The 72,089-nt window shown below is 36.5% G+C and overlaps 2 protein-coding genes across 2 annotated transcripts; both read right to left on the reverse strand.

Moving 5' to 3' along the window:
• Nucleotides 1-1,002: 1,002 nt before the first annotated feature.
• Nucleotides 1,003-1,643, reverse strand: LOC142519504 (uncharacterized). The gene is made up of 2 exons (XM_075622539.1): nucleotides 1,239-1,643; nucleotides 1,003-1,146 (listed from the first exon to the last, which is right to left on the reverse strand). The coding sequence occupies exons 1-2, from the start codon at nucleotides 1,555-1,557 to the stop codon at nucleotides 1,130-1,132; spliced, it is 336 nt and encodes a 111-aa protein (XP_075478654.1). The 5' UTR covers nucleotides 1,558-1,643; the 3' UTR covers nucleotides 1,003-1,129.
• Nucleotides 1,644-15,914: 14,271 nt separating this feature from the next.
• LOC142517670 (nuclear pore complex protein NUP133) lies at nucleotides 15,915-36,051 on the reverse strand. Its single transcript, XM_075620038.1, has 8 exons — nucleotides 35,722-36,051; nucleotides 34,605-34,729; nucleotides 32,722-34,512; nucleotides 31,749-32,467; nucleotides 31,168-31,317; nucleotides 30,306-30,639; nucleotides 29,825-29,892; nucleotides 15,915-16,565 (listed from the first exon to the last, which is right to left on the reverse strand). Exons 1-8 carry the CDS (start codon nucleotides 35,901-35,903, stop codon nucleotides 16,038-16,040), a joined length of 3,897 nt encoding a protein of 1,298 aa, XP_075476153.1. The 5' UTR covers nucleotides 35,904-36,051; the 3' UTR covers nucleotides 15,915-16,037.
• Nucleotides 36,052-72,089: the final 36,038 nt, after the last annotated feature.

Raw genomic sequence — 72,089 nt, forward strand, 5'->3', positions numbered from 1 at the left:
GGAATTCCTTGGATATCCCACAAAGTAGCATAAAATGGATCGACTATCCAATTTATCTCCCACTGCCTGCTTCACATAAGCAGGACACCCCCATATTATAAGATAAGAATACTTGGGAGGCTTACCCATCCATATCTCATATGGAGTCTTGTCAACTTCCTTTGTATGGACATTGTTCAACTACAGTGCCGCTGTTTCAAGCGCATATCCCCAAAAGGATGGCGGCAACTCCGTGAACCCCATCATAGACCAAACCATGTCCATCAAAGTCCGGTTACGACGCTCCGAAACACCATTCAACTGCGGTGTAGCGGGCGGAGTCCACTGCGAGAGAATCCCATTCTCCCTAAGATACTCTTGGAACTTGGCACTCAAGTACTCACCACCTCGATCCGATCAAAGTGTCTTGATGCTTCGTCCCAATTGCTTCTCTACTTCACTTCTGAATTCTTTGAACCTTTCAAAGGCTTCAGACTTGTATTTCATCAAATACACATACCCATACCTCGAAAAGTCATCGGTAAAGGTGATGAAGTAGGCATGTCCATGCTTAGTGGTGATGCTAAGCGGACCGCACACATCGATATGGATCAAATCCAATAACCCTTTGGCTCGCTCCGCATGGCCCTTAAAGGGAATTTTGGTCATCTTTCCTTTTAGACAGGATTCACAAGTCTTGAGAGCATTAATATCGGACATATCAAACATGCCAACTCCCACTAGCTTGTTCATCCTTCTTAAGGAAATATGTCCTAATCGAGCATGCCATAATTGTGCCGAATTAAGAGTATCTTGTTTGCGCTTATTTGTTGTTGTTATTGCTTGGACATTGTTAAGTGGAATATCTTTCAATTTTAAGGTGTAGAGATTGTTTTCAAGTTCTCCGGTACCAACTAAACATTCATTCTTGTAAATATTGCAAACACCTTTGCTAAATAAACAAGAAAATCCATCAATATCAAGCATAGGAATGGAAATAATGTTTTTAATCAAGTCTGGTACGAACGAAACATCTCTCAAAACAAAATTAAAATCATTGTTCAAATGTAAATAAACATCTCCCACAGCCTTGGCAGCAACCCTTGCTCCATTGCCCATCCTCAAGAAGGTCTCATCTTCCCTGAGCTTCCTACTTCTTCCCATCACCTGCAAATCATTACAGAGATGTGAGCCACAGCCGGTATCCAATACCCAAAAAGTAGAGTTAATGGAGATATTAACTTCAATGTAGAACATACCTTTGCCAGAACCCTTCTGGGCAAGATATTCCCTGCAGTTACGCCTCCAATGTCCAGGCTTCTTGCAGTGATGACAGATGTCAACTGTCTTCTCAGCCTTGGCTGGCACGGCTGCCACAACAGGACCCGGAGTTTGCCTCTTCAAGGGCACGCTCTTCTTGGGACGTTGGAAAGAACGCTTCTTTCCCTTCCCATGTGGATCGTTCTTTGTGCCAGATGAAGAACCCACATAAAGAGCCAGCTTCTCCTTTTTGATAGTGGACTCAAAAGTCACAAGCATGTTCACCAACTCTTCAAGGCTTGGCTCAAGCTTGTTCATATTAAAGTTCACGATAAAAGGATCAAACGAGCTAGGCAACGACAGCAGCAGCACATCCGTGGTCAACTCCGAAGGCAAGATCAGATCCATGCTAACAAGCTTGTCCACGAGCCCAATCAACTTTAGGCCATGCTCATGGACCGAAGCCCCATCTCGCATGCGTAAAGTGATGAGCTCCTTGACTGTGGCGTGCCTTAGAGGCCAAGTCTGCTCACCAAGGAGCTCCTTGAGGTGCAAATGAATGTCAGCAGCATTCTTTGCATCCTCGAATCGCCTCTGCAGCTCATCATTCATCGAAGCCTGCATATAACACCTTGCCTTCAAGTCATGGTCACACCATTCCTTGTAGGTCTGCAATTCCTCGGGAGTGCAGCTAGTCGGAGCCTCAACAGGGGGTGACTCAGTTAGTGTATATGCGATCTTTTCCGAGTTTAGGACTATTTTCAGATTTCTTAGCCAAGTGAGATAGTTAGGTCCGGTTAAGACATGTTTTTCGAGAATAGCGGAAAGCGGGTTGCGAATTGATGACATTGTCAAAGATTTGTACTGAAAAGTAAAACAGATAAATGTTAATGACTATTTTAAAATATTTAATAAGATATAAAGTTTGGACTTTTACTTTATAAATTATCGCTCCCACTGTTTTGACATTTTCACTACCCTCTAGTGAAAACGGGAAACACTTTCCTCAGAAGGTACGTAAGGTCCAATTAGCGAATTGTGATCCCGAATAATATCAGCCAATCACAATTTCTAAAAGGTAGTTTCCAATTGCATCGCCATGCAACCCTCTACGTATACTTTTGTCTCACGTTTGATTAAGACCCAATAATATGACGTCGTTCATCTTTACGTGTCAAGCCTAACCCATCGATATTGAACCTTAATGGACGGTCGCCATAAGTTCCCTCAATAATATGAGCCGAAATCATGGGAGTTCCACGTAGTTCACATCACCATGTCAATGGATGTCACAGCTTTCCGGCACCCAGGGCCCCCAATAATATGAGCCGAGCCCCGAGTACGGGTAGCGTTCATCATGCACCCATTGTCGATGGAAGACAAGGAAATTATAAACAAATTTATAATTCCCCTTTTCGGACTTGATATTAATTTTGAATCTTATTCAAAATGAGGGTTTTTAATTTTGAAAGGTCTCATCATTAATTTTATTTTAAAAGCTCACCATGTTTGATCGTATGTTTGCCGGATTCATGCAACTTTGTTATTATCATAATAATAACGCACATACTCATTATTTATAACATATCATGCATATATTATAAACAGTAAACAAACAAGGATGATCAATCGCCCCAAAACTAATGGCCCGTGTGAGCTAAACACGGGCCTAGGTCCAATCCTAGGGTAAATGCACGGGATGCAAATGCAACTATTACATTAGATTCCAATATCTACATGTCTTCGATCTTCATAATCATCATGGCCACCATCTTCCAATCTTGATCATCCACTATTCTAATATTTACAAATAAATATCCATGGCACATAGGGATACATCTCATGGGGTGGGAACGGGCCATAAACCAAGCCCACTTTATAAATTGATAATTATTACAATCATTCAACACAAAATATCCTAGCATACACCTAGCAAATTGGGCTTGGGCTTTTGATCATCCTTCATGCATAATATCACATATCATACACCATCAATTAATTATCACAATAATTAATTGATCCAATATTATATATCTTGATCCAATCACTAACCGCCACAATTATAAATTAAATTAACAAAGTATACAAACACCTTTGTCTACTTTCAAATTAATTTATTTATAATCGAATTTCTTGTAAATCACAATTTACTATAAATAATTAAAGTCCTACTTCAATTATTTATTTTATGAGAAAATATATGCAACAATTGTAAATTTAAACTTAAGGGCCCAAAACTCATTTTTCACCTAAAATACTTTGGCCCATTTAAATTTCACAAAATATGTTAGCCATCCAATGGCCCAACAACTCAAGGCCCATGACACTTTGATAATCCAAAACACTTTTGGAAACCATAGGCGTCATCGCCGTCGCCGAAGCTCCGTCGCCGGATTCCAGCAACCAAAAAAAAATTATTATTTTTTTTATTGAAAAACTGGAAGTTTCGGGCAGCCCGAAGGCTGCCCCATTTGCTGCCCAAAATTCTCGGGCAGCCCGAGATTCACGGGCAGCAACAAGCTGCCCGAAATATTTTTTTTTTTTTTGTGTTTCAAAAATTTCGGCCTTCATGTATACCTTGCAAAAATATTTCTCAAGCGGTTAGAAATCGATCTCAACATAATATTAGGTAAATATTACACAAAAACCGTAACCTTAGCTCGGATACCACTTGTTAGCGGACCGGTTACGGTGGCCGGAAGCGCAACGGAAGTCAAAAATTTTTAATTTTAAGCTCAAATTTTCGGCCACCATGTTTGTGTGCAACATTTACATTCAAACACCATACAAGTCATACATAGGGTGTTAGAAATAGTTTTACCTATCAACCTCTTGAGGTTGATGAATGGCACCACCTTCGTTGTTAAACAACAAAGCTCTTCAATGGATGACAAGTCTACAAGCTTCCTCCTCCTTCAAAATTAGGCCCACCACTTGTTAGGTAAATCCCTTCTTGTTTTGCACTAGAAAAACAAGAAGATTTTTCAAAGGGAGGATAGTGTTTTCAACAAATTGAAGAACACAAAAGTGAAAGAAAAATTTTGAGAGAAAAATGCTCTCAATGTTTCGGCCAAGCTAGCTTAGAATGAGGGAGGAAAGAGTTGTCTTGGTAGAGCAAAAAGTTGATCCAAAAAGCTAGCATGCCATGCATTATTTTAATCAAAAGTATTCCCCAACTCTTCACCTCCCATGCATACTTTGCATGTGGACTTATAACAATTTACAAGGGCCCATGAACTTTTATTTAAATTGTCTCAAACCCATTTGAGCTCAATTAGACTTTACTTGATTTTACTCAAGCCCACTAGTTAAATAATTATTCTCAATTGGGCTCTACAAGGCCCAATGAAATTTAATTAATCCAACACTTGAATTAATTTAATTATTTGGACTCTACTAGGCCCACTAGTGTTTAATTAATTCAACACTTGAATTAATTTAATTTAGTCCATAATAATGTTTATGAAAATCACAATTTTCAAATACATTATTCACTTGGCCAAATTTTAATTTAGGAACACTTTCATAAATTAAAATTTATATTTCTCTCATAGAAGTCATACTTCTATTTTTCTTTACGCTTATAAACTCATTTATAAGCCGTTCAACACATTGAACTATTTTACTTCTCATCGGGATTTAGAAAGCAAGTACTAGTGTGGCCCTCAATGGTTCATTGATACAACTAGCCGTGGGTTCACATCTCCATGTGATTCGGACTAAACATGTCCTTATATGAGCATACCCCAATTGCTCCATTCTTACTTATCAACTCCTTGATAACAAGAACGTCAGAACTCAAGTCTGATAATACCCTACCAATCATGTTAAACACCTAGCAGCATCGCTTACATGATTCCCTAGGTATCAAATGATAGTGCCTGCAAGAACCATTCAATTATGGTTAGCTTACAGTACGGTCCCTTCAACTCATATATCCCGACCGATTCGACAACCATTGGTATATCGAGAGTTGTCAATGAATCGATACTATGTGTCATCTCGTAGTTGCATCGATGGTGTAATCTATGAAACCCCTTTCATAATTACCACCATACTCTGATCAGAGATTTCAACCTACATACACATGATAACACATAGGATATCCATACCCGAAGGTAAGCGGTGAATCCCCGACTACAATGCATCAACTCCTATGTGTTTCGACAGAACACCCAACCTTGCCACCTGATGACCCCTTGAGAGTCGGTAAACAAGTCAAAGTGTAATTCTAGCACATAGAGTCTCAATGTTGTCCCGGGTCATAAGGACTAATGGTGTACAACCATAAACTAGGACGTTTCCACTCGATAAGTGAGAACCACTTGGAAAGTCCTTTATGGAGGGTTGTTCAGTGCACTCTACCAGGAGCACCTATCTGCATGCTCGGACATCACAATGTCCCCTACCAATGAAACATGGTACTCACATCGCAGATACTAGTCTCTAACTCAAGCGGCCTATATCCTTCTTATTGGCGGCTGAATCGACTAGGAACCGTTTAGAATATACAGTATTCCAAATATGAGTTTCATGATACTCATCATATGAGCATCTCATATTCTTTCTACTATTTGTATATTCAAGGACTTTATCTATGCAACTAGCATGGGTATACAGATAAAGATGCGCCAATATAATAAATTCAAATATTATTAAAATAAAGATCGTTTATACATAGAGTTTCATCGTGAACACTCGGCCAACACTTGGCTCGACGTGCATCTACTATAACACAAGGCTGAGCGCAGGTTAGCCACTTCCTCCTCGTGAGCGGCTCGAGCCCGGGCTAACTCTTCTTGCAGCCTCTCCTGATTATCTTGGAAGTGCCGGGCTCGCTTACGAGAGACAGTGGCAGCCCCGACAACCTCCTCGAAGGCCGAGATCAGCAGGTGAGCAGCATGTTCAAAAACAAGGTCAGTAAGAATAAACAATGATCAAAGCAAGAAAATATTAAGGAGATTGATGAGAACTTACCTCCAAGAGTTTGTTTGAGCCCTCAAAAAGCTTGGCAGAGGCTCGGGAATTCTTCAAGCGGGCCTCTTCATCAGGAGTGAGGAGCTGCTTGAGAATCTTCAGACCCCTTGCCGAGGATCCCGCATCAAGGATATTGACTCGGGGAGGCTGCTCGAGGAGGGGAGGCTGTTGGGTGGATTGTTGCCGGGGGGGGGAGGGGGTGGTGGTTGATCGAGTTGCTTGGGAGGAGCTTTGACCCACCTCCCGGCTGTCCTAGACCAGAATTTTCTCCGGGCTTGTGATAGCCTTTCGCTTCCTCTGGATTTTGATCAGTTGGTGCTTTCAGTTTGCGTCTCGATAGCTTCAGTTTTGGCTCGATAACTGATCAGTTCAAATCCTGATCAGTTCCAGTTTTTGCGCACTTAGGTAAATTCATTAGAAACAAAATAACAAGTTTTGTTAATCATCAAAATCAAGATTGCGAGCATGAAATGGTTCCAACACCATCAAATCTAATCGTGTCGAAAACTTAAAGAATTCCTATCATAATTACCCAAAATTTTCGAAATTTACATCTTTTGACCCCTAACAATACTCGAAAACAAATAATTTGCCCAAATAATTTTTCGAAATGGCTTCTAAACCACTTAAAGTTTCAAAATTCTCTCACTTTGGCTCTTAAAATTTTCGATAATTGCATTCTAGCCCCCCAATTAATTTCGAATTCGATCAATTCCAGCTCTATCCCCTTCAAATTTACTATTTTTTTCCTAAATTCCAGAAATTACGGAAATAGCCCTTGATTTTTAGAATTCGCAAAATAGCCCCTGAACTTTCAGAACTTTGCAATGTAGTCCCTGAATTTTTGAAAATTCCAGATTGCACCTTAAAACTTTCGATCATCTCGATTTCGGTCCTTGGACTTCTTAAAAATTTTGGTTTATCCCTTGGAATTCTCAGCCATGTACAATCTAACATTTAACTCTCGGTTTTGCACTTTAGCCTTTACAATTTTCGAATTATGCAATATATGCCCCAAATTTCGTTTCCTCCAATTTTAAGCCCTAAAATTCTTAATTTGCTTCAATTGATTCCCTTTCATTATTAAAGCTCATATTATGCCCAATTTCTATAATTTTCAATGTCATCCCTTAAATCCAACTAATGTAGAGCATGAAATCCTAGTTTCCTCTAAGTTCTTTATTATCCCAATTAATTTTACTATCCAATGTAACATTTCATGCAATAGAAACAATATAAAAATGTTAAAACAACTAGGTTACCAGTAATTGGAGTCGTGTCTGGCTCTGACTATGCTTTCTCAGCATGCATAACATAAGCTTTGTCAACAGTTGGTCATTTCTTCTTTGGGCAGTCAGTGGCCTTATGTTCTTCCTCCTTGCATATGAAGCACTTGTATGTTTCCCACATGCACTTGCCAAAGTGTGGGTGATTGCATTCTTTGTACAATGACCTCACTTCAGGTTTTGGGGCTCCAGACGGTGGTGGCTTCTGTTGCCATGATTTCTTCCACTGTCCATGGGACTTTTGCTGCCCTTGAGCTTTGGGAGATCCCGTGAATTGCCTCTTGACTAGATGAGAGTTCTACTGGTGTTGTTGCCTCTTGCGCTTCATCTAAAAATCAATATCTTTCACGGCTTGCTCGGCTTAGAAAGCACAAGTAGTGGCAGCTGCATAATCCGCTGGTTGTATCAACAACACATCACGACATATAGTAGGTCGAAGGTCATCCAAGAAATACCTCAACTTCTCAGCAGCATTTCTCGCAATTAGGGGCTAAAAGTGACAACCCATATCAAACTTCCTAATGAATACAGCCACAGACATGTCCCCCTGACGGAGAGTCACAAACCCCCACTTCAAACGTCCTCTGAAATCAGTGATAAGTGCAAGAATTGCACTTAATTTATATGTTAATCCTTTTGATCTATGCTGGTTTCGAACAGGATTACGCGTGGTTTTTGTTGTTTTTGTGTCATGTAGGGGATATACAAATAGTTGATGGTTTAGAGCAATTATAGATGTTTTTTTGAGCGTGAAACTGCGATAGACGAGAGCCGTAGCACCAAAACTAGCGCCACAGCGCTCATTTGTGCGAAACACTAAGCAACTAGGCGCATCATTGCCGAAATATAAGCGCCGAGGCGCTGCCCACACAGCGCCGCGGTGCCTAAAAGCCGAGAGTCAAGCACTTAGGCGCTAAGGAACAAGCGCCACGGCGCTAACCTTCATAATTGACGGGCGCCACTTACTCAGCACCGCGGCGCTAATGGCGGCAAAACAAGATTAAATGGGCTTCGACTCGCGGCCAAGACGGGGAGATAAAAAGAAATCGAGGGTTCAGAAGAGGGGGTCGGTTTTTGGAGGAGAAAAACACACAGAAGACTGACACGAACACGGGACGAAGATCCAGAGTGCGAAGAACGATCACAAATACGAAGAACAACGGATCTGGGGACGGAGACGACACTTCGGATTTGTCATCTATTCTTTTGTTTTTTGTATTTTCGTGTATTTCGATGTCTAAATCTTTGAACATGCGTTGTTTTTATTCAGATTTTGTCATGAACTAATTTTCTAGTCTAGATAATGACGTAGCTTTGTTGATACGATAATTTGACTCGGTTCTTTATATGATTGAATTCCTTCTTGTTTAATTGTGTTTCTTTGTATTGTTTTGACTGCAATTTACTGGCCATAAATTGTGTGTTATTTGATTAATCCTACAACTCGGGAGAGGGAATAGGATTTCAGATCATTAGAGACGCATCGTTGAATATTTATATTGTTCGGAAGGCATATAACTTTAGCGAGACTTGGGCAAGAACTTTGTGTGCATTTATCATATAAATCTAGATTCTTATTAGGAATGTTTGAATCGAAGTTTGAATGATACAGTTTATTCGTCACTTGGGAAAGGAGGAATAAAATAATTAAGTGTTCTTGGTCATTAAATAATTGGAATTCATGAATATAAATTCAATCGGGAATGATTATCGTGGAAACTTAGTGAAATCATTTATCTAGATACTTTCTCTCAGTGATTTTCTTCATTCGGTGTTAGTTTATTATTCATTTATCTATCAGATTAAGCATAAATATCAATTAACTTCAAAAAGCATTTAAATATGTAACGTAAGCATATAAACCATGCAAACATGCAGGGACCATCATAAAAATCATTTAAAGCATTTAAACTTACAAACTTGAGGCTTGACGACTGAGCTTTATGGAACTGGCGGTGACACAACCCTTTGCAAGAACGTTGCTCTAATACCAACTGAATGTCTACTACTCCTTTTTCTTTGCACCATTTAAAATAACATCACCAACTAATTATTTTAAATCCAAAACACAGTGCAAAAGTTAAAATCGTAAACGTAAAACCAAATTTAAGACTAGCATTTTTCAAAAATAGCATAAACTCTTAAATCCTCTCAAAAAGCATAAAAGTCATAAAATCTTTAAAGTACTATAAAGTCATCATAATGCAGAAAAACTAGCAATAGTTTTCGGGCTATGTGCACCATCAGTACAGACAGTTCAACCATCAAGTCCTCCAATATTCTCATAAACATTCTCACCTGGATCATTCACATTTAGTGAGTCTAATGACTTAGAAAACCCTAGCCATGATAGCAAGTAATATGATACATTTACATGCAACAGTGAAAATATTTTAATAAAATAATTTTTCATGAATATGCATAAACTTTAAAACCTCTCTTTCATCATAAAATTTTCCTTTCATCATATATATATACGTTTCTATTTTATTGAATTCAGATCATTAATTGTGACTTACGTATCAGCTGTTGTTCAATTGATCAATCTTACGTATTACCATGGTACCAAGCGGCGGGACATCAGCGACGCTTTCACCCGTCAACTGAGCATTGGCCTTACATGTCATCATATCATTTCATATTCGTATTCATATTAGTCACAATCAAATCACCTCCTTCAAAACCTTTCATCATATCCATCACTTATAAAAATTCATGCATAGATAGCATTTTTCTTTTAAACCAAGCATACAACACATCTTTTAGCTTTTATCGTTTTTCATCATGAAACTCCATAACTTTCCAAAATAAACATTTTACATTCATTACAGCACACGGAACTGCCAGAACGACTAAACATTTTTTAGGTGTAAAATAACCGTTTTGTCCATAAAACCCTAACTTTCCCAATTTAACCTTGGACCTTAAAAAGACGTCCCGAATTAATCCAAACTTAACATAATACCTTAAAATACACCCATAAACATTGACGTAAACTTAAGCTCCTCGACTAAATTCGTAATTCATTTTAAAACTTAAATCGAAGTCCCGATTTTATCCTGAATCGACTCGAAACTTAACCAAACTTTAATCAAAACTTACTAACACCTAATCAACTCTTTTTCATCCCAAATCAGGCCAATTAAAACCCAAAGAATAGCTTTGGAACCCACTGAAAATTTATGTACCTTTCAATCAAACCCTAGCCCTAAGCCAACTTCAAATCCTTCGAACCTAGACCCTAACCGAGTGGACCAAACCCTAAGTAACCAATCTAGGACCTAGACCAAACACCTTATGACCCACTTGTACCAACCTCTAAATCCCATGCACGAGAACGTGCACCGCCCACTCATGCCCCTCACACACATGGCTAGATTGGGTTTTAGCTGTGCGCCTCCCCTTCCTGGACCATCCCGCCATCCTTGGCCCACCATGACTCATGGCTAGGGACCCTCAAGAGCCCAGCCCCTCGCCTGGCCAGTCTTTGCACGGCCTCCTTCCTATTTTCTTCCCAAAAGCCGAGCCCTAGCACTCATGCCCCCAATTTTCGTTCAGCCTTTTACCCTTCTTGTCCAGCAATTAGCCATGCCTCTATGGACCCATAAACCTACTGAAAAACGTCCCTTTTTAATGGCCTTACCATGGGCTGGTGCATCAATACTATGAATTTAAAAGCAAGAAAATCAAAGTTTGATCATGTATTGCCATAAAACGAAAATATAAGAAGGGAATCATATTTTTCATGCAAGAACACTTAATCACACATAATATGATATGAACGATAAGCAAGGAAATATTAAGGTGACGTTGGCGGAGAGACGGGGGATCCTTGCTGCGTTTTAGTCCTCCAAATCCACGTGAAAGTTCTTCCCAAAATGTGTGGTGTGTGGCTGTGTGTGGTAGAGAAAAACCCTAGGTATCTAGAGCTTGTAGCCGTTTGATATGAAGAGTTTAGGGCTAATGAAATTCATTCTTTTGATATAAATAACTGGGTAAGAGTTTAGGCCCAATAACCTTAGTATAATAGGCCCATTAGACCCATTAAAATGTAGGTAAAATATTTCTTTTAGGAAAGTTTTTGAAAATATTAGTCGAGTTCTCAAAAAGTCCTTATTTTCGTCAAAAATTGATTAAGATTTAAAATACGACTCGGCGTATGAAAACACCTCAAAGAGCACCATTTTCAAAAATTTCATATTAAATATACCATATACTAAATAATTAAAAACAATCATTTAATATGAAATATTTTTCCTTTACGGTCTCCGGTCTTCGTTCTTCGATCGCGTCTCGAATACCCCTTAAAAATAGTTTTATGCATTCTAATAGAAAACCACATTTTAAAAATGTGAACATACCTGCAATATTTAATTCATTCAATTAAAATAATCTAATTAGGCATTTTTCATTTTCTGTAGCTTTGCATGTAGTTGGATTACGTTATCGTATTTTGGACCTCACATCCAAAGGTGATCCTAAGGGTCTGGACAGTAGGTTAGGATGTTGGTTAAGGTGAGTCGAGTCCCGAGTCATTTGGTAAGTCGTAATCGGGAGTCGTACGGGTAAGATATGAGTTTATGGCTGTTTTGAGTTGTAAGTTTTAAGTTGGGGCCGCATATCTGGGTGGTCGATCCACCGAGGTCCACGATGTTAGTAAATAAATATAACATGAAAAATATTATTTTTGAGGTATGTAAGTTGTCTTGTGGCCAAATTATGTATATACAGATCTGGAAGCTGGAGAATGTGTCCGAGGACCTTCCAACTTATCTTATAATTATTTTATGATTGGTAGTGGATATCAAGTCCAAGAGTTGTGGTGATCCTTGCCGGTCAAGTGCTGTGGTTTTAGTTTGATCAAATGAATTATGTTGTGGTGGCACATTTCAATGAGCAGAACTCTACACAAAATGTTTAAGTTTATGTTATGTCAAGCGAAGCATGTTTTTGAAAAAATTTACGCAGGAAAGTCGCGTCATATTTATTTATGCCTATGTAATTTATGTATCAAGTATGTTTAAATTGCATGAATTTTTATTATGTGGTATTCGTTATTTACGGTTTATGCATGCTGAGTCTTTAGACTCACTAAACTTGATTGATGCATATGTAATTGTTGAGGAGGCTGGAGACAATAACCAGTGAGCAAGCTCGGACCGTAGGCAGTGTACGCCCGAAGGCCTTGCAGTTTACGTTTAGTTTTCATGCATGTTAAAAACTTATTTAGTACTCTAATTAAATTTTGATGGGTGGAATGACAATTTAATTAGCATGCTTCATTTTTGAAATATTTTAGGGATATTGACATGAATAATTTTTGTGAATTAAAATAGTGTGTATTTGAATTCTTTTAATGGTTTGTGTTTCGAAACTTTGGGTATTTAATTCTTGGAGGTTTTGAATTTTTTCTTAGTTTATTTAATGAATTTTCAAAAATGATAAATAGGTATTTATTTAGTTTAAAGTTAAGAATTTTGAATTTTAAATGAGAATAAAAAATTAATTTCCACATATTTTAAGTAGTATAGTAAATGAGGGCCGTTATAAGTTTATTCGAGCTTCATCTTGGTATTATCGAACTTTTGGATTGCAATGGCCATCTTGTTCTCCTTGTTTGATCAATGCTTTCACAAAGTTGGGTCAACTTCTTCCAGATCTCTTTGTTTGTTGTACAAGTCTTGATCTTACTAAACATGTTCTTTTCTAGGGATTTTGTATAAGATGTCCTTTGCCACATTGTCAAGTATAGTTTTCTTCTTGTCATCAGCCGTCCACTCTGACATGTGCTTCTCAATCATATGCGGAGAACCATCGGATACTGCAACGATTCCATTGGCTTTGAATATCTTCATTAGACTGTCAGTGATGACATATAACATGTCATCATCCCGAGCATCTAGATGTTTGTACATATGCATTTTCCATTTGTCATGATATTCTTTGGAAAACATAGGAATTTTGGTAAACGATTCCATTTAAAAATATAGTTATCAGAGTTTAAGAAAAACTCTATATTATACTACTTATTGGGATCGAGTTAGAGCTTAAAGGATGGTGAATAAACTCCTTTAAAAATTTCTTTGATTTTTAAGTGTTCTTAACAATTTCAAGGTGTTAAGAAATATACTTGAATGACTAGAATTGTTGGACCACTTAAATGTGTAAATATAGAAATGTCTAGCTAGACTAGTGATATACTATATTTAACAATAAACGACTTTAGACTAGTAATAACACAAGTATTTTATGGACGTTCGGAGATAAAATTCCTACATCTTCCCTTTTTTTCACATATGAAAGTTTCCATGAAATGACTTTGGTTATTTAGGGGTTATCACTGTCTAACTGAAACTCTTAGTGATGACTTTACACTTCTAGATATATAAGTACCCTTGGTTCACCAAACAACAGATACAAAATACAATGGTCAAACTTGATGGCTTGAGTTTTTGTGTAGCGGAAATTTGATCCTTGATGATCTGATATGATTCTGATGAATGTGTGCTAGGTTGATCAAACTTGAAATTTTGTGTACGAGTGCTCAGAAATCTTGATGATGCATATTGAAAGATGCGAGAGAGTTGTATGTTTGGTTCCTCTTGAAGCTGAATCTATATCTTTAAATAGTTGAAAGCTTCCAAGGTCAGATAAATCTTTTCAACGATAACTTGTACCAATTCCTGACAGAATGTGCTTGTTGTATTTCAAATGATGTACATATCATTAAATGCCCATTTAGTGTTTCTTCACTTTTGCAACTTATAGCTCTTAGCTTTCCGAAAAGTTTTTTGACTTTGGAAATTTAAAAAAAAATTTATCAAATCAGGAATTGGTGGGATATTGTTTTGCATACTATAACTATAATTGTTCAGAACAGTTGAAAGTAAATTATTCACTTTGCCTTGCACATATTTTGATCTGCGGTTGGATAGTAACAGTCTTTATTTAATGCACGGCGGTTAGAAAAATAATGATCTTCAGCTGGTAAAGAATAAAGTACTTTGAGCGTCTGGACTTCATCAGTGGTCAGAAACTTGAAAAATACAAAGCAATATAGCGGTTAGTGTCCTGTAATAGCTCGATTGTTATTATGTCAATCACCAAAATCCTAACAATATGGACTTCTGTTTGCATCAAGAATTTATAAATGTATACATTTTCTCGGATTCGTTACTGGCGATTCAAGCTTGTGACCCAGTCTATAAAGGATCTCAGCTCAATCATCACGGTACAACGGAGATTCGAGAATTGCTTGCTTATCCTAACTTCATCTCCTTAAAACATAACATATGAGACACACAGCAAATGTAATCATAGTACATAGATTAGCCCATCACGCACTTTCTTTTATGTCAAGTTTTGTGTTGCGGATGGTGAATTCCCGCTTTGACTTATTGTAGTTGCTTCTCAAAACTAGAGAACTCGGTTTGAATGAATGTCACTATTCTAAAAAAAGAATCTATATTTGCTTGGTACGTAAGATAAAATAATTGAATGAATAATTCATTTTAGGTAGTTAATAAGGAAGTATTTTGTAATATATTTTGATAAATTATATTATGTGTGTTGTGATTTTTAAAAGTGAGATAAGTTAATTATCATTTTGCTTTTGACCAAATTATCACTCACCTCTTTCCTTCTTAGTTAGTGATGGCCTTTAGTTTTTTTAAAAAAAATAATTTTTATTTTTTAAAAGTGAGGGACAATATTTAATTTTATTTGGACAATCCATGTTTCTCTACGTGGACTGATAAAATATTATCATTCATATCTTTTTTATTTAGAATTTATTTAATATTTTAAAAAAAAGATAACTTATCCCAAATTTAATTATTCAAACTATAACATATTATTAGTATTTACAACTATTTTACATCCAACTCAACCATTTTGATAATCGTACAATTTTTTATCATATGTTATCTATCCAAGTAAATATATATTGTGCCATATGAACAATAATTTATCTCATATTTATGACATCGTTACCATATCGGTATTTCGCCAAGAAAATGATTAAAACTATAAAAAAATTATTGGATTAAAACCTAACTTTTATTAAAAAAAAGATCAAAATCGAATTATGCTAGCTAATAAGAACAATTTTATTATTTCTCAAATGAAAAGAACAGCTAAGAAAGGTGAAATCACATACATGTATCTTGGAATCATTTTGAAAGGGTAATAATTAGAAAATTAATACGTAGCAAGCTATTTAAGTAATCAAATTCTTCCATCCAAATATATTTACTAAAAATGTGTGAAGAAATATACTTGTTTCTCAAAATCTTGCCAATTATTCTGCTCACTTTCATACGTTATATCGAAGACCTTACACGAAAAATACTCGTCAAAATCAACCTCCCTCACAAATAAACAAATTCATGATTTCAGTTGCTCCCCAGCAATATAGGTTTAAGTTCACTGGCTCTAACTTGGGGGACTGCAATTACAATATTCTAAGAAATCATACAAGACATATTACCATTACTCCATCAGAGCACGTCCATAATTCTTACTGATTGATGCAACTTATGTGTCGTTTGAGGCGTCCCAATCACTCCCCAGCATGACTGCGGTCAGCATTAATTTGCCTGCATCTGGAAAATCTCTGTGCTGCATAAGCACGGCTTCCACAGAGGGCCTAGCGTCCTTCAAAATTGAAAGTTCGGAACTTTCTTGCCTCAGTGGAAGCACTTCATCGAATCTAACTTCAAAGGCTTCTGATTCTGGTCCATAGCACTTATGCGAAGCTTGGAAAAGAACTGTTCTTTTGAGAGTTTGCATGGTTGTCTCGTCGCTCCATCCCTCATTTATAGACATTTGATGCAGTCTTCCCCAGTCATCTTGATTTGCAGCATTTCTCCAGCATTTCTCCAAGAGGGTGGTGTTGCTTCTAAGAAAGGACGCACTGGTCCATGCGAATATACTGAAGGCACGTAATGAAAGCTCCGGATTTTCGATTTCAAGGCACAATTCAATAAGGTCTACTGGAGGGAGAAGCTTGTCTCCTATCGATTGCCTTTCTTCATTATCAGCGAGAAGTCTCAAACTTTCTTCCTGTTGGACAAAATATAAGCTCAAGTTCAGTTACAATTCTATGAAAGGCAAAATCAAGTTGCTTCTAGTTAAAAGTTTTTATTGGGTTTCATCACAAACTAGAAACGGATATAGCAATATGTCAATTTTAACTGGGCAAAGATTAATGCAAAAAACAAACACAAAGTATTAACTCGAGAGAAAAATGGGAGAAAAGAGTTTTTTCTGTGTCTATTGAATAATACCAGCACAAAATTATACATGCACACTTATGTGCTTAAGTACACGAAAACGTGGAAGGAAAAATTTACATAACCACAGTAACAACTATGTAACCGACTAGTAATCTTGATGACATAATTATAAAACATAGCAATACGAAAAGAGTTTAAGCTGACAAAGGCAGACGAGTAAGTCAAAGTTTTCTAAGGGCAAAAAAAGTATCTTATAATATAAAAAAAATTATTGGGTTTCATCGCAAATTGGAAACACACCCACCAGCAACATGAAATTTTAACCGAGAGAAATTAATGCAAAAAAACGAAACTCGTAGAAAAGTTAAAGCTGACAAGTGCGGATGAGTAAACCAAGATATCTATGCAACAACTCACCTTCTAACACATTTTTTTAGCAGGTCCAGGAGAATGTGCATGGTCTTACAGGTAAACCACGATTTTTATGTACAAAATTCCTCAAGAGGTGGAAAAAGTCCTTCTGTACGTCAGGCATTTGATTCCATAAAAGCATCTTATTTTTTCTGACATTACATAATATATGAAGAAATATATATTTTCTGGGTCTCCGTAAATGGGTCCGTCCATCCAACGTTATTGTCGTTGGATTGGACTTTATAGTTACATTTTGAATTCAGTGTGTACCTACTTTCAGGCAACGAAATTTATTATATAGATCTTAATCTCAGGAAGCTTAATATTGTTGCACCAATATATTATGATAATGTTAGAATTACTATTATTTTTTCCTAGTCAGATTCGTATTTAGGATTTTATTTTATTTATTCTATACTAGGATTTTATGTATTCTATAATAGGAAAAGGTGCTAAATCCGGAATCCGGATTCTAAGCAAATAGGATTAGTAGTATATTTTATTTTAACGAGAGATTTGGTAATGATCTCTACCATCTTTCTAACTACCGATTATTCTTGTATAAATACCATGTTTAAGGAATAAAATTATTATTCAGCCAAATTCACAAAATTCACATGGTATCAGAGCGATAATCGATCCGATATTTTAAACCTACGATCTCCCTTTCTTCTTTCCGATTGCTTTTCTATTATGAGCAACCCGGAATTTTTTTTTGGAAGCTTTATGGCTGATTCATCTTCCCCGAGCACTCCAATTGATGACGAATCTACCACAAAACCCACTGGTGGAAGCCACTCTTCCACCAATCTTAACCAGAATGAAATTTCCACCAATTTTTTGATCACTACCCATAAGCTTAATGGTACCAACTTTCTGCAGTGGTCCCAATCGGTCACCTTGTTCATCAAAGGACGAGGAAAAATTGGCCACCTCAATGGTACCACGACTGAACCTGCCAAAACCGACCCGTCCTACAATGTCTGGGAGATTGAGAATTCCATGGTTATGTCGTGGTTGATCAATTCCATGGAGCCCTCTATTGGTCGCTCCTATTTGTTTCTACCTTCAGCACAAGCTTTGTGGGACGCTATCAAGGATACGTATTCAGATGTTGGGAACTCGGCTCAACTCTATGAGGTGACTACTAAGATGTTGGATGCTAAGCAAGGATCCAAATCTGTCCCACAATATTTCAACGATCTCATGGCCTTGTGGATGGAATGCGATCTGTACTATGACTTTGAATGGAAATGCTCTGCGGATCATGCTCGGTTCCTCAAATTGATCGAGAAAGACCGTGTCTTCCAATTCCTAGCTGGCCTTAATAAGGATCTCGATGAGGTTCGTGGTAGGATACTTGGCCAGGATCCTATCCCGACTCCGCGGGAGGTCTTCTCTGAGGTTCGTCGTGAAGAAAGCCGCCGTACGGTCATGCTCGGCCCCGAAGTCGCCTCTTTCGAGTCATCTGCCATGGCCACCCAAGCCCCTGCCCCTGCCCCTGCCCCAGCCACAGTTCGAACCAATGACTGCCAGAAATCGGGCAAATCTGAATATTTTGAGTGTAATTACTGTCATAAACCGTGGCACACTCGGGAGAAGTGTTGGGCTCTACATGGCAAGCCCCCAAAGTTACCATCGAGCTCGAAGACTACCGGAAAAGGTGTCGATGTGGCTACTACAACCTCTCCACGGTCTTCTGCCCCTACCCCTACGACTTTTTCCGCTGATCAAATTCATCAATTGCTGAGTCTCCTCAAGCTACTCCTGCTTCCTGATCGACTTCCCATGTTCGTCAAGGTAACATCCCTCGAGCTTTAGCTTCGCTCTTACACCATCGGCCATGGTTTATAGACTCCGGTGCCACCGATCACATGACGGGATGTTCCGAGCTGTTTTCTTCTTGTACTCCCTGTTCGGGTCGCGATAAAGTCAAGGTTGCGGATGGCTCATTTTCTTCCATTGCTGGCAAAGGCTCCATTACTATCTCACCCACCTTAACCCTTACCTCTGTTTTACATGTCTCTAATTTACATTGCAATTAACTATCCGTCGGTAAATTAACCGCTGATCTAGATTGCTCCTTACACTTCCCCTGATGTCTGTGTTTTTCAGGACCGTCGTTCGGGGAAGATGATTGGCAATGCTAGACGGGTGGATGACCTCTACATCTTTCACCAAGAAGACGGCGCTGGTCCCATTAAAGATCGGCCTTTACACTTAGGCTTTTTTTCTTTTTCTAATGTTTGTCCAATTAAACTTTTACATTTTCGATTTCGATTAGGTCATCCGAGTTTTCATTATTTAAAACATTTGTACCCTTTTTTGTTTACAAATAAAAATCCGTCTTCTTTTCAATGTGATGTCAATTAGCAAAGCACCATCGTGTTCACTATCCCACACATCCATATACACCTTCTGCTCCATTTTCCCTTAACACAGTGATTTATGGGGTCCATCTCGGGTCCCGAGTTATACCAATAAAATATGGTTTTTAACATTAATTGATGATCATACTCGATTTTGCTGGGTATTTATTCTTAAAGATAAATCTGAGGCAGCCCTCACATTTAAAAAATTTCACTCCTTTGTCAAAACTCAATTTCATACCTATATTCAAGTCCTACGGACTGATAACGGTCGTGAATACTTTAATTCCATCCTGGGGGAATACCTTATCTCTCACGGAATTCTTCATCACAGCTCTTGTCCCGACACCCCCCAACAAAATGGTGTCGTAGAGAGGAAAAATCGCCATTTACTTGAGGTTGCCCGCTCCCTCATGTTCCAATCTAAAGTTCCTACTCGTTTTTGGAACGATGCCGTGTTAATCGCTGCCTATTTGATTAATCGGCTACCATCCAAAGTCCTTCGCTTTAAAACTCCTTTTACATTGTTTCACTCCTACTTCCCGCAGAACCGCTCTTTTACCTCCGTCGACCCTAAAGTTTTCGGTTGTACTGCCTTTGTCCATAATACATCCCCCACTCACTCCAAGTTCGATCCAAGAGCAATAAAATGCATTTTTTTGGGTTATGCTCCTACGCAAAAGGACTATCGATGTTATAATCCCATCACTAACAAATCTTTTGTTAGCATGGATGTTTCGTTTTTTGAAAACATTTCTTACTACGACTCGGTTACATCTCAGGGAGAGTGTGACCTTCCCGACCCTATTCCCATACCATTACCCACTCCCCTCGTAACTCAACCTTCTTCGGTGTCGACCCTGCCCTCTGACCAGGCCCCGGTTCTTCAAGTCTATTCCCGGCGCCTCCCTCCTGCCGTTACTTCAGGTCATGCCACTGCTTGATTCCACTTCGACCGACAATCCAGGTAATACATCTTCTCCCTTACCTACCCTGGTCTTTACTGATTTGGATGTTCCGATTGCTCTGCAAAAACCGACGCGGGCTTGTACCAAGACACCTTTATATCCCATGAATAATTTTATTTCCTTTGCTAACCTTTCCACTTCCTATCGAGCCTTTGCCTCTGCTATACAGACTACCCATGTCCCTACCTCTATCGATGAGGCCATGGAAGACCCGAAATGGAAGGAGGCTGTTATGTCGGAGATGGATGCCTTGACTACTAATCATACATGGGAGGTGGGCGTGTTACCCGCGGGGAAGCGTGCGGTTGGCTGCCGCTGGATATTTACAATCAAGTATCATTCCGACGGTTCAATAGAGCGCTTCAAGGCTCGGTTAGTTGCCAAAGGTTATACCCAAACGTATGGGGTGGATTACGAGGAGACCTTTGCCCCGGTGGCTAAGCTTAACACTGTCCGTGTTCTACTGTCACTTGCCGTTAACCTAGATTGGCCTCTTTATGAGCTTGATGTCAAGAATGCTTTCCTAAACGGTGAGCTTGAAGAATAAGTTTACATGAAACTCCCTCCGGGCTTCCTTGCAGACTCTCCTCCGGGTCATGTTTGTCGCCTTCGTAAGGCTATTTATGGCCTTAAGCAGTCTCCCCGGGCTTGGTTCGGAAAGTTTACATCAGTCATCACTACCCATGGTTATTCTCAGGCTCAATCGGACCACACCCTGTTTTTTAAGCACTCTTCTCAGGGTCTGGTTTCGATTTTGATTGTGTATGTCGATGATATTGTTCTTACCGGAAGTGATCTTCCGGAGTTAGCAAGGCTTAAAGGAATTCTCAGTTCTATCTTTGTTATGAAGGACTTGGGACCGCTACGTTATTTTTTGGGGATGGAGGTCGCACGCTCATCTGAAAGGATTGCTCTGTCCCAAACCAAGTATGTTCTCGACTTACTTCGCGACACAGGTCTCCTACATTGCAAACCTGTTACTGTTCCAATGGATCCTAATGAGAAATTGTGCGACATTCCTAACGCTGTTCCCGTGGACAAGTCTCGGTACCAACATTTGGTAGGCCGCCTCATTTACCTTGCACATACTCGCCCCGATATTGCTCATGCCGTGAATGAAGTCAGTCAATTCATGCATGACCCTTATGAACACCATCTTCAGGCTGTTTTTCGCATTCTCCATTACCTTAAGGGTACTCCGGGTTCGGGCCTTCTTTTTCGCAAGAATTCCTCTCGGTATGTGTCGATCTATACTGATGCAGACTGGGCAGGTTCGGTTCATGATCGCCGCTCCACGTCGGGTTACTGCACTTTTGTTTGGGGAAATTTGGTCACCTGGAAGAACGAGAAACAATCTGTTGTTGCCCGTAGTACCGCGGAGGCAGAATATCGAGCTATGGCTAACGGTGTGTGTGAACTATTGTGGCTACATATTCTACTTCGGGAGCTGCATTTGTCCTTCGCTACTCCTCCCCTGTTTATTCTGTGATAATAAGGCTGCTATCAGCATTGCTCATAATCCAGTCCAACATGACCGGACTAAACATATCGAGATTGATCGTCATTTTATCAAAGAAAAGATTGACACCGGGGAAATTTGTATTCCGTACGTCCCGTCCGATGGTCAATTTGCTGACATTCTTACGAAGAATCTTCATCGACCTCAGTTTGACTCTTTTAAATCCAAGTTGCGCATGATCGACATCTATGCATCAACTTGAGGGGGAGTGTTAGAATTACTATTATTTTTTCCTAGTCAGATTTGTATTTAGGATTTTATTTTATTTATTCTATACTAGGATTTTATGTATTCTATAATAGGAAAAGGTGCGGAATCCGGATTCTAAGCCTAATAGATTCTATAATAGGAAAAGGTGCGGAATCCGGATTCTAAGCCTAATAGATTCTATAATAGGAAAAGGTGCGGAATCCGGATTCTAAGCCTAATAGAAATAGGATTAGTAGAATATTTTATTTTAACGAGCGATTTAGTAATGATCTCTACCATCTTTCTAACTACCGATTATTCTTGTATAAATACCATGTTTAAGGAATAAAATTATTATTCAGCCAAATTCACAGATACCTTTAAAACAAAATGGTAAAAAAGATCTATTCAAGAGAGAGCAAACTGCCCCAAGCAGAAAGTATACAGACTCTTCACGTTAGATAAGATGGACACGTACCCAAAAAAATACTAATGATGATGGCAATTCTAGTACAAATTCATTCCTTTTGTAAAAAAGCCCTAGAGAGATATTTTCAAAAATGATCTCTCCCCTGGGTAAGCTGCGTTCCAACAACCATCTTTCCCATACAGTGCCCCGTGACATTCATCATCGCCAACCACACACTTCACCACTTGTCCCCGGTCGCCGGAAAACTCTTGTCAACGTCAAACTCAACGGTTTTTTTCAGCGCCAATTGCGGTTTGGCTCCTGCTCATCGTTATAACTTTCTTCTTCTACCACTGCCGTCAGTTAGGGTCGATATCTGGAGTTTACTCCCTTCGTAGTGGAGTTTGATTGTTGGATAAAGGAGTTCATCGATTCTATTTATCGTTAAAGGCTGCTTCGTTTTGGCCATTGCATTCCCAATCCTTCTTCATCGGAGTAGTTTGGATAGTCGTTGGATCTATTATAAACAGATATGTACGACAGGAATCGCACTAACTTAAGGCATGCGCCATTGGGTACTAGGACAAGAATTCGAGATGAAGTCATTAAGGTTGAACATAAAGTATTCACGCTGAGATTGGGAAATGGAGGCCGGTCGATTTGGAGGTCTGAAAGAACTAGGAACTCGTGCTATATGATGGACTTCGAGCGTGAGGAGGCCCGATGGATAAGCCTAAGATTTAAGGATTCTATCAATGCACGACTGTCAGATACAGCTTTCTATAGATTCAGGGGTAGGAATGTTGTCTTCACGATACAGAAATTTATTAACAAGCGTGGAAGATTCTTTGAGCTGTCGAAATATAGTCAACGAGGAAGAAAATTAACCACAATTGTGCCCAGCGGAAACAACTCAGCGGGGTGAACTATATCAATTACACTGGGAAAGTTGTTGTCCAGGTATCAGCAAAGGGATAACATTCAAGCTATTAACGGTTCAATTACACTGGGAAAGTTGTTGTCCGGGTATCAGCAAAGGGATAACATTCAAGCTATTAACGGTTCAAATCACAGGAAGGCCAATAGCAATAAGCAGGATGATAGGTTGTTACAGAGGGATCAAAGCCGTGGGATGGAGAAATTATTGGAAGACAGTGGTAGACACTATCCTAGTAGGAAATGGGACGAAGCACTCATTGTCACCAAAGGAAGGGTAAACATCTCTTGGGAGTTAATTCAAACTGCTCTCGGGGAATCCACGAAGACGAAGGTAGAACTTTTTCCATTCCAAGCGAACAAAGCGGTGTGGTGGCATGTTAATGCTGCCGAATTCTCGTCCTATCTAAAACTGAAAAGAGGGTTCTTTGACTATGGGATATCCTTGGACTTTGAGGAATGGAAAAAATGACATTAACATGGCGGATATTATAGAAAAATGCTGCAATAGTTGGATCAGTATCTATGGGTTACCTTGGAATTTATGGGTGCCGGCTAATTTTAAAATCATCGGGGACCATTGTGGGGGATTGATGGAAATCAGCGCTGATACCTTATTATTCAGAGATCTCGGAGCTGCTAAAATTAAGGTCAAGGGTATTGAAGGAGGGTTCATTCAAAGCAAATTGAAATTACCGATAGAAGGAGAAGTCAGAGAGCCTAAGTATCCGGGTTGAAACTTTTGATCCTACAGCTTATGAACAGTATGAAAAACAAACTTATGCTCAAGTGGTGGTGAATGGCAAGAGGACCTTGGCGGGATGGGGCAACACAAATATTCACAGGAAATCATTTCACAATGAGGTTCCCAAAAGCGGGTGTAGTAAAGGAAATCACGACGTGGAAGCCCGATCAGATCATGTAATAAACACGGAAGTTTTGGGGATAGAACCTGGATCGGGTAACAGTATGGAAAGACAGAATGACGTGCGGGTGTCGAGGTTCCCGGGGGAGAAAAATAAAAATTCAGCAAGTGAGAGCGAAAAATCAACAAAAAATGCCAGAGGAAATGTGCTAAAAATCCTAGCGAGAATCGTCCCTAAAGAACATACAAAATTCGGAAACTTGTCAATCAACTCTATGGAAGACAGGGAGACCGAGGTGCAGGACAATGGGGTGGGTGTTATAAGTAACAACAAATTAATGACTACTTATGGGCATACCTATCACAGAAGAAACAAGAGAGGAGCTGTCGAGAACAAGGATGAATCTGGCCTTCATGGGTTTATCAACAAGGGCTTCCACAGTACAAAGAAGGGGATGTGCGAGCTGGATGTTGGAGATGAGTTCAATTTTGAGGATTCACATGATGCTCCGTTGGAGGTCAGTTAAGAATCCTCAGAAACTGAAAGTCAGATATCTGTACAATCTGAAGAGTCTGCTACAATGGAAGAAGCTGTAGAAACATTGGCGGGGATGTTCTCATCACCAAAAGGACCAATTAAATCCACCAAGCCACCTAAAAGGTAAATAAGAATTCTAACGTGGGTCAGGTACTAACAGGTATTCACTCTTCCATTGTAAATCATTCTTTCACACTTCATTCTATTCTACCAGCTTCGTTTTCAGTTCTGGGATTGTCTAGTGGGTTGTTAGGTGGAGGGACGGTGAGGGTAGGTGAAAATTTCGGGAATCGTGAAAGAGAATCTCATAAGGGATGAGATGGTTAACACAAATTGTGATGGAAAGATAAGGGAGGAAGGAACCACAGATGGAATTTGTTGGGAAGAGGTTAAGAAGTCAACTGGTATTTTGAGTCGAGAACTTTACAGATTAAAGTGTGGAATCAACTATGAGAGAGATTCGACCTCGAAGGGAGCAAATGAGTCATTATGAAAATTTGTTCTTGGAATATCAGAGGAGGAGGGGCGGCAAGAAGGAGATAATTAGTTCGAAATGTCATACGTAATGAAAAACCGGATATTGTGGTGCTCTAGGAAACCAAAAGAGAACGGGTGGATAGAAGATTTATTGCCAGTGTTTGGAAGTCGAGATTTGTTGACTGGGTAAGCCTACCGTCGGTGGGAAGTGCGGGGGGTATTGTGGTGATGTAGGATCCCAGAATGGTGGAAGTTAGCAATAATTTGATAGGTGATTTTTCAGTGTCGATTGAAATCCGTTGGCATGAAGAAGTCAAATGGTGGTTCTCAGCCATTTATGGACCGATTAAGCCGAGAGAGCAAAAAAAATTCTGGGATGAAATAGCTGGTTTGAACTCGATCTGCGGCGATAGGTGGTGCTTGGGAGGTGATTTTGAGGTGGTCAGAAACACGGGTGAAAAGATGAACAGCCACACTATCACCACGAATATGACATGCTTTAACTGTTTGATAGACGAGTTACAACTTCATGATCCCCCACTTCTGAATGCAAAATACACGTGGTCGAATTTTAGGGCTGAACCGATCTGTTGTCGTCTAGACAGATATCTCATCAGTAGAGGATGGAGAGAAATCTTTCCAAGATTCAGACAAACGGTTCTACCCAGACAGGTGGGGTCCGGCTCCGTTTAGATTCGAGAATGTTTGGATGTCTCGTCATAAGTTCAAAGACTTAGTTCAGGCATGGTGGAATTATGGAACTACTCAAGGGTGGGAAGGATACAAGCTTATGAAAAAATTGAAAAGGATCAAAGATGAGGTTTCAAAATGGAACAGAGAGGTATTTGGAGATGTGGGCATTAGACTTAAGGAGTTGAGCATCAAGATTAAGCAGATTGACGAGCTAGAGGGTATCGGTATGTGGTCTGAAATTCTAAAAGAGGAAAAGAAGGAGTTAAGGTGTGAATTGGAAAGTGTGATGCTCATAAGATCTCAAATGGATAGTCAAAAAGCTATAATTAAATGGATTATGGAAGGGGATCAAAACTCAAAATTTTTCCATTCATTGATGAATAATAGAAGAAACAAAGCGATGATACACAAAGTGGAATTAGAGGATGGGTCCGTGGTCACCGAGGAAAGACAAATTGAAGAGGAAATTATAAGATTCTATCGGAATTTGTATAGGAAATCGGACGGGGTGGCGAGCGAGTTCGATGGGGAAGAGGGGGATTTTCGTGGTCTGGAATGGAGTGAGTTAGATAGACTTCAAGCAGAGGGGTTGGAGATGTCATTTTCGGAGGTAGAGGTTAAAAAAATTGGGATACGGCGAAAGAGGATGTAATGAAGGTTTTTGCTGAATTTTTCGAGAGTGGCATTGTTAATGGCATCACAAACGAAACCTACATTTACCTCATTCCAAATAAACAAGATGCGATCAGGATTAACGACTTTAGACCTATTAGCTTGATAACGAGTTTGTACAAGATTTTGGCGAAGGTCTTGACAAGTAGAATGAAGAAAGTCATGAGTCTTACAATTGCAGAAAATCAGTGTGCCTTTATTAAAGGAAGACAGATTATGGATTGTTGTCTCATTGCAAATGAGGTTGTGGAGGTATATCGAAGAAATAAAAAGAAAGGATGGGTGTTTAAAGTTGACTTGGAAAAGGCTTACTTACGATAACGTTGACTGGAGATTTCTGGATTATGTGTTAAGGAAGAAAGGCTCCGATGATAGATGGAGGAGGTGGATCATGGGGTGCGTTTCCAATGTATCTTTTTCGATTTTTATCAACGGAAGGCCACGGGGTAAATTCAAAGGGGAAAGAGGACTAAGACAAGGGGATCCATTATCCCTTTTCCTTTTTAATCTAGTTGTCGATGGGTTGGGAAGGATGGTAGATAAGGCAAAAGAAGAGGAGAAAGTAAAAGGGCTCGAGGTTGGTAGACAAAAAGTCCAAATACGCATATACAATTTGCGGATGACACGTTATTCTTTGCACAATCACAAGGGCATTTGTTGGCAATAGTGGAAATTCTCAAAGGGTTCGGCCTTCATTCGAGACTAAAGATTAACTTGGAAAAAAGTGCGTTGATGGGAATTAATAGGTCAGAAGAGGAAATCGATGAATTGGCACTTGCAATTGGGTGCAAAAAATGAAAATTGCCGATACAATATTTAGGGATTCCCTTGGGAGGAAACCCTAGGGCTATGGATTTTTGGGAACCGGTACTATCCAAAATGGCAAAAAAGTTGGCAAGTTGGAAAATGTCTTTTCTATCGAGAGGGGGTCGGCTCACTTTGATTAAAGCAGTTTTATGTGCCATGCCATCTTATTTTATGTCGTTATTCAGCGTGCCTAATCGGGTGTAGGGATGTAATCGAGTCGAGCCGAGCCGAACTCTTGAATGTTTGAGCTTGGTTCGTTTATAATCGAGCCGAGCTCGAGCTTTATTTAACGAATATATGCATGGCTCACGAGCTTATTCAAGCCTTTATCGAGCCTAAACAAACTTAATAAATATGAATTATACATTTAAATTTTCATTAAATTAATTAAAAAGTAAATTATATATTTAAAGAAAAATATATTATTATTATTAAAATTTGTAAATTTATTATAATAAATAAATTTAATATATTTTTCTATATATTTCATAAATAATATGCAAAATCAATAAATCAAATATCAAAACTATTATTTTTACATCTAAAAGATTACTCATGAACTTACCAACGAACATGTTCACGAGCTAACGAGCCGAATACTGTAAAGCTTGAGTTTGGTTTGTTTATCTTAACGAGCCTCATTAAACGTGCTCAAACGAGCTTTCATCGAATCTAGCTTCGAATAGCTCACAAACGGTTTGGTTCGTTTACATCCCTAATCGGGTGGCACAAAAGATGGAAAAAATAATGAGGAATTTCTTTTGGGATGGAGCCGACGGGGAAAATCATTGTCATGTAGTAGGATGGGAGCAAGTGTGCAAACCAAAAGACAGGGGTGGTCTAGGGTTGGGAAATAATTGCTTAAGAAACAGAGCACTTTCTTGGAAAATAGTGGTGAGAGGTTTGGTGGAAAGGGGGACTCTGTGGAAAAAAGTCATTAGCAATCTTTATGATTTCAAGATAATGGATGGGACTTGGGGTTGGCGGGGAATTCGACTTTCAGAAGTCCTTGGAAATTCATTCTCGATCTTTCCCGGCTTTTCATCAGTTGGTTAGGGGGGTGTTCAAATAGGGTAATATCATTCGTTTTTGGGAGGATGAATGGGTGGGGGAGTCGCGTTTAGAGATAGTTTTCCTTCTTTATTTCATATTTCTTCTGTGACTAACAATTAGCTTTGTAGATGTGGCTAATAGCAGCGTCAACTCTCTAACCCATTGGGATTTACGTTTTAGAAGGAATTTAACCGAGATAGAAGAACGCGAGTTTGCTGTCCTATTAGGGGTCTTAGATACCATTCGAGTTCAGTGGGGTGTTGGGGACTTTAGAAGGTGGTTGGGGGACTCCTCAAGTTTGTTTTCTATTAGATCTTTCTATAATTCTTTTTTCACATTTCCAAATCTCCGGTCCTTTTCATTATGCCACAATATTTGGAAAGTACATGTCCCTCCGAAGGTTCAAGTTTTCTCGTGGATAGTGGCATTGGGGAAATTACAAACTTGCGATTTTGTGCAAAGAAGGTAGCCGGCCTGTGTTTTATGCCCACAATGGTGTTGTATGTGCCGAAAACAAGAGGAGAATCAGGATCATTTGTTATTGCATTGTTCATTCTCAACTAACATTTGGATAAAAGTGCTAAAAAAGATGGGATTTCTATGGACGTTCCCGAAAAAGGCAAAAGACATGTTAAAAATTATGGAACCGAGTTTGCAAACAGGGAGACGACATACGAGATTCTGGTATATGATAATCCATTGCACAATTTGGTCGATATGGTTAAAAAGAAACACAAGAATATTTGAAGAGAAGTCGGAGTCACTGGATGAAGTCTGGGAAAAAATAAAATTCAGGGTCGCGGGTTGGTCGATAGTATTGCCAGAGTATGAACATCTTTGTATCTCGGACTTAGATTAGGGACTGGAAATATGTTTGGTCGTGACTATGGCGTTGTAATCTTGTTTTTATTTCCTTTCTAATGTGCGGATTGCTTATCCGCTTGTTGTAGACTTTATTAGCATTATAATAAATTATTGTTTCCTATCAAAGAAAAAATTCTAGTACAATACCCAAAACTAATTGCTTACTCCATACACATCTAAACCAATGGCAAAAATAAAATAACTTAAATCAATATTCAGTCACCATTTTTTCTCTTCCCTTCAGATAAATGATATTTCAAAGTAAGCAAACAAGTTTGAAGAAGAGCGAAATTGGCCAGATGGAGCCACATACCTGTAACTGTAGAATGTTCAGATCTGCTTCAATGCGCTTCATCTTTGCTTCCCAGCCAAAATTTCTTCCTGAAAAATATCATATACTCATCATTTCGCGCGCAGGCAGGAAAAGAACTGTATCACTGGTCGAAACAGTATCATTTCTTTACTAAGTGCTAGCAAAGTAAGATAATACTTCAACTTATTCACCTCAAGATTTGTCACACTGACTTACATTGACATTGATTTATTTAGTTGTAAAACCCAATAACAGTCTCGGAAATAATACTATGCACTTATGCAGTTCTATATCAGGACAAGACAAACGTTCTAGATTGAAAAATCACATTGTTCTCAGCATGAAGGGGGCAAGAGAGAAATTCCAGATTATAAATTTATGTAAAATTAATTAGCAAGCAGATTACGATTGGCTTAGAAGAACAGAAAAAGGATTCGATGAACTTATAAGGGACGATATAAAGGGACAAAAAAAACCATACCAGACATAGCAGATATCTTTGCGAGATTCAGATAATGTTTTCTATTCGCCAAAGTTAGTCTATAAGTTGAGCCACAAGATTCAATATTCTCAGTAGATGAAGGTGATTCATAATCCTTCGAAAGAGATAATGAATGCAATGTTTCAGAAGCTGATGAAAACTGATGAAGAAAGATCTCATGAAGCCATAGTAGATTTGGATGCTGCTTCAGAAATGTAGCCAGCTCTTCCTGAAATTCTTCCCCAAGTCTCATTAACTTCGAGAATTGTTTTTTGTCATAGAGTTGCTTGAACACAAAGCAACAGAAACCTCCTTTAGGTCCCATACTTTCATGCTGCAGAACAAAACACTTCACGTATGAGAACAACTCCAAAATATGAAGGGTGAGCAGCATCCTAGACATTAGGAAAAAAACTCGAACAAAAAACAACAGAATAATAATAACAATAACAGACACATATAACTTGATGTAACTTACATTGTCACTCCCTAAGCTATATCTTAATCATAGAAACATCTATTTATCGTTGCATAACCACCACATCCCTGCCCTTAACAGACAAATAAAAACTTCACTAGTCAAGTGACATAGATGTCTTACTATTACAAATTTCTCAAAAAGAATAAATAAATAAACCTTCGGGAGTTTCTACATTTATTCCTTCAGGGGTGTCAATGTAAGCTACTCCAATTAATCATGACACTGCCTAATAATTTGATAAACTGTGACACCTCATCTGAGGGTCAATTAGAAACTAGAGACAAATGTTGTCACCAATGGCCCCAAATAGAATAAATAGGGGAGTGGGAGTTTGAGAGCAAGGCCACATGACTTGTGAAGTTATTGCTTTTAAATCCATACCATAAGAGTTTGAAGGAGTTCAGAATCATTGAGGTTACTGCATATATTCCACATAGTTTGATAGCCTTCATGTCTTTTTGCAACAGACAATAATCTGGAAGAAACTTCGGTCAAAATACCTTTGTGATCTTTATTTTGTTCAGTTGAATCCTGTAGCAGAAAAATGTTACAAAAAATGAATATGAGGCCCGTGCACCAACGCATACACAAAATCACGTCAACAATCCATTGGCTTGGCGGGATCTGGACTCTGAGGCACAATCAGTTAAAACACATGACTTTTATATCTATGAATATAAATAAGGTTTCCTTCAAATAATGAGGATCGAACACTCCTTTTACTCCTTAGTCCTTTCTCAGCACAGATTACTGATTTTGTAACAAAGGATTCGACAACTGCCTTATTCTCATCTTCTAGCTTCAATTATGGTTCAGCACTAGAATACGCCCCGAAATGGAACATCATACACACACACTCAAAGATGTAGGCGAAGAATATTACTATGCAAAGTTCAACTATTTCTATAGGTTTTGAATATTCATACGAAACACTGTCTAAATTTGGATTTACAAACACAAACCTGGATTTTAGCTTCAAAAAATAAAATAATTTGCTCATAAAGTGAGTTAAGAAGTGCATCTCTTCGATTCCAGTATTCCTCCAATAAAGTTTTGTATTCTTCTTTACGTTCAGCTTTTGCAGCAATAGCACCAGAATAAGACTCGAGTATTACTTCAGAGAGCAGTTCTAAGTTCGAATAGAAATCCAACCTCGCAGAATCATCAAGACAGTTTGCTTCATTCAACAATTGAAGCATGAATGATGCTATACTCCATAGCCCCTTCGATATAACAAGTTTGGAATACCATGGTGTCCAGCCATCAGGGGGTGGATACCATAGGTCATGTTCACTCCGATATTTCATGGCTGAATGGAATATAGTCACACAGGCATTCGATAGTTCACAAGCTCTCTGAAATTGAACAAGCCTCGACATCTCCTCATTAATGACAAAATCTAGCTGTTTCTCTAAGCAATGAAATATTTCCTCAAGATCTGAAACCTTGCTATAAAATACTTCAGCATTGTCCCTATCCATCAAAAGGACTGTACTCCGACGTGCTCTCTCGCCAACTAACTGAATGAGATCCCAAAGAGCTCCAGAAATCCGAGTATCTGAAGCAGAATATAAACCAAAACTGGTTGCATCAGACTGGCTGATCGTGTTTTGCAGTTCCCTCAGTCGGATCATGCCAGCAAGCTTTTCTCCATGTTCCATGATAATTTGAAGAGATTGTTCTGATATGGAAAATAGTGATTCAGATATGATAGGTTTACTCACTAAATCTTGTTTTAAGAAAATTACTAGAGTCAATAAATAAGGTCAATACCAGACTGAATTTAATCTAATAAGGAACCTACAAGCTACACATGTTTTTTTAGTATCTTTGTGTCGAAACAAGTTGATCATCACAGATAAAACCATAAAATATCCCAAAAATATTACTGTCAACAAAAATATAACCACGAGATAATTAGATAGTGAATGATACTTTGTCGGGAAATTAATTCTTCATGGCACTTGGACAAAGCAAGGAACTGGAGAAACTTTTGATGCTTGTGCTGCTTCTCTACAAGCTGAGTGGACACAACAGATACAACGATCTCAGGGCCTCTGCTAGATGTCCAGTGCTTAGCTAAGGTGTCAATAATAGATTTGCTTGCTCTGACAAATACATTTATTTCTCCCTCTCTTTCAAAAGCCTTAGAATTATTTAATTTGTCAAGTACACCATCAGCCTGCCCAGACAACATAAATTCATGGAAAAGCTGAAAAAGTAATGCTTCAGAATCCTCATCCGGAGGGCTCCGAAGTGCAGCTCCAGTTAAGCTCGGTCTTTGCCTATCACCAGCATTCCATGCTTCTGAACTGGCTCTTCGAGGGACAATGTTTCCTCCTGCAGCAATGTTTTTTCTCTCTTCCTGCAAAGATCTATCATTAGAACTCCCTTTCCGCGACAAGCTTCTTTCAGGAGGTTCAACTCCACCAAGTAAAACTGCCCTCTCAGGTATAACCCAAACTCCAGCTTTTTCAGTGAGTACAGCCCAAGCTCCATCTTTACTGTCCTCCAAGGAAGGGAAAACTGAAGCATCAAGAACTTTTCCAGCATCATAAGGCAGATCAAACTGATAGAGTTTGGTGGAGTTTCTCCAATAATGCGAGACTGTTGCAGTACCATCACTGGAGAGTATAATAGCAGAACCAGCTGGCTTTCCTCCTACTTTTAATATCATAGATAACAAAATATCCTCATCTTCTACTCTTGCTTTAGGTACTATCACTTGAATAGGAGCTTTTTTCTCCAACACTTTCCCACCAGTTGGCTTTGCGATATCTACTCCAGATTTATATTGCATGGTCAAAAGAGAGTATTCAGTGTAGCTTGAACTGGTGGCACGATCCTTGCAAAAGATGGCAATAAGAACAGTCATTACCTTGCCATCACTATCAACATCAATATCAAGAGGCCAAATTCTCTTTTGGCCTGCAAGATCCTTCTGAATGCCCAAATCACCATCATTGCCAACAATTTCATGAGACCAAAGTTTTGACATGTTAACCTCTGGAGAAAGTTCAACTTCAAAACATTGTATCTCGTGATTGGTTAGAAGAAGGAACTGTCTGTAAGGTTCATCGAATAACTGAGAGAAGGGGTGCCACATTAATGACCTAGGATAGCCCTTACTTGCCCCAGGAGCACTATGTTTACTTTCTTGAGGAAAAATGTTTTCAACCCACTTGCGCTGAATACCAGAAGGGCTGCATAGGAATCCCCAAAGCTTGCCATCAGAACTACATGCAAGAGCAATACAGCTTTTGGCAGTAGCTGGGACTGGTGAAGCAATCAGGGAGTTGATACAAAGTTTGGCTTGTGGCCACTGTTTGTTTGAGTTGTCTTTTTCATAATGAGTGGATTCTGACTCATAAAAAACAGCACTACTGACTGAAGAGATCCAGTTTGCATCATAAATATCTGGACAAAAGGCAAGACAGCGAGTTTTTTTATTACAGATTACAATCCCAGCTGAAGTGCACCGCTGAACAACATTGCCAGAGGTTCTCTTCGTTTTGTCCCAGTTGACAACACAAATTAACCAATTGTTAGAGGTTGATGAATTTTTTCCTATACTTCCACTTTCTAATATAGTAGAAGGAAGTTCTAGCTCAACACATCCTATGGAAGCTGTAGGAGATAGGCAATTCCACATAAAAAGCCTTTTCCCGCAGATAATCCATGCTAGGGATGTCTCCTTGTCCATTCCACCCGAATTACATGGATCATCTGCCAGAAGAACAATAGATTATAGTCTTTAAAAAAATTTAAAAACAAAGCATAACCAGAATATAAAGTAGGCCTTGTTTGGCTAGACTAACCAGAAGCATGATTTTGTAATAACATTTCTTGTGCATCACGTACTACTTTAGGGAATTCCCCAACATATACAGGCATAACAGCATCAATCTCAGCTTCTTTATCGCTTTTCTTTACCGGTGGGATTCTGAGAATATTAGTAAAAAAGTGACCACAAATTAATGACCAAATATCAACAGCCTTCAAATGCAATTTAGTTGATATAACATAAACATTAAAATTTAAAATTGGTCGGCAAAATTCAAAATTGACCAATTTATAGTTTTAAATTAAGTGAAATTATATAATATCTATCAGGTATCAAAACCAGCCATTAATTCTTGAACCCTTCCAACTAAGAGTTGTGAAGCTATCTGCTAGATTAGAATCCAAATAGACCAAGTTTTGGGCTTGTTTTCAAATACAAATAGCCTCATCAAATTGAAGTTATTAATGCGAAACTAAGCAAAATGATGCTCAAATTTACAACTCCTTAAAAAGAGACATGTAGAGAGAGCAGCTGGATATTATCCTGAGTTGATCATGCCCATAAATTCCACATAATCTTAGACGCATTCAAAGCAATTTTTATATCGACTGGTAATGTATGTTAATAATTTTAGTGGACTTGACTATACGATGATTCTAGAATAATACATCAAAGTGCTAAATAAAGAAACAACACAAAATAAACGGTATCGCTTTAGCATAAATTGTTACACAATAAAACTAATCAGACACAAGCACACAAGTATTTTTATGCAAAGGCCGGTCCAAGGCACGGTGAATCAACGACAAATTAGAAACTATGTATCAGCAGCATTTACAAGCCCCTATCTCAACCATCAAATAAGAATAAAAGAATGATAGTTTAAGCATCTTAGCTCATTATAAAAAACTCGAGAATTATATATCAGATGCCCGTTCTCGAGACGGGCACAAACTGGACTGAAGGAAAAAGTTGAGAAACAACACACACTATAATCAGTACAACTTCTAATTGCAATTGTAATATTATGGAACTTGTGTAAGGGTTTCATGCAAAAGGGAAATCAACTACTATCATCAATAACGCATTCAAAAATAAAATAAGCAAAAATCCAGATAAAACAATAACAAGCATATGAAGATGAAAAGGACCTTGCAATGACTGAAAGGCGAGAGGCCCAAGGAGCGGGTGTGCCAGTGGCTGGACGATTCGGAACGCTGGGACTGTTTTGCAGCGGTCTACGATTCTCCAAAAGTGGAGAATCAAAGTCTCTTCTGACTCCGACATTATTACGAACACTTGGACTGGCTTTCTTCGTGGCGGGAGAAAACATTTCCTGTACACACAATGGGAATTTGCTACAAAAGATCGAGAAGATTTAGGGTTTAAGAGAAGAAAGATTACGGCCTGCAAACTAGAAGTTTAGCGCAGAAGCAGATGAAAGTGGGTTGCTTTGCCTCTATTCGTCCCCCTTTAAGCCAACAGACCTCACAACGTAAATTTCGAATTTGACTTTATTTTTAAGAATAAAAAATTTATTCTAAGTTTTAAAATATTTAAATTAAATTTTAAAAAAAAAATCACATTTGTCGCCGACTTGCTGTACATTTCAGAGTTTGAAATCAAGTTTAATTGGTGGTAAAATTTCAAATTTGGAAATGTGCTGCAATAATTTAAATTTAATTTTTTTATTTAGAATTAAGTTTTTAGTCTTTTTAAAATATGTAATTTGATGTCATGCATAGGTGGTGTTTGAAATGTTAAAAAAGTGAACATGAATTTTATATTTTAAGTATTCGCAAACATTATCATAATCAAACACTATTATCCAAATATTTGTGTTTGAGATATTTTTTCTTCACTCGTTTTATTTACATATTCATTCAAAATAAATAGTAATTACATCATCCACGTTTGAAATTAATAAATATTACGAAACCACGTGTAGGATCGAGCGCTTGCCGCTTTATCAAAAGTTATAGCTTTTGGCCTAATGATAAGCGCTTGAACCTAAAAATTGGTATCAAAGCGAGGTCATTGGTTCAAGTCTCCCAATAAACATATTTATATACTTCTTCGGGAGGAGAATGTAGGGTTAAGTGTGCATGAATGAGAGTAGTACTCGGATGGGTGACCTCCTAGGAAGTTCTCATGGGTCAAGCTGCTAACATTGCACCGCTTGATCTGGTTAGCTAAGTGGACCGTAAAAGAGTGACATCAGATTTTAATGGGTAATATTGTCTCTGCTGGGGACAGTACCGACGATAGGGAAAGGGTATCTAAGGGAAATGATACAGCACCAGGAGATAGACACGCACCTCCTCGAAATCATGCGCATAACAGCCCGACCCATTAGCACCCAAGTATGTGCACTCCGCGCTGCCACAAATATAAGGAAATAAAGTTGCGCCTTGGCTAACAACTATAGCTTTTGGCCTAGTGGTAAGCGCTTGATCCTAACAATTGATATCAAAGCCAAGGTCACGGGTTCGATTCTCATCGATTGCAAGGAGTGCGATTAGTGGGAGAGAGATTGTTGGGTACAATAATTGTCCATGCTGGAAAAGCGATCGAACCGTGGTGCTTGAGCTGTTTATGCGGTTTAAAATATTTGAGTTGCACCAATACCACCAGCTATAGCTTTTGGTAAAACGGTAAGCATTCGGTTCTACACCACAAAATATATAATAATCATCATTATCATCAAGAATTATTTTAAATCATTTTTAACCCAAAAAAATTATTTTACAAGTGCAAAAGGCTAATTTTAAAGAACTTTAACTTCTAAATTGTATATTATCCTATTAATAGTATAACAGAGGAACCAAAGTGTACATCATATTTTTTAAAAAAAAAAAATTGGCAAGGAGGTGAAGGACATGAATATTTTAAATTTCAAATTTCAAATTTGGAAATGTGCTGCAATAATTTAAATTTAATTTTTTTATTTAGAATTAAGTTTTTAGTCTTTTTAAAATATGTAATTTGATGTCATGCATAGGTGGTGTTTGAAATGTTAAAAAAGTGAACATGAATTTTATATTTTAAGTATTCGCAAACATTATCATAATCAAACACTATTATCCAAATATTTGTGTTTGAGATATTTTTTCTTCACTCGTTTTATTTACATATTCATTCAAAATAAATAGTAATTACATCATCCACGTTTGAAATTAATAAATATTACGAAACCACGTGTAGGATCGAGCGCTTGCCGCTTTATCAAAAGTTATAGCTTTTGGCCTAATGATAAGCGCTTGAACCTAAAAATTGGTATCAAAGCGAGGTCATTGGTTCAAGTCTCCCAATAAACATATTTATATACTTCTTCGGGAGGAGAATGTAGGGTTAAGTGTGCATGAATGAGAGTAGTACTCGGATGGGTGACCTCCTAGGAAGTTCTCATGGGTCAAGCTGCTAACATTGCACCGCTTGATCTGGTTAGCTAAGTGGACCGTAAAAGAGTGACATCAGATTTTAATGGGTAATATTGTCTCTGCTGGGGACAGTACCGACGATAGGGAAAGGGTATCTAAGGGAAATGATACAGCACCAGGAGATAGACACGCACCTCCTCGAAATCATGCGCATAACAGCCCGACCCATTAGCACCCAAGTATGTGCACTCCGCGCTGCCACAAATATAAGGAAATAAAGTTGCGCCTTGGCTAACAACTATAGCTTTTGGCCTAGTGGTAAGCGCTTGATCCTAACAATTGATATCAAAGCCAAGGTCACGGGTTCGATTCTCATCGATTGCAAGGAGTGCGATTAGTGGGAGAGAGATTGTTGGGTACAATAATTGTCCATGCTGGAAAAGCGATCGAACCGTGGTGCTTGAGCTGTTTATGCGGTTTAAAATATTTGAGTTGCACCAATACCACCAGCTATAGCTTTTGGTAAATAAGCATTCGGTTCTACACCACAAAATATATAATAATCATCATTATCATCAAGAATTATTTTAAATCATTTTTAACCCAAAAAAATTATTTTACAAGTGCAAAAGGCTAATTTTAAAGAACTTTAACTTCTAAATTGTATATTATCCTATTAATAGTATAACAGAGGAACCAAAGTGTACATCATATTTTTTAAAAAAAAAAAATTGGCAAGGAGGTGAAGGACATGAATATTTTAAATTTCAAATTTCAAATTTGGAAATGTGCTGCAATAATTTAAATTTAATTTTTTTATTTAGAATTAAGTTTTTAGTCTTTTTAAAATATGTAATTTGATGTCATGCATAGGTGGTGTTTGAAATGTTAAAAAAGTGAACATGAATTTTATATTTTAAGTATTCGCAAACATTATCATAATCAAACACTATTATCCAAATATTTGTGTTTGAGATATTTTTTCTTCACTCGTTTTATTTACATATTCATTCAAAATAAATAGTAATTACATCATCCACGTTTGAAATTAATAAATATTACGAAACCACGTGTAGGATCGAGCGCTTGCCGCTTTATCAAAAGTTATAGCTTTTGGCCTAATGATAAGCGCTTGAACCTAAAAATTGGTATCAAAGCGAGGTCATTGGTTCAAGTCTCCCAATAAACATATTTATATACTTCTTCGGGAGGAGAATGTAGGGTTAAGTGTGCATGAATGAGAGTAGTACTCGGATGGGTGACCTCCTAGGAAGTTCTCATGGGTCAAGCTGCTAACATTGCACCGCTTGATCTGGTTAGCTAAGTGGACCGTAAAAGAGTGACATCAGATTTTAATGGGTAATATTGTCTCTGCTGGGGACAGTACCGACGATAGGGAAAGGGTATCTAAGGGAAATGATACAGCACCAGGAGATAGACACGCACCTCCTCGAAATCATGCGCATAACAGCCCGACCCATTAGCACCCAAGTATGTGCACTCCGCGCTGCCACAAATATAAGGAAATAAAGTTGCGCCTTGGCTAACAACTATAGCTTTTGGCCTAGTGGTAAGCGCTTGATCCTAACAATTGATATCAAAGCCAAGGTCACGGGTTCGATTCTCATCGATTGCAAGGAGTGCGATTAGTGGGAGAGAGATTGTTGGGTACAATAATTGTCCATGCTGGAAAAGCGATCGAACCGTGGTGCTTGAGCTGTTTATGCGGTTTAAAATATTTGAGTTGCACCAATACCACCAGCTATAGCTTTTGGTAAAACGGTAAGCATTCGGTTCTACACCACAAAATATATAATAATCATCATTATCATCAAGAATTATTTTAAATCATTTTTAACCCAAAAAAATTATTTTACAAGTGCAAAAGGCTAATTTTAAAGAACTTTAACTTCTAAATTGTATATTATCCTATTAATAGTATAACAGAGGAACCAAAGTGTACATCATATTTTTTAAAAAAAAAAAATTGGCAAGGAGGTGAAGGACATGAATATTTTAAATTTCAAATTTCAAATTTGGAAATGTGCTGCAATAATTTAAATTTAATTTTTTTATTTAGAATTAAGTTTTTAGTCTTTTTAAAATATGTAATTTGATGTCATGCATAGGTGGTGTTTGAAATGTTAAAAAAGTGAACATGAATTTTATATTTTAAGTATTCGCAAACATTATCATAATCAAACACTATTATCCAAATATTTGTGTTTGAGATATTTTTTCTTCACTCGTTTTATTTACATATTCATTCAAAATAAATAGTAATTACATCATCCACGTTTGAAATTAATAAATATTACGAAACCACGTGTAGGATCGAGCGCTTGCCGCTTTATCAAAAGTTATAGCTTTTGGCCTAATGATAAGCGCTTGAACCTAAAAATTGGTATCAAAGCGAGGTCATTGGTTCAAGTCTCCCAATAAACATATTTATATACTTCTTCGGGAGGAGAATGTAGGGTTAAGTGTGCATGAATGAGAGTAGTACTCGGATGGGTGACCTCCTAGGAAGTTCTCATGGGTCAAGCTGCTAACATTGCACCGCTTGATCTGGTTAGCTAAGTGGACCGTAAAAGAGTGACATCAGATTTTAATGGGTAATATTGTCTCTGCTGGGGACAGTACCGACGATAGGGAAAGGGTATCTAAGGGAAATGATACAGCACCAGGAGATAGACACGCACCTCCTCGAAATCATGCGCATAACAGCCCGACCCATTAGCACCCAAGTATGTGCACTCCGCGCTGCCACAAATATAAGGAAATAAAGTTGCGCCTTGGCTAACAACTATAGCTTTTGGCCTAGTGGTAAGCGCTTGATCCTAACAATTGATATCAAAGCCAAGGTCACGGGTTCGATTCTCATCGATTGCAAGGAGTGCGATTAGTGGGAGAGAGATTGTTGGGTACAATAATTGTCCATGCTGGAAAAGCGATCGAACCGTGGTGCTTGAGCTGTTTATGCGGTTTAAAATATTTGAGTTGCACCAATACCACCAGCTATAGCTTTTGGTAAATAAGCATTCGGTTCTACACCACAAAATATATAATAATCATCATTATCATCAAGAATTATTTTAAATCATTTTTAACCCAAAAAAATTATTTTACAAGTGCAAAAGGCTAATTTTAAAGAACTTTAACTTCTAAATTGTATATTATCCTATTAATAGTATAACAGAGGAACCAAAGTGTACATCATATTTTTTAAAAAAAAAAAATTGGCAAGGAGGTGAAGGACATGAATATTTTAAATTTCAAATTTCAAATTTGGAAATGTGCTGCAATAATTTAAATTTAATTTTTTTATTTAGAATTAAGTTTTTAGTCTTTTTAAAATATGTAATTTGATGTCATGCATAGGTGGTGTTTGAAATGTTAAAAAAGTGAACATGAATTTTATATTTTAAGTATTCGCAAACATTATCATAATCAAACACTATTATCCAAATATTTGTGTTTGAGATATTTTTTCTTCACTCGTTTTATTTACATATTCATTCAAAATAAATAGTAATTACATCATCCACGTTTGAAATTAATAAATATTACGAAACCACGTGTAGGATCGAGCGCTTGCCGCTTTATCAAAAGTTATAGCTTTTGGCCTAATGATAAGCGCTTGAACCTAAAAATTGGTATCAAAGCGAGGTCATTGGTTCAAGTCTCCCAATAAACATATTTATATACTTCTTCGGGAGGAGAATGTAGGGTTAAGTGTGCATGAATGAGAGTAGTACTCGGATGGGTGACCTCCTAGGAAGTTCTCATGGGTCAAGCTGCTAACATTGCACCGCTTGATCTGGTTAGCTAAGTGGACCGTAAAAGAGTGACATCAGATTTTAATGGGTAATATTGTCTCTGCTGGGGACAGTACCGACGATAGGGAAAGGGTATCTAAGGGAAATGATACAGCACCAGGAGATAGACACGCACCTCCTCGAAATCATGCGCATAACAGCCCGACCCATTAGCACCCAAGTATGTGCACTCCGCGCTGCAACAAATATAAGGAAATAAAGTTGCGCCTTGGCTAACAACTATAGCTTTTGGCCTAGTGGTAAGCGCTTGATCCTAACAATTGATATCAAAGCCAAGGTCACGGGTTCGATTCTCATCGATTGCAAGGAGTGCGATTAGTGGGAGAGAGATTGTTGGGTACAATAATTGTCCATGCTGGAAAAGCGATCGAACCGTGGTGCTTGAGCTGTTTATGCGGTTTAAAATATTTGAGTTGCACCAATACCACCAGCTATAGCTTTTGGTAAAACGGTAAGCATTCGGTTCTACACCACAAAATATATAATAATCATCATTATCATCAAGAATTATTTTAAATCATTTTTAACCCAAAAAAATTATTTTACAAGTGCAAAAGGCTAATTTTAAAGAACTTTAACTTCTAAATTGTATATTATCCTATTAATAGTATAACAGAGGAACCAAAGTGTACATCATATTTTTTAAAAAAAAAAAATTGGCAAGGAGGTGAAGGACATGAATATTTTAAGTTGTCATCGTATCATTGTGCGTACCGAAAAGACAAATATTCATTAGTAGTATATTAATTTTAAATTAGTGTTATTGTTAGAATATATCAAATACCCTTAAATTTTGGTGATTGACAAATAACAGCATTGAGTCGTTTCAAGTCCAGCCTCTTTTAAAGTTTCAAAGTGATAAGATTTGGACTTAAGGGAAATTAAGCATCAATATTCATCATACCTTTTGAGATCTTGGAATGTATTGGAATTTGGAGTGTCGATTGGCTTTACCGTCGTATCTGACCAGCATTCACAATTTCTTTCATATATCGTTGCTACAAATAAACATAGCAGATGAATCTCATGTTCTTGACCCGAAAAATATTCAACTTGTACAAGACTTGACTTATGTCGAGCAACCGCTTTTGATTCTGGGTAGGAAAGAGAATAAGCTTAGAAACAAGACAATTCCACTTGTTCAATGCAATGGCAATGCCGAAGTATCACAAAGACGACGTTGGAGTTAGAAATTCGTATGCGCTCAAAGTATCCATATTTATTTTGAGTTTTATTGTGTGTAATCATGAGTTATATCTAATTCAGTTGTATTTGTATATCGGCTCTGATTTCGAGGACGAAATCTTCGTAAGGAAAGGATGGTGTAATGACTCAAATCCTTATTTGAATGAAGTACTAATTTACGCAAAACTAAAGAGTTGTTAATTAAGCATTATTAAGAAAGTGAATAGTTAACGATCAACATATTGGGATCCACCGAATTTATAATGGATCACCCAAACCTTGACAACATGGACAAGGAAATCTTGTACCAGACTCTAGACAAGAAATGTTCGGTAAGATCAAGACCTGTACAACAGCTAAAGAATTTCTATAATATGAAGATGAAGCCCAATGAGACTCTTAATGAGTTTGATGAACAGTTTAGTAGTATCATTATTAAACTTACTTCTCTTGATAAATAATACTCTAATCGTGATATGGCATTGAAGGTCATGAGAGCATGGCTTATAGAATGGGACGTGAAGACGGAGACTATGAGAGAGTCCAAAGATCTCAACAAACTTGAGTTGCACAATCTATTTAATGAACTTAAAACTTATGAGTTTGAACTTTGGATCTATACCGAAAAGGAACCATCCACCTCATAGCCAAACAAAGCTCTAGCCGCCAGAACCTCAACTCCAACTTCAAATGAAGAAGTCTCTAGCAGAAAATCTTCTGATCATATAAACAATGGAGATATATCTTTATTTGTTATGAAACTAGGAAAATTCATGAAAAAAAATCAATCTTAATTTAAATCCTATCATAAAAAGGATCAACCTGATGACAATATAGCTTGTTTTGACTGTGGAAAGCAAGACCATTTTATTGTAGATTGCAACAAGCCAAAGAAAGATGACAAGAGATCTTTAAAAAAGAATAGAGATCAAATATTATTACTTGTTGCATATGAGTCAAAGAACAAATGGGCCGACTCTGACTCGAACCAATCCAATTCAGAGGCTTCCTCAAGCGAAACTGATGATGAGAAGGCTCAGTGTCTCATGATAGATGTCGAGCCGGAGACTTTAGACATTGAGCTGGAAATTGCCAATGATATTGTATTTAAATTTGAGTCAGATGAATTTATACGAGATGATATTATCACGGCATTGTATTACATGGTTAATGAGTTTAAAAGAATCTCGCAATAATTTTATGAAGCCAAATCAGAAAGTAAATGGTAGTCAGATCAGTCAAGAAACTCTTGTTGTTTACGCTGAAAGAAAGTTGACAAATTAAATGAAAATTAGTCTGCTAGCAGCTGAAAATTATGATATTCGTAGAGTATTCCAAGAAGTTTAAATGAAAATAAACGGTTTACAATTTTAGTCAAATCTTGGAACAAATCTTCTGCCTCAGATGCATCGAGAAGATGCAGGAGTTTCCTCCATTCAATTTCAATGGCAATTATCTTGATTTTCCGATGAAGAACATCAAGAACGAGAATAAGAGACTCAACAAGTATATCATCATCAAAGCTAATAAAAGTATGATCAATCCAACGACACCTAAAAGTAAAACTCGAGCAGTGCCTTTCCCGACATCCGATATCATCACCTGGTGATTTGCAATCCAAATGCAAATATTGTTCAAAAATTTTAACAAGGAGGTGGTTATTGAACTTTAATGTGACACGTCGACAAAATCATCCAATTAAAATTGGTATTGACCGTTCTTAAAATCAAATTTTGGCATTCTCTTCTCAATCGGGTAACTATTATCCACTTTTAAATTTTTCTAAGCTAAATTTAGAGAAGAAACAACTAAATTTTGTGTGGTTGAACAACTTTCTTTTAGTTTTAGTGATAAATTATCTTTTGAAAATTTGATTTCTACAAGTGATAATCTTTCTATTAGACGTATCTCACGAAATATAATCACACGCATTTAAAAATTGTCTGTTGAACAAAAAAAATTAATTAAAGAATTTGCTAATTTTAATAATAAAGTTTCTTTGTGTTCGGATATTTGGAGTGATCATTGGCAAAGTTGCTCATATATGGGTATTACATGCTATTAGATTGATAGTTCTTGAATATTCGAAAAAGATTGCTTGCATATAGATATTTTAATGAATCTCATACGGCAAAAAAAATTTCTCAACTTATATTTGTTATTTTAAAATAATATGTTATAAATTCTTAAGTTTTTTTTAATTTTCTTTTGATAATGCTAGTGCAAATACTTCTATTATTAGTGAGTTTATTCAAATATGTAAATCATAACTAGATAATAAATTTTTTCATATTAGGTGTGCATATGCCATTTTTAAAATTTTTGTGTTCAAGATGGACTAAAAAATTATAATTACATATTCAACCAATTATGACTGCAATTCATTATCTATGGATACATCCTCGAGTTATAAAAAAACGGGGCAAATTTTACAAAACAAATTGTATGAGGCCTAAACGGTTTGCAAGAGACGTTATAACTTGTTGGAATTCAATATATAAATTGTTATTATCGTCTTTTGAATATAAAAATTTTATTAAATATATTTTTTCATCAACATGTTCAAACTAGTGATATTTATTTGTTTTCGAACCATGTAATATATGTACTATTATTTGTGAAATTTTAAAAGTTTTAAATGATGCCAGTGACCAATTATTCAGTGTTTATTATCTTTGTTAGGTGCAATAATCGTCTCTATTTGGTAAAGCGATCAACCCGTGGTGCTTGAGCTACTGTGCGGTTTAAAAGATTTGAGTTGCACCATTACTACCAGCTATAGTTTTTGGTAAAGCAGCAAGCGCTCGGTCCTACAATTAGTATCAGAGCCAAGATCACAGGTTCGATTCCCATTGATTGCAAGGAGTGCAACTATTGGGAGGGAGATTGTTGGGTGCAACAATTGTCCCTGCTTGGTAGAGCGATCGAACCGTGGTGCTTGAGCTGCTGTGCGGTTTAAAAGATTTGAGTTGCACCATTACCACCAGCTATAGCTTTTGGTAAAGCGGAAACCGCTCGGTCCTACAATCTTACTTCTAATTTAATTTTAAAATTTTTTGCAGCATTGCATGTATTTTTAGTGAACATATTAAATCTAGTGAGGATCCTTATTTAAATGTATTTATGTCATGAAAGAAAAATGGAAAAAAAATTTAGAAATTTCTAAAATATTATTATGTGCTTTTTTTTATATCATAGACTTAAATTAGACGGTTTACAAGAAATGTTAATATTATATTATGATTCTTTAGATCCTACTACGAAAACAGTTTCATCCATCTCATTGATTTTATTTACTATTAAAACTCATTTATATGATATTTATAATTAATATAATACCAAATATGGTGGACAAATTGTTTCACATGAACCATAATCCACTGTCATTTTTAAACTTATCAACTCACAACTTTTATTAAGAGCACGGACAAACTATCCACGAGGTTCCCAAGTTCCACTCAAGAACTTGAGAATTATTTTACAAGTACTTTTGATTTATTGATGTAGATCAGGAAACTTTCGGCATATTGCGATGGGGGTCGCAAAAAAATTATATCTAGTTTTCTCTATAATGCAAAAGATATTCTAGGTTGTCTCGTTTCAGCAGTTTATGTGGAGCAAGCTTTTAATATAGGTGGAAATATATTGGATGAGAGACGTTTTAGTTTAATGTCGGAAAATTTGGAAGGTCGGTGTTTGCTCGATGATTGGTCAAAATCCACAATACAAACAAGTTATGAAGAAGACAAGATGAAACTGATGGAACATCTGGGACGACGGGAAAAAATGCTAGTGATTGAGAAATGTCACTCCTAAATATATTTATCTAAAGGACCGAGTTATGTGGACTTTGATTCATCTACATCAAAAGAGGATACACAAGCATCTTATATATTTATACTATACGGTTATAACTATATAAATTCAAGCTCTTTTTAATTTTTTTTGTAATTTAAATGTTTATTTAAATAATAAATATTTTTTTCCAAAAATAGGGTCGAACCGGACCCAAAAACAGAGGTTAACCCCACACGGACTGTAACCATCCATGAGCGAGGCGGTTAAGGGTCGGGATTTTCCCAACCCGAATCGGGACCAAACCCGGTCCGTGGCCAGGTCTAGTAGCTACTGACCGACGATTTTGATTAGAAATAAATCAAGCAAGCAAACTAAAGTTATAGTAAATGGATGATGAGTTCAAATATCGATTCCAAATAGGCTAATATTTAATTAATATATTTTTATCAGTTAACTTAAGTTAAACAAAATAAATAAAATGAGGATATATGAATTATTACTATAAACTATTAAATAAAATATTTGCAATTAAAAATGATGGATTCAAAAATCAAGGAGAGATTCAACTTCAAATAAACAACTAAGACACACATGCCAAACTCTGTTATGTTAACACGTGTTAAAATTCAATTAATTATTAAATTCTTGACAATCATGATGAAATCTCTAATTTATTTATTAAACGATTTCTCTAGTTAGTAAACTTATTTAAATCTAATACTCCAATTATTCTTAATTGAATTTAATTAGATCTAAATACATTAAATATTTGTGTAATTTCAGTTTTAATCTAAAATCGTACATTGAAACCGAATATTATTTCTAGTCAGTTTAACCATATACTGATTGATGTCTTTGTTGTTATATTTAACTAATTCGCTTCCATTCACGATTAATCAATAGACATGTAAATAGGTGATCAGACATTAACAAGAAATATTAAACCAACATCAATCAATAATTAAAATCAAGAAAAATAATATTTTGAAAATAAAATCAAATATCAGATAAACTATTGTTTTGCCCTATCGTGGTCTTAGTCTAAAGAAATTTATTCCATAAAATCAAAATAAAGCAAGAACATAATGTTTGAATTTATAAGAATAAAATCTAAGAAGAAATGAGAAAATCTCAGCGTGATTGACACCATTCCCCTCTGAAATTGTCTTCCTCCTCTCTCTCAAACTAGCCTTCTTCCTCCAAGTTCTGAAGAGATGGTTGTGTTATCTTCCTCCAAGTTCTCCTTCTCTTCATGTAAAATTTTGTTTTCTCGTCTCTCTCTATTCGCATCATTCTACTGTACGTTCTCTTTTCTTCCTGTGTTATTTTCTCTAGCTTTTATCTTTCTTAATGGGCCATGATTTTAAAAAGCCAAAAAATTTCCACGCAAGGCTAACATAAATTTTCTACAAAATAAATTTTTAATAATCTGTAGATTCCCACATTAATGACTCCAGAATTTTCAAAATTTCTCCTGAAACGCCTACTACTCATTTTTCTTTAGAATATATTAGAAATTTTTTTTCTTTATACCATTCGGTCAAATATACATACATATACCTATATATAATTTTGCCATTAAAATAAACCAACCAACCTTTTATTTGAAAATCCAAAAAAAATGTAGTGAAAAACGTAATATCGTAAACAGTCAAATCAAACCTAAAACTAACATTTTTCAAAATAGCAAAAAATCGTAAGTCCTCTCAAAACCACTCAAAAGCATCAAAAGTCATCAAAATCTTTAAAATCATACTAATGAGGAAAACTAACAAAAGTTCTCGGGTTATGTTTACTATCAGCCCAGCCAGTTCAACCATCAAGTCCTCCATCATCATCAAAATTATTCTCACATGCATCATTCACACCTAATGAGTCTATTGACTCAGCAAATCTTAACCATGATAACAAGTAGTATATATACACATTCACAAGCAACAATGAAAAGTGCTTTTAATAAACTAGATTTTCATGAACATTCGTACTTTAAACCTTTTTCCTTTCATCGTATCATTTTTCCTTTCATCATATACGTATACGTTTCCTTTTATCGAATTCAGATAATTGATTGTGACTTTTGTTTCAGCTTTTGGTCGATTGATCAATCTTACATATAACCACGGTACCAGCGGCGGGGACATCAGCGATACTCTCATCCATCAACTGATCGTTGGCCTTACATATCATCATATCCTTTCGTATTCATTTTCATATTAGTCACAATCAAGTCACCTCCTTTCATTATATTCATCACTTATAAAAATTTATGCATAGATAACATTTTTCCTTTAAACCAAGTATGCAACACATCTTTTAGCATTATCATTTTCCATCATAAAATTTCATAGTATATTAAAATAAACATTTTAACATTCATTATAGAATTCAGGGCACTGCCAGGACGTCTAACACTTTTCAGGTGTGAAATGACTGTTTTGCCACTAAAACCATAACTTTCCCAATTCACCCTTGGACCTTAAAACGATGCCCCAATTCCATCCGAACTTAACATACACCTTAAAATATACCCATAAATATTTTTTAGACGTAAAATTAAGCTTCTCTACTAATTTTTCAATTCTTTTTAAAACTTAACCTACGTCCCGGTTTTAACCCGAATCTACTCGAAACTTGACCAAACTTTACCAAAATTTAACCATAGCTTATTAACACCTAAATAACCTCTTTTCAACCCAAATCAAGCCAATTAAAACCCATAAAATATCTTAGGAACCTTCTGAAATTTTCTGCACAAAAACCCTAAACCCTAGCTTTACAACCCATGAATTCCTTCAACTCTACCCCTTAACCAACAAGTCCAGACCCTATGAAACCTTCCTAGGACCTTGAACAACCTCTAGGGACCCTGCTAGACAAAGCTTAGAGAGCCTTGTACCCACAGCCCTCAAACCCGATCCCTACATGGCTTGCGCAACCCCCAACCTCACACCTACAGCCTTCTCCCTTACACCAGCCTTCCCTCAACCCATCTAGGACCATGACTAGACCCTATTAGGACCTCTGGACACAGCCCTAACCGACGCATGAGCCGCGCCATTCAAGAAGCCAAGTTCGAAACCCTAGTCCTTTAAAACCCAAATTTTCGTTCAACCTTTCCATCCCTATTATCCAGGCCTTAACCATGCATCTAGGGGTACCTAAACCCTCTGAAATTCATCCCTTCTTATGGTCCTACCATGGCAGCTCCTTTATGCATCAATACCATGAATTTAAAAACATGAAAACTCAACTTTTGATCATGTATTGCTATAAAAACGAAAATATAAGAAGGGTATCATATTCTTCATGCAATAATATATAAATACACATAATATGGTATGAACGATGAGTAATGAAATATTAAGGCCTGCCTTTGCGTGTTTCACGCATGAAAAACAATCCTTGACGCGAGGGACGTTGGCGGAGAGACGGGGAGACCTTGCTGCATTTTCTTCCTTTAAAAACCCACGATAATTTTCTAAAAATGTGTGGATGTGTGTGATGCTGCCGCTGAGGGAAAACCTAGGACTCTTCCTTGCTTGAGGCATGAGTTTTGATTTGTTTTAGGGTTTGGAAACTCCATATTTTTATATAAATAATTGTGTAGTAGGTTAGGCCCAATAAACTTAGTACAATAGTCTCATTAAGTCCTTTAGATAGTAGGTAAAATATTTTTTTTATGAAAGTTTTCAAAAATATTAGCAGAACCTCCAAAAAGTCCTTATTTTTCTTCAAAAATCGTCTACCGGTTTAGAATACGGATCGGTGTGTAAAAAACACCTCAAAAAGCACCATTTTCAAAAATTACATATAAAATAAAAATATTTTCCCTTTATGGTCACCGGTCTCCGTTCCTCGATCACGTCTTGAATAACCCTTAAAAACACAGTTTTATGCATTCTAATAGAAAACCATATTTTAAACATGTAAACATGCCTACCACATTTCATTAATGCTATTAAAGTAATTTAATTAGCCATTTTTCATTAATCCTAGATTCGCATACAGTTGGATTACGTTATCACATTTTGGACCTTACATCTCCTTCTTTATCTTTTCTTCCATTGTGTTTACAATGAAGTAGAATAATTTTTTTTATTTTTTTATTTCCTTATTTGTAATATTATGTTGCCCTTAAAATTCTTGTAAAATCATATTATCTTCAAACTTATGTTTTTTTCTTCTTTTGTTCAAATCTAAAATATTATAAAATTAATTCAAATAAGCACAAGATAGGAGATAACGAATCAAGATAAAAACAAAATAAGCTATCAGATAAGCACAAATATGGTAAAATAAAACCCTTAAAATCTCTATATGATTCAGCTTATCAACCCCATCTCTCCCCAAACACACTCTTAGCCTATGTTCATCATCGAAAAAATTAGAGAATAAAAATATAGGAGATAAATATTCAATTATCCCCACAAAAATGACACAATCAACATTTTTTAACCCATCAAATTCCATCATACTCAATCAAAGGATCATACTTCAAAAATCATAAAACTCACTTTCGTTACAACTTCAAAACTCAAGCATTCACTAGAAAAGAACAAGATAATGAGACGTGTATAGTGTGGAAATCAAAACTCATATTCCTCAAAGGTGTTTTAGCTCGATGAGGGCTCATATTTCTGATTTTTTATTAAGAAAATCTTCATGAGCTCATATTTTATACATTTATCCAGTAAATGTTGGAGTAATATGACTTGGTCAATCGGTCTTTCAAGTTTATAATGTTAGGCGACGACTCACGGCTACAATAAAGGTAGAGAGATTGATAGACATGAATTAATTGTGGCGATGAAAATAAAAACCAGCAGACCAGCAGCACTCTTTAAGAAAACAGTAGACAAAAAGAAAATCAGAAGCTACTGGTCTAGTAAAACAAAAGCAGTAGAAAGGATAGAAAAACAGAATCAGTAGAAGATGTTGCCTAACGTGACTACTTTAAATGTTACCGTTAAAGTTACCAAGTATTAGTATTAATTGCAGCATTAAATACTATACGGAGTCATTTAATTCACTTTACCGAGTTTAGTATAAAACAGGACTGATTGTTTTATAGCTTTTTTGCAGGAACTTTTTTTTTGGTAATAAAGCTGACTCTATCAGAAATCTGAAGACATTTTCTGATCATAAACGTTGAACTCAGTCGCTTATATATACATGGAACAAACCCTTACAGAAAGAGAACTCTTCGCATAATATCTTTTCAAGGATCAACGCCATTTCACTCAACGAGACAACCTCGAAATTCCTTGATAACTTTGAGTTCAACACAAAGAAAAGTAGCACACGCTTCATAGCAAATATCTGATCTTTTGAAGATCATCTTTTGCTACTGATTCTTACACTCTTCACAATCTTTTACAACACTTATACTTTATCAGGAAGAGCTTGTAATATGAAAAGAGTCTTTTCAGAACCTTTTGTATCACGTTCTTTTTGAGTCGAGTAACTAAGAGTTTCAGTAGGCAAAGTTGTAAGTCCTTCTGAAGTGGGTGTGTACAAGAGTTGTACTGTAATATCCAAAGTCTTTTAGTTATACCTTCTGGAAACAGGAGAAGGGGAGACGTAGAAGATTTCATCTTCGAACTTCCATAAACAACTACTGCCTACTGTTATTATTGTCTTTCACTTACTTCATCAGATTGTTTCCGCACCTATAATTGTAATCTAGGTGAAGGTATACGCAACAAGATAAACTACTATCTCTAACAGGATTTTAGTACCTCATCAAAAGAAAGGAAAAACGAGTAGAGTTTATTCACCCCCCCTCTAAACTCAACTTCGATCCTCAACAATTGGTATCAGAGCAGGTTATTCTTGTTCGTGAAAAACTACAACAGATGGCACACTTTAGCAAGATCCCTATGTTCTCTAAGGAAGATTTTGATGATTGAAAGATTAGAATGCAAGCTCATCTTGCAGCACAAGATGATGACATGTGGTATGTCATCACAGATGGTCCATTGAAAATATTAAAGCCTAAAATAGCTGTTGCTGTTACTGAGGGTGCACCGCAGATGGTTGGAAAATCAAGAAGTGAATGGACCAGCGAAGATAAGAAGAAGGCCAACCTTGATAATGTTGCAAGGGATATATTATATAAAACTCTCGACAAGAATACCTTTAGCAAGATTAAAATGTGTTCTACTACAAAAGATATTTGGGAAAAGCTCATCCAGATATGTGAGGGAAATGAGCAAACGAAAGAAAACAAACTGTCTGTAGCAATGCAGAAGTTCGAAAATCTAAAAATTAAAGCTGGTGAAACTCTAAATGAGTTCGATGAAAGATTCAGTAGCTTGGTAAATGAGCTAACAGCTCTGGGTAAAGAGCATAGCAACAGAGAAATAGCTCTCAAGGTGATGAGAGCCTTATCCAGAGAATGTGATGTAAAAACAATGGCTATGAGAGTGTCCAAAGATCTAAACAAGTTGGAACTGCACGACTTGTTTGCAGACCTGAAAGCATACGAGTTTGAACTGGAGGTAAGAAGTGGAGAAGAGCCCTCAAGTCTACCTACCAAGGCTCTTGCTGCTACTGCTACTGCTACTACCTCTTCTACTGCTGCTACAGCTGTACCTCAAGCATTACCTATTGTGATCATTGACAGTACATTGGAGAAGACTGCTGAACAAATCAGTAGTGATGCTATGTCCTTGTTTGTAAAGAAATTCTCCAGGTTCATGAAAAAGAACCATCGAACTTATCAGGGTCCCAATCGCAACTTCAAGAAAGATTCACCATCTGGTGATACGGGATGCTTTAACTGCGGAAAAATAGGTCACTTCATTGCTTATTGTCCTAAACCAAAGAAGGATGACCAGAAGAGAAAGGATCACAAGAGGAATGACAAAAAGTCCAGAAGAGATCGAAAAGCAATGATTGCTGAAGAAAGCAAATCCAAATGGGCGGACTCCAGTTCTGAGTCATCTGATTCAGAAAGTCATTCCAGTGACAGTGATGCAGAAGAAATTAAATGTCTCATGGCAAACACTGATTCAACCTCGACATCTGGAGAGGTATTTGATTTTGATTCTAACGAATTCACACGAACTGATCTGGTTAATGCATTACATGACATGGTAGAAGAGTATTCTAGACTTTCTCAATGATTCGAAGAAGTTAAGATCGAAAATCAGAACTTAAAGGATCAGAACAGAAAGTTAACTTGCTTGCAAGTAGACAGCTGTAATGATTTACAAGTTGAGATGAGTAAATTAAAAACGGAGAATGAAATAGCAAAAGCAGATTACTAGAAGATGCTTTCTGAAAACCAAAAGTTATCACTACTGGTAAATGCTTGAAACAAGTCTTCTATTTCACTGGAAAAGATGCAAGAGTTACAAAAACAATCTGAAGACAGGAGTGGTCTCGGATTTTGTAAGAATGAAGGCACCTCTGAAACAAATACTAAGCCAAAACTGGATATGTGCAAAGGGAAGTATATTCACTTTGTGAAATCCAGCGTGGTACAGAAACCAGAAGTACCTACTATTTCAGTAGAAAGGAATGTAAATCAGATGAACAGAAGAATGCACTATGGTCTGGGTTATGTTAAACCTAAGGAAAAAGTTGACCAGAGTTCTAGAATCATGAGTGGATTCAACTCAGGAAGACAACCTCCTATGAAGGTTAAAAACTACCAGTACTATAATTCTAAACCTGTTCAGAAGAGATATAGGCTGGACAACAGAAACAGAAGGGAAGATCAACATACTAGGATGCACAATGTTAAAAACAACAGACCCTTTGTTGCACATACTTCCATGGATACCCGAAGTACAAAAATTGTACAAATGTGGGTCCCCAAAGGACTGATAAGGCTTGGACCCAAATAGATTTGGGTACCAGATACTAAAATTTGTGTTTGCAGGAACAGCAGAAGAAAACAGAAATCAGTAACTCTACATGGTATCTGGATAGTGGATGTTCCAGACACATGACTGGACAGAAAAACCTACTCTCCGAGATAATGAGTTGCACTGGACCAAAGATAACTTTTGGAGACAACTCAAAAGGTAAAACCGTGGGTAAAGATAAGATTATCCATGGTAACATAACCATTAATGATGTGTTATTAGTTGACAACCTTTGTTACAATCTAATTAGCATTAGTCAACTATGTGATAATGGTTATTCTGTAGCTTTTCAGAAGCACTCATGTGTAGTTAGAGATTCTGCTGAAACTACTGTATTAACTGGAAAGAGAGAAGGCAACACCTACAGAGTCTCTTGGAACTCAAATCATGTCAACACTCCTACATGTTTAGTTGCCTCGCTTAGTAATAAACATTGGCTATGGCACAAGAAATTGAATCATCTGAATTTCAAGTCAATCAATCATCTCAAAAAGCAGAATATAGTTGATGGCCTACCTGATATTAATTTTGTTAAAAATCATGTTTGTTCTGCTTGTCAGCTTGGGAAACAGATAAGATCTAGTTTCAAGAACAAAGATAGCAAGTCAACTTCAAGATGTCTGGAATTACTGCATATGGATCTATTTGGTCCAATCCCTATCATGAGCTTAGGGGGAATGAAATATACTCTTGTTGTTATTGATGATTTTTCTAGATTCACTTGGGTAATATTTCTCGCAGGAAAAGATCAAACCAGTAGCCTCCTGATCAAGCTTCTGAAAAGGATTCAAAATGAAAAATCTTCTTCCATCATTAAAATCAGAAGTGATCGGGGTATTGAGTTCACTAACAAAAATCTTGAGTTATATTTGGATGAACAGGGGATTCATCATGAATATTCAGCTGCCAGAACACCTCAACAAAACGGAGTAGCTGAGAGGAGAAATAGAACTCTAAAAGAAGCAGCTAGAACAATGCTAGCAGATGCAGACATCTCTCAGCACTTATGGGCTGAAGCAATTAACACTGCTTGTTACACGCAAAACAGAACTATGGTCAACAAAAGGCACAATCAAACTCCGTATGAAATATGGAAAGGGAATAAACCCAACGTATCTTATTTTCATGTGTTTGGTTGCAAATGTTTTGTACTAAATAATGGCAAAAATCACTTAACTGCATTTGACTCAAAAATCAGATGCTGGACTATTTCTTGGTTACTCTGCTGTAAGCAAAGCCTTTAGAATTTTCAACAATAGAACTCTTAATGTTGAAGAGTCGATTCATGTTGTCTTCGATGAAGACAACAGTGCTCCTGAAATATCTAACACGTCAGATTTAAGTAACAGGTTAGACAGGATCCACTTGGAACTGGACAGTGAAGATGATGTAGAAGCAAACATCAAGGATCTTCAAAATCAAGAACTAGACATTCCGATAGTGGAACCAGAAGTACAGACATTAGATCTGCCAATACCAGCAGAAGACACTCAAGAACCTACTACTGGTTCCGTCGAGAACAAAATTAACATATCAAATTAGGAAGACATCCTTTTAAATCCTTTTATTTGGAGAAAATATCATTTACCATCATTGGTTATTGGTAATCCAGCAGCGCCTTTGAGAACCAGAAGGCAAATGATAAATGAATACATACATGCTGCGTTTATTTCTCAAGATGAACCAAAGAAGATTGAAGAAGCTCTTTTGGATCCCAGTTGGATAGAAGCTATGCAAGAAGAGCTGAATCAATTTGAGAGGAATAAAGTTTTGTTTCTATTACCTAGACCTTCTCACCAAGCTGTCATTGGAACTCGGTGGGTATTCAGAAACAAACTAAATGAGGAAGGAACAGTTGTAAGAAACAAAGCAAGACTGGTGGCACAAGGATTTAGACAAGAAGGAATAGACTATGATGAAACCTTTGCACCAGTAGCTAGGCTCGAAGCTATCAGAATATTCTTAGCCTTTTCTGCTTTCAAAAACTTCAAAGTATATCAAATGGACATAAAGAGTGCGTTTCTTAATGGTCTACTACAAGAGGAAGTCTATGTTGAACAGCCTCCAGGTTTTTCTAATCATTTGTTACCAAATCATGTTTTTAAATTATATAAAGCATTGTATGGTCTGAAACAAGCACCTAGGGCTTGGTACGATACACTTTCACAATTTCTCATTAATCATGGTTTCATCGTTGGTACTGTAGATAAAACATTGTTTACCTTAGCAAAAAACAAACACATATTATTAGTTCAGATTTATGTTGATGATATCATATTTGGGTCAACTAACCCCAAATTATGTGCAAAGTTTGCTAAGTTAATGCAGGACCAGTTCGAGATGAGCATGATGGGAGAATTAACATTCTTCTTAGGATTACAGATTAAACAAATTGATATTGGAATTTTTATAAATCAAGCCAAGTACACCAAGGAGCTTCTGAAAAAGTTCGGTATGGAAGCATGCTCTGCTGCTTCTACTCCAATGAGCTCATCTATTAAACTTGATAAAGATGAAAGTGGAATTCCAGTAGAGGTAACTCAGTATCGCGGTCTTATTGGTTCATTGTTATATCTGACTGCCAGTAGACCAGATATCATGTTTGCTGTTTGCATTTGTGCTAGATTTCAATCAAACCCTAAACAATCACATTACATTGCTGGTAAAAGGATTTTAAAATATCTTAAGGGTACTCAAAATGTAGGCCTCTGATATCCCAAGGACTCGTCGTTTAATCTTATTGGATACTCAGATGCTGATTATGCAGGATGTAAACTGGATAGGAAAAGCACAAGTGGTTTTTGTCAATTTCTTGGTGACAGGCTGATATCCTGGTTTAGTAAAAAGCAGACCTCCATAGCCACATCTACTGCAGAAGCAGAATATCTGGCTGCTGGAAGCTGCTGCTCTAAAATATTATGGATTCAGCAACAGTTAAAAGACTATGGAATTCAAGCCTCCGAATCACCTATTTTCTGTGACAATACCAGTGCCATTGCAATCACACAAAATCCAGTACTTCATTCTAGAACGAAGCACATAGACATCATACATCATTTCATCAGAGATCATGTGCAGAAGAAGAACATTCGTCTGGAATACATTCCTACTGATCAGCAAGCAGCAGACATCTTTACAAAAGCTCTCCCTGAGAATAAGTTTTCTTACTTTCGAAATACACTTGGATTGATAGATTTAACTTAATTATTTATCATTATCTGATATTTTGGCTTAACTTTTCCTCTGTGATTATTCAGTTTCTAATTTTGCAGAAGGTAAAAGTTGAACGATGGAGACAATCAGTAGACATAATATTTCATTAAAGATAATAGAAACGGGGGCGTACATTTTTCACTTCTGTTTTAACGTAAACTCTCCAGGATGCCAACCAAGCGGTCAGCTCTCCAGTAAAGGTACGTAAAAACTCATCTGAAAAAGCAATCTTTTTCAGAGTCTTAAGCTCCTTTAAGAGCATAAGAATGTAGACGCCATCGTCAGAGACAACGTCAGCACTATCAGCACTATGGAGACGTCGATAATACTTCGACATCATCATCAACTCCTTAGTAGAAGATGTTCGCCCACTCTCGAAGGAAGACCTAAGCTCCTGGATTTTAGTCCAAGTAGCAAGTGTCTTCTTCAGCACCTTGACCTCTATTGCCTCCTTTCTTGCAGCAGTCACCTCTCTCATGAACTCATCAGCCAAATCAGGACTATTATCTCTTGCCATTTTTTTTCTTAAGAATGACTATCTGGTTTAACCCATGTTCATATTTATAGATGAAAACCAGGGACCAAAGCTCGAGAAAGTCTTGACTACAGTAGATATATGAAACATCCCATATCTAGCTCTCATCGGATTTGTTACCATATATTGCACTAATTTAGGAAAAACTTTATTCTGATATTCTGTGATTCTGTGTCAGAAGCAAAAGGTATTTTGTCTCATTAACAAAACAAGGCTTATTTTATCTTCCAGTAGAAGCTATCAATACAACTTCTCTTCTTCTGAATTTTATTCATCATTCATCAGTTATTTATCTTATTTAGCCAACAGTAAGTTATTTGCAGGAAAGCAGAAGGGAATATCAAGTACTTAAACTGAAATTTTATTAGAAACCATTCCAGTACATTAAACGATGCAGAAGTAAAAGCAGTAGATCAACAAATGCTCTTTAACAAGAAGCTTTACATTAAACTTTTTGCATTCAGTAATATCAGCATATCGTAGTATCTTCAGCAGGAAAAGGATGGTCTGCTTCGAAAAGATTCCAGCAAGCTTGGGTCTAGTAAGAATCTAGCAAGCTTGGGTCTTGTTAGCACTAATGTATAATCAGATACTTTACAGGGCATCAGCTTCATCGATCAACCAGCACTCTCTTATTGCATTAGAAAGTCTCTAGAAAAGATCGATGCTACATCTCCGACTAAATGGAAGCAACAAATCTTTTTGATTGTAGACATTACAACTCCAGGAGTTTGATCCAAGGATCATTACGTAAAGAATGACATCTTCAAACTTCCTTCTGAACATTTTTGCTTCGGCTCCTGGATCAGACTCTAACTCTTCTTTAACTTGAGCTTTCATTTTTGATTATGAATGTTTAACTTCGTTTAAGTTGTGCAGGCATTTATAGTAATCTTCGGAAGACACAAAGACTCTTGCGACTGTTCATTTTCAACGGTTCAGATTGAAAGATTGCCAGAAGTCGTTTGGTGTTTAATATCCACTTATTAGTTGCATTTACCGAGGGGGAACAGTATCTTAGTCAGACTAATATTGTTATATCTTTTTCAAAAAACAGATAGAGTATTTGTCTTTTCGATAAAACAACAAGTCTGCTGATTTTGTCACAGTGCTCAAATATTTCAGCACTCTGAAACTTCTAGCAAACGTTATCATAAAACGACAAATCTTCTTCTGATTATTTTTAGTAACCGTCTGTACAGCCCGCCTATTTCAAATTTTTAAATCATTCGCGTCTCTGACAAACTTTGCAAGTCTTTTCAAACATTCAACCATAAACATACTGACACGTGTCCTTATGTTTACTTGATGGCTGTACATTCATTTTAAAATATCACCTTCTCATTTTTCACTTTTACCGTTTCAAAACTGTTGCTACTCAGCTACTGCTTTCTCTTAATCATCTTCTATCTACTGCAAATTTTATCTGATCCTTTCATCGTAGAGTAATGGCCGGAGCATACACTCTTAATGCATATCAAGTCAACTTTACTTCAGTTCTCAATGTCAAAGATAAGAATCTTGTTAAAATGTTTCAAGACCTTGAGAAATCAGGACTTCGAAACTTCTTGGAAGCACCAGCTGTGATATACAAAAATGCTCTTCTGGATTTCTACGCTAAGGCAACTGTGCATGAAGGAAAGATCGTCCACTCTCAAGGAGATGCATCCATCTCCATTGATGCCGCACTATTGGGCGCAACTTTTCTCCTCCCACTTTCAGGTACTTCTGAACTATCTGATATTTCCAAGCTAGAAATGTCTATTGCTCTTAGCACTTTCTCAGCCACTGGAGAAGAATTGTCTCCTTCTTGCCACAAAAAGTTATTCAAAATGGAATATCAAATTCTGGCTGATATTGTGGCGAAGGCTATATTAGTCAAAGCTGGCACGTTCGACAAGTTAACAAAGGAGAAAGTTCAAGTGATGGCTGCCATCACTAAGGGAACTAAAGTGGATTGGAGTCATTTCATATTCAGAATCATGAAAGACATGGTCATTAAGAAAAGTTCTGGATTTGCTGTTCAGATCAGCACAATGCTCAAGGATGCTGGTTTCGCTTTTACAAGTGAACAGGATGCTGTTTCGGTAACAATGATTGATGCTGAGAATGTACTCGCTTTAAGGCCCAAGCCAACCGTGGCTGAATTTGTTGCCTTGAAAAAGGAGATTGGAGAGACTCTTTCTGAGACTCAGAAACCTCAACGAAAGATTAAAAGAAAAGAGTGATCGTCTCTACTGATTCTGATAAAACAGTATCAGAAGAGTCTGCTGCTGATGTTCAACTATCCCTACCAACTCCAATCAAAAAGAAAGCACGGACTGTTCTTAAAATCAAGAAGACAGCAGCAATTTCTGAAATTGAGAAAGTGCCAATCAGACAGGTGTTTCCAGAAGTGGTTCCATCTGCACGATCTAATGCTCCTACTTCAGTGCAAGCTGCTGCATCTGTTCCAGCAACATCTACTGCTTCTACTTTCAGACCAATGTCTGGAATAGTGATTAGAGAACCAACAAGGGGGTCTTCTGCATTTCGACCCATTTTGCCTATTTCATCAACCGACAAAGGCAAAGGAAAGATGATTGAAGAACCACAACTTTTTGGACTCAGAACAACTGTGACCACAGGTGTTGATCTTCATTTGGCAGAAATAGAAAGCTCTGCCAATGATGACATGAATTTCTTTGACGAGTGGCACAAGGTCCGAATTTTTCATTCTTTTGCTTACTTCAAGAAGAAAGGATCCTATGGGAAAATAATGAACGCTGAGAAGAGGGTCTTTCAGCTTGCCAAAACAGAAAATGTAATCGAGGCCTTGCGTAGAAGAAGCTACATCCTCGAACAGCTGAAATGTCAGAAGTTGGAATCGGTTCTGAAAATTCTTAAATCAAAAATTTGATCCTACAATTCCTACTGCTGTTCAAGATCAAAACGTCATTCTGATTCTAACTGACAAATTGAAACAGATGAGTGAGCAACTTCTTGATCAAGAAAAGGGCTTTGGCGAGCCAATTTAATATCAAGTCGACCTTGTTCCAGACTTTCCACAGATCCAGACAGTTGAGGAATGGACTACAGCTTCACCAAAAGCTTCTGTTCTCAGTACTCCTGCATCACCAACAAGGCCTCTTCAGTCATCATCTCTTTTGTCTGTGCATGAACTGGCTTCCGTTGAAGAAGTCATTGAGTCAATTGTTCCCACGTCCCCTACTACTCAGGAAGCAGTTCCAGCAACTTCATTGCCACAATCACCCTCTCCAACCGCAGAACAACATATGGCAGAATAAGATGCTGTATCTCTTTTGTCAAATCTAGAGAAATTTTCTGCTGCTCATCAAGCTGAAATGAAAGTTCTTCTGAACCAGCAATCTGAACCCATAACTACAGAACAATCAGCTTCACCTACTGCCGTTGCTCCAACAGAAGAGAACTTGGTCTCCAACTTGGTTGCTCCTGATGATGAGATTGTTCCTACCATAAATGCTGCCGAACCAAATGTCTCTACTATTCCAGATGAAACCTCTGCTGACCCTGGTCCTTCTACTGCTGTGATGGACACCACTTCCCTCACCACCAATCAAGTCTCTACTGCACTGATTGTCACTGATCCTGTTCAAACTCTCACGAACACTCGCGCCGCTGAAATGAGGCAACGCATGCTTGCGCGAACCCCCTCACCTGAATCAGAATCATTCAATTTGGAGTTTCAGATTGACGTTCTGCAAAGGGAACTCAATAACCTGTCTGATTTAGTCAAGCGGATGTCCTGTGAAAGTATATCAGAATTTAGTGGTGCTCAGTTCTTCAGAGAACGAATGAGCAAACAAATATATAAAACGGCGGAATCCGTGGAGAAAATGCATGCTGAAATCATTGTTTTCAGACAAGCTGTATCGAGAAATTATAGTCACATCGTGCTTGCTCAAACTGATATACTAAATCGACTCACCGAGCATGATGATCTCATTCGATCATTTTCCACCTCCATGGAAGTAATGGATGCCAAGATTGATTCTCAAACTCAATCTCTCACTACTCTCAATGATCGTATCTCTACTCAAGCTCCGTATCTGGAGATGTTAACCAATGGCATTCAAAACTTGTCTGGAAGAATGAATGATCTTATGGCCCATGTGATTGCCTGCTGATGCCAAAAAGGGGGAAGAAAAACGAAGAGATCCATCTGAAGCAGAACTAAGGCAATCAGAAGCTGAACCTTCAGATAGAAGATTTCAGGATCCTCAAGATGAAGAAGTAATCTACAGGGACATTGGAACTGATTGACAATTTACTGTGTTAATTTCATTGATATTATTCTTTTGCTAACTGATTATCTGTTATTTAACGCTTTCCTACTGTTTAGGTTTTGGCATCACCACAAAGGGGGAAATTGATAGACATGAATTAATTGTGGCGATGAAAATAAAAACCAGCATACCAGCAGCACTCTTTAAGAAAACAGTAGACAAAAAGAAAATCAGAAGCTACTGGTCTAGTAAAAAAAAGCAGTAGAAAGGAATAGAAAAACAGAATCAATAGAAGATGTTGCCTAACGTGACTAATTTAAATGTTACCGTTAAAGTTACCAAGTACTAGTATTAATTGCAGCATTAAATACTATACGGAGTCATTTAATTAACTTTACCGAGTTTAGTATAAAACATGACTGATTGTTTTATAGCTTTTCTGCAGGAACCTTTTTTTTGGTAATAAAGCTGACTCTATAAGAAATCAGAAGACATCTTCTGATCATAAACGTTGAACTCAGTCGCTTATATATACATGGAACAAACCCTTACAGAAAGAGAACTCTACGCATAATATCTTTTCAAGGATCAACGCTATTTCACTCAACGAGACAACCTCGAAATTCCTTGATAACTTTGAGTTCAACACAAAGAAAAGTAGCACACGCTTCATAGCAAATATCTGATCTTTTGAAGATCATCTTTTGCTACTGATTCTTACACTCTTCACAATCTTTTACAACACTTATACTTTATCAGGAAGAGCTTGTAATCTGAAAAGAGTCTTTTCAGAACCTTTTGTATCACGTTCTTTTTGAGTCGAGTAACTAAGAGTTTCAGTAGGCAAAGGTGTAAGTCCTTCTGAAGTGGGTGTGTACAAGAGTTGTACTGTAATATCCAAAGTCTTTTAGTTATACCTTCTGGAAACAGGAGAAGGGGAGACGTAGAAGATTTCATCTTCGAACTTCCACTAAACAACTACTGCCTACTGTTATTATTGTCTTTCACTTACTTCATCAGATTGTTTCCGCACCTATAATTGTAATCTAGGTGAAGGTATACGCAACAAGATAAACTACTATCTCTAACAGGATTTTAGTACCTCATCAAAAGAAAGGAAAAACGAGTAGAGTTTATTCACCCCCCTCTAAACTCAACTTCGATCCTCAACAGAGATTCAAGATGAGAGAAAACAAATAATTTATTCATACAGCGCACTCTTTCATCCCTTACTTCTTCCCGTTATTGAATTTCATCATCCTTCATCTAACTTTTTTCATCTTCTTTCTACTTTCATTATTTAACTTTAATCATCCAGCCTATTATTATATTGTCATCTTTCATCTTTTTTTATCTTCCTTCTACTTTCATTAATCTTCCCCATCGTTTTTTCCTTCATTCAGCTTGTTTTGTTTCCACAATACTCCAGCTTTGATCTTCTTCCAACTTTTTTTATCATCTTACTTCAGCTATTTTTTCTTCTTCATTTTTTCAACCCTCAACAACATTTTTATTTATTTATTTTCAATCACCTCACCATACTACATTCATTCATCCTCCTTTCTTTTATCATTATATGTTTTTCATCAATCCCTTTCCGTTTCTTCATGATTTTTTTTTGCAAACTTCTTCAATTCTTCTTATCTATTGTCAATACATGGGAGTTATTGAAAATTTTAAAGCGCTAAAAGGGTATATTTATCTCAAAATTAAGGTAGAGGAATAATGTATGAGCTAAAATTGGTAGTTGATAATAGATTTTTAAGGAATACGAATTAGGGCTAATTGAATGCCTTTGACACACTCTATTCTATTTATTAGGCTCAAAAGGGGATACTAGAGATAAGAATTGTGCATTGGGTAGGATCGAAAGTCTCAAACAGTCCAAGGATAGCCTAAATCATCCCTAAGTCATCATCCTACGTATTTTCGCATCAAAGGATAATCAGAAAAGTTATAGATTGTTTTTTTTTTTCATGAACTAACTTCTTTCCAGTTAACAATTAATTCATATAAATATGACTTAAACTGTATATATATGTCTCAAAATATCATACAAAACTACTTCATGTTCAAATCATTTAGCTACAACTACAAATTAATTAATTTAATTCTAGGTGTGATTTAATCTTTTGAGTGAAATACTATATAAATTCAATTAGTGTGTCATGTAATCACAAGTACAGTTTCTCAAAGAAAAACCTAAAAAAAATTCATGCTCGATGATTAAACATCAAAGCACATGCTAAGTATTTTCACGTGAAACAAAACAACCAATCCTTCCACACTTTAAAGATCGACAATGTCCTCAGTGTCATGCTATGATAAAATTAAAACAAGAAAATAATAAATATAAAAAACACTTCCCCTGACACTGTTGTAAATTTGATTAACCATTGGGGAAGATGCTGCTAGAAATACTCAAGTGACAATCTGTAACGCCCGAAAATCATTCCACGTAGAACGCATGTATGAAAATTATTAAATTGCTAAAATATTTTAATTAAATGATTTTGATACATGAATGATGTATTTTGAGTGACTAAATGATTAATTGTGTAATTTTGCTCTATTGCATAGTTTAAATATTTTCAGTGAATATTCGATGTCGGATTGGGGAAAGGAGATCGGAGTCGACTAAGGTGCTAATATTAAAAGTTATATTTTTATTTTAATCCAAAAAATTATTTATTTTAAATGACTTATGAACATTAGCATTTAAAGTCGAATTTAATTCATTAGACGATTTAAAAGATTTTAAGCGTTTAAAATGTAAATTTTTGAAAATTAAGGATTTAATCCTTGAAATTGTTGTGAAATATTTTATAATGATTTTTATGCCTTAATTAAGTTATTTAATTAGTATTTAAGTGGATTAAAGATCTTGTTTTGGCAATTTTTTAAAATAGAAATATTAACCTTTTAGATTGGATTTTATCTTGATCATGCTATTTAAATTTTAAATAAGAGTTGTGAGTCAATTTAATTACCTAACGAATGTTTAAATTATTTATTAGTGTTATGTTTAACCTAAACTAAATCACAAGAAAATACAACGCACAAACCCGTAGCAACTCACGCACACAAACACCCAATACACCAAGAACACACACTTCCACTTGTGGGTTTTCTTGAGGTTTGGAGTTTCGATTTTTGCACTTTTTCTTGGCTCTACCCATCACTGATCCTCCATCCCTTAAAGAACTATTGTTTCACGCCATTTTTATGCAAGAAAAACAATCGAAATTTCTCTGATTGCCCATCGACTTCCCCCCAACGATATTCGTATTTTGAGTGTTTTAAACGCAATTACACGTTTTAAATCTTTATTTTTGCACCATTCAAACTATATCATGCATGTTTAATGTGTTGTTGCGTGAAAAATGTATATGGAGTCGGATTTATAAGGTGGAAAAACGTTATGCATCGTGTCGATTATTAATGAATGTTTTGGGGCGTTATCGATGTAAAGGGACGTTGCTGTCATAGGGGATGTAAGAAAAATGGCTCATATCAGAAAGAATGATAAATGTGTTGGAAATGGCGACGGCCATTGCCTACAATTTTTGACAAAAGATGCGTACGCCGCCTCAACTTTAGAAAATTGAGACGCGCATGCGCCTCTTCTTTTGACAATCGAGCTCTCACAAATAACTCATTGATGATATGAGATGTCCTATAAATAACAGCAATTGAGGTCCCTAAACACACATCTCATAAGAAAATATACACCATCTACAGAGTGTGTTGAGTGCTTAGAAGACATCAATCGGAGGAAAAACAGAGAAATTAAAAAAATTCAATGGCCGGAGGTATGCTCGATCCACTTCCGCATATTCTTTATCATGTTTATATATACGTAGAAACATGATTTTTGAGAAAATTTCTAACATTTGGTATCAGAGCAGTGATACCTCTGCCTTGAAAATATTTGTTTTCATTTTCTAAAAATCTAATATCATGAAATTTTGGAAAAAAAGTTTAAGTTTTACGTAAGAAACTTGAAGTTTGAAGGTCGGACGTAATAATATTAAGAAACTTATCTGAGAATTTTGTTCTTGATTACACCTTGAAGTTCTTCTTTGAAGTCTTGAATATGATAATTGATTCTTGAATTTTTTTATATGAAATGATGAAATTTTTTATTTTTTGGAAGGCAAATCTTTCGGAAGGAAATGTTGCAGAAGAACACTTTCTGAGAGTATGAAAAAGGTAGTAAATGAGACGTTGAAGAAAAAACTTCAAATAATGCATTATATATCGAATTTAATGATTATTCTGTGGTAAGCCACAAAAAATTGATATAGATGACCCACTTGAAAGAAACTCATAGAAAGTTGTCTGCTTAAAGTTTCTCAATTATTATAATAATAATTATTTTTTATTTTTAATTAACAAAAAATTAATAATAAAATTGATTTGGAATAGATTTTAATATTTTCCAAATTCAGTGCAATTTTCAATATATATTTATAAATTAATTTTGCATGTTAGATATCATGTGAAATATTTTAGGTATTTATTTGATATGAACATGCAAATTTAATATTATGCTTGTATTTATTTTTTGAAGTTTTTTAAATGCAAATTGTATTGAAAAATATTTTGGTAAATCAAGGTTCAAATTATATTCATGTTAAATTATATTGAGTTGTTTATAATTTAAAATGGACATATCAAGTAAAAATGTGAATATAAAGTTATTTAATGAAAAGTTTTGGTTTATATATTTCCTGGGAGCACTATGAGAAAGTGTTGATTGCGTTACTAAACAATTATTATATAAAGCATTAAGTAAAGCCAAAATTTTGTTAAGTTAACCTTATAATTTTAAATAATTGAGGAATAGCCACATCATCCTTGATTATGAAAAATTATGCATTAAATGAATTTGGATCACATAATGGACATCAATTGTAATTAATTATATAAATATAATAAATTTTATTCAACATGGATTTTTGTTATATTTATATAACTATTTAGGTTAAAATATCAAAATTATATTTTTCTTAATTTACCCACCTGAATTAAGGTAAAATTTATTTTGATAGTTTTATCATAAAGTTTCAGAAAAATCTTATTGAATTAAAATTTTAGCCCGCATGCAAATTTTATATCACTAGATTTTTATTGATTTACATTGGTAAAACATGATATTACCTCAAAATTTTAAAAAATAATAAGCATATTATATTTTTATGCAGTTATGTAACCTGTGAGTTTTTCTAATATGAAATGTGACATTCCCGAACTAAAGGGCGATAATTATAAAATATGGAAATAAATAATTCTTCTTCAATTAGGGTGGATGAATATTGATTATGCTATAAAAAAGACGAATCATCTTCTATTACTGAAAAAAACATTCCAAATGATGTTGATCTTTATGAAAAATGGGAGTGATCTAATCGACTCTGCGTAATGTTCATAAAAACCAAAATCTCTGCTGGTATGCGTGGCTCTGTCGATCAGCATAATAATGTCAAAGGAATTACTTAAGGCTATTGATGAACAGTTTCAGTATTCAGATAAGACACTTGCCAGCACTATAATTATGAATTCTCTTCATTAAGGCTCACCGGTGTGAGAGGTGTGCGAGAGCACATAATGAAAATGAGGGACATAGCGGCTCGACTAAAGACACTTGAAGTGAAAATATTTGAAACTTTTCTTGTGCATTACTTTTTATGCACTCTTCCACCACAATATAAACTCTTCAAAATTTCCTACAACACACATAAGGATAAATGGTCAATCAATGAAGTAATGACCATGTGTGTTCAAGAGGAAGGAAGGTTGTTGATATAAACAAGTGATAATATATTTATGACTACAGAAAGAAAGTATAAGAAGCAAGTCAAAGTCAAGGGAAAAGGGAAAGGAATAATTCCACCCCAACCTGACATCAAGAAAGAATCCAAGTGTTTCTTCTGTAAAAAGACGGGACACATGAAGAAAGATTGTATTAAATTTAAGGATTGGCTTGAAAAGAAAGGTATTCCTATTTCATTTGTCTGTTATGAATCTAATATGGTTGATATGATTTAAAACACATGGTGGATTGATTCTGGTTCTACAATCCATGTTACAAATACCTTGCAGGGTTTGCAAAGTCTAAGGAAACCTCAAGGAAATGAGCGGAACATCTATTCAGGATACAAGATGTCTTCGCATGTGGAGACTATTGGGACTTGCTGCCTTATATTGGATAGTGGTTTTATTTTAAAATTGGAAAAGACATTTTATGTTCCTAGTTTTTCTAGGAATTTAATTTCGGTTTCAAATCTTGTATCCCTTGGTTATTCATTTCAATTTTTGGATAAATCAATAAATTTATTTTATAAATCAAATATTGTTGGAAATGATACAATGATTGATGATTTTTTCTCTATTTTTTTACAAAATAATAACACCACTATGCATGTTCAGAGAGATATTAAAAGATGTGTTATAAATGAAGATTCATCTATATTGTGGCACAGGAGATTGAGACATATCTCCACAGAGAGGATTAAAAGATTAGTGAATGATGAAGTACTTAGTACTTTAGATTTTACTGATTTTGAGACTTGTGTGGACTGCATAAATGGAAAGCAGACCAATAAGTTTAAAAAGGGTGCCAAGAGGAGTACGAAAATATTAGAAATCATTCATTCATATATTTTTTGTCCAGATATTGACATGCAAAGTCTGAAATACTTCATCTCTTTCATTGATGATTACTCATGGTACATGTATATCTACATGCTTCATAACAATAACGAAGCACTTGAAGCCTTTAAGGTTTTTAAGGCTGAAGTGGAGAAGAAATGTGATAAACAAATTAAGATCGTGAGAACTGATAGAGATAAAGAATATTACGGTTGATACACTGAGAATGGACAGACACCTGTTCCGTTTGCCAAGTTTCTCCAATAACATGAGATTATTGCCCAATATACTATGCCTGGTTCTCCTGACCAGTGATAATTCAAATCACATAGTTCTTGAGAAAGATCACATTAATTCACAACCCTCTTATTCAAATGATAGATTTGTCGTTATTCACATCCCTCAAGACCAAATGGGTGTTAGGCAACCGATTACTGAAGTTCCACAAATAGCTGATGAAAATCCAGTAGATCAAATTGTTAATGAAGAATAACAATAAATTGTTGATCAACCAAAAAACCTGAGGAGATCTACTAGAATGAGAAGATTAACTATATCTAGTGATTATGTTGTGCATTTACAAGAATTAGATTTTAACATTGGAGCCGAAAATGACCCTGAAATGTTTTTACAAGCCATGAGTGGTAATGAGTCAAAATTATGGTTTAATGCTATGAAAAAAGAGATGAATTCTATGACATTTAATGGAGTCTGGGATCTTGTTCAGTCGCCTGATAGTATGAAAGCCATTGGATGTAAATGGATTTTCAAAACAAAGAAAGACTCATTAGGCAACATTGACAGATATAAAGCAAGACTCGTAGCTTAAGGATTCACTCACCAGAAAGGAATCGACTACAAGGAGACATTTTCTTCTATATCTAAGAAAGATTCTCTCCGTATCATTTTAGCATTAGTTGCACATTTTGACTTAGATTTACAACAAATGGATGTGAAAATAGCTTTTCTCAATGGAGAACTTGAGGAAGAAGTTTATATGAAACAACCTGAAGGATTCTTCTCTAGTAATGGTGAGCATTTGGTATGTAAGCTTAAGAAATCTATATATGGATTGAAACAAGCTTACCGTCAATGGTATTTGAAATTTCATGATGTTAACTCTTCATTCGGATTCGTAGAGAACATCATGGATCAATGTATATATCAGAAGGTCAATGGGAGTAAGATTTGTTTCCTTGTTCTATATGTGGATGATATATTACTTACAACCAATGACAAGTGTTTGTTAAATGAGGTGAAACAATTTCTCTCTAAAAACTTTGATACGAAGGATATAGGCGATGCATCTTATATCATGGTATTAAGATACACAGAGACCGAATTAGGTATTCTAGGCCTGTATAAAGAAACCTATATCAACAAAGTTTTAGAGAGATATCGGATGAAAGATTGTTCACCAAGTATAGATTCCATTGTGAAAGGAGATAAGTTAAATTTAAAACAATGCCCAAAGAATGATCTAGTGTGGGAACAAATGAAAAACATTCCTTATGCTTTTGCTGTGGAAGCTTGATGTATGCTCAGGTTTGCACTAGACCTGACATTTCATTTGTTGATGGGATGTTGGGAAGATATCAGAGTAATCCAGGTTTAGACCATTGGAAAGCTGGAAAAAAAGTAATGAGGTACCTTCAAGAGACCAAAGATTATATGCTTATGTTCAGGCGAACTGAGAATTTGGAAGTAATTGGATACTCTGATTCAAACTACTCTGGCTGCATTGATTCACGAAAATCCACTTCATGATATATTTTCATACTAGCTAGTGGAGCTGTATCTTGGAGGAGTGCAAAGCAGACATTGATTGCTACTTCCACTATGAAAGCTGAGTTCGTAGCTTGTTTTTAGGCAACCTCATATGTTGTATGGTTGAAGAGTTTCATTTCGAGGATGAGAATTATGAATTCTATATCTAAAACATTAAGAATTGACAATTCAGCTACTGTTATTATGACTAAAAATAACAAAAGTGGTAGTCGAAGCAAGCACATAGACATTAATTATTTATCCATACGAGAACGTGTTAAAGATAATAAATTAATTATTGAGCACATTAGCACTGAATTGATGATTGCAAATCCTTTGACTAAAGGCATGCTACCATTGAAATTTAAGGATCATACAAAAAGAATGAGACTTGGTTCTTTTATGTGATTTTGTTGTAAGAAAAAATTTAGTGAAACTATGATGTGATATTTTCTCATATTTGTTGTGCACGCATTGATTGATTTGAGATATATCAATAAAGTTTGACCTCAAATAAATATAAGGTTTATTCATTAAGTTATACAGATTTGAGATACATAATGCATTGTAATACATGGAAGATAATACTCGCTTTTAGAGGACATATCGCCATGATTCATTTGTTTTGTTTTCTCCTAAGGTAAATGAGATATATGAGCCAAGTGGGAGAATGTAAGAAAAATGGCTCATATCAGAAAGAAGGATAAACGTGTAGGAAATGACGACGGCCATTGCCTACAATTTTTGACAAAAGATGCGTACGTCGCCTCAACTTTAGAAAATTGAGATGCGCATGCACCTTTTCTTTTGACAATCCAGCTCCCGCAAATAACTCATTGATGGTATGATATGCCTATAAATAGCAGCGATTAAGGTCTCTAAGCACACACATCATAAGAAAAATATACACCATCTACAGAGTGTGTTGAGTGCTTAGAAGACATCAATCGGAGGAAAAGCAGAGAAATTAAAAATTTTCAATGGCCGGAGGTATGCTCGATCTACTTCCGCATATTATTTATCTTGT

The sequence above is a fragment of the Primulina tabacum genome, chromosome 11 (genome assembly GCF_025594145.1).
Source record: "Primulina tabacum isolate GXHZ01 chromosome 11, ASM2559414v2, whole genome shotgun sequence".
Taxonomy (NCBI): domain Eukaryota; kingdom Viridiplantae; phylum Streptophyta; class Magnoliopsida; order Lamiales; family Gesneriaceae; genus Primulina; species Primulina tabacum.

What these genes read in the sequence shown, in the direction of transcription:
- LOC142517670 (XM_075620038.1), bottom strand. Translation starts at nt 35,903, where the DNA reads ATGTTTTCTCCCGCCACGAAGAAAGCCAGTCCAAGTGTTCGTAATAAT. An exon ending in ATTACAAAATCATGCTTCTG is followed by an intron (nt 34,513 to 34,604) that starts GTTAGTCTAGCC and finishes TTCTTCTGGCAG; the next exon opens with ATGATCCATGTAATTCGGGT. An exon ending in AACTCCTTCAAACTCTTATG is followed by an intron (nt 30,640 to 31,167) that starts GTATGGATTTAA and finishes TTTGTTCTGCAG; the next exon opens with CATGAAAGTATGGGACCTAA.
- LOC142519504 (XM_075622539.1), bottom strand. Translation starts at nt 1,557, where the DNA reads ATGAACAAGCTTGAGCCAAGCCTTGAAGAGTTGGTGAACATGCTTGTG.